Raw genomic sequence first — 72089 nt, forward strand, 5'->3', positions numbered from 1 at the left:
ACCAAAACAGCATGGTACTGGTACCAAAACAGAGATATAAACCAAAGGAACAGAATAGAGCCCTCAGAAATCATGCCACATATCTACAGTTATCTGATCTTTGACAAGCCTGACAAAAACAAGAAATGGGGAAAGGATTCCCTATTTAATAAATGGTGCTGGGAAAACTGGCTAGCCATATGTAGAAAGCTGAAACTGGATCCCTTCCTTACACCTTATACAAAAATTAATTCAAGATGGATTAAAGACTTACATGTTAGACCTAAAGCCATAAAAACCCTAGAAGAAAACCTAGGCAATACCATTCAGGACATAGGCATGGGCAAGGACTTCATGTCTAGAACACTAAAAGCAATGGCAACAAAAGCCAAAATTGACAAATGGGATCTAATTAAACTAAAGAGCTTCTGCATAGCAAAAGAAACTACCATCAGAGTGAACAGGCAACCTACAGAATGGGAGAAAATTTTTGCAACCTACTCATCTGACAAAGGGCTAATATCCAGAATCTACAATGAACTCAAACAAATTTACAAGAAAAAAACAAACAACCCCATCAACAAGTGGGCAAAGGATATGAACAGACACTTCTCAAAAGAAGACATTTATGTAGCCAAAAGACACATGAAAAAATGCTCATCATCACTGGCCATCAGAGAAATGCAGATCAAAACCACAATAAGATACCATCTCACACCAGTTAGAATGGCCATCATTAAAAAGTCAGGAAACAACAGGTGCTGGAGAGGATGTGGAGAAATAGGAACACTTTTACACTGTTGGTGGGACTGTAAACTAGTTCAACCATTGTGGAAGTCAGTGTGGCAATTCCTCAGGGATCTAGAACTAGAAATACCATTTGACCCAGCCATCCCATTACTGGGTATATACCCAAAGGACTATAAATCATGCTGCTATAAAGACACATGCACACATATGTTTATTGTGGCACTATTCACAATAGCAAGACTTGGAACCAACCCAAATGTCCATCAATGATAGACTGGATTAAGAAAATGTGGCACATATACACCATGGAATACTATGCAGCCATAAAAAATGATGAGTTCGTGTCCTTCATAGGGACATGGATAAAGCTGGAAACCATCATTCTCAGCAAACTATCACAAGGACAAAAAACCAAACACCGTATGTTCTCACTCATAGGTGGGAATTGAACAATGAGAACACATGGACACAGGAAGGGGAACATCACACACCGGGGCCTGTTGTGGGGTAGGGGGAAGGATAGCATTAGGAGATATACCTAATGTTAAATGACGAGTTAATGGGTGCAGCACACCAACATGGCACATGGATACATATGTAAATAACCTGCACGTTGTGCACATGTACCCTAAAACTTAAAAGTATAATTTTACAAAAATGTCCATGTTACCTGGAAAGGATCAAACTGTTTATAAGAGACTCTGAGTCCCAGAATAAAGCTCAAGAATATTTATAGGAGTAAAAAAAAAAGTACACAGCATCCAACAAACTAAAATCACCATGTCTGGCATCTAATCAAAAATTAGTAGGCATGCAAATAAGCAGAAAAGTAAAAGCCATAAAGAGGGGGAAAAGTCAGTCATTGAAACCAACTTAGAAATGACACAGATGACAGAATTAGGAGATAAGCACATTAAAACAGTTACTATTACCATATTCCATATATAAGAAAACGAGGAAAAATTGAATATGTTTTGCATAGACATAAAAGACATACCAACAACCCAAATCAAAGTTCTATATGGGAAAACTACATTTGTCTGAAATGAAAAATATGCTAGATAAGACTAAGTGTATATTAAATGCTGCACAAGAAAATATTAGTGAGCCTGAAGTCATAGCAAAGTATCCAAAGTAAAACACAAAGAGAAAAAAGACTGAAAACCAATTAAGTTATCAGTAAGCTGTACATCAACTTCAAGTTGCCTAATATATGTGTAATTAAAGTTCCTAAAACAAGAAGAGATGGGGGAGGATGAAAAAAATATTTGAAGAAATAAAAGCTAAAATTTTTCCAAATTTGATGAAAACTATAAACTCACAGATCTAAGAAGCTTAACAAATTCCAAGCGAAAAATAAAAATAAATAAAGACAATATACTCAAGTATATCATAATCAAATTGCTTAAGACCAATCCTAAAAAGAAAATCTTTGAGGCATCTAGAAGTGTAAGTTTCTTTTTAATAATAATAAAATATCTTTTCTCATGGTCATGTTTCCTAAAACCAATCTACAGTCCTACTGCTATAGCCCTTCCAATTAGGACCAATATTTTACCTTTAAATTAAAAATCAATTTGTACATGTCTTTCAGAAGTGGGACTGGGAGTATGGTGAAGCAAGAGAAACTTCTCTGGCATAACTTATTTTATTTTATTTTGTTTTATTATTTTATTTTATTTTATGACAGGGTCTCACTCTGTCACTTAGACTGGCGTGCAGTGGTATAATCATAGTTCACTGCAGCCTCAACCTCCTGGGCTCAAGCAACCTTACCACCTCAGTCTCTCTAGTAACTAGGACTACAAGTATGAACCAACAACTCATGGCTAATTTTTTTTTTTTGAGACAGGGTCTCGCTATGTTGCCCAGGCTGATCTTGACCTCCTCAATCCTCCTGCCTCAGCCTCCTAAGTAGCTCTATGGCACAAAATTTAAGGAGGGACTTGCCTTACCCTGAGAAAGAGTGTCTCCTTAAATTTCACTGTAGAAGCCTCTCTTGCCTCACCCTAGTCTTTGCTTTGTTCTGCAGCAATCATCAGAGTATCCCTTTTGATGAGTTTTGCTGACAAATATTAGAGTATCATAAAGAACTAATTATTCCTGGAAATTGTCTTGTATCCTAGAATCTGTTTTAAAAAAATTTTAATTCCTCTCATTTAAAAACAAACATAAATTCAGCACTTTTTAAACGTCAGACACCTTTGAGTTTCCAGAGGATACAACAAAATACAAGAGCTTTACCTCAAAATATTCATGTCTAGGAAATAAGATTACAAAGTGAACACTTATTTAAAACGATAAGTTTTGAAGGGAGATATGGACTAGATGCTGTGGGGGCATTAGGAAGAGAGGGCCAAACACTGGCCCTGAGAAGAGGGTTACAAGAAAAGGCTTTCCAGGGAGAACTTTCTCTCTGCGGTAGCAGATGCAAATTCATGACTGCTGAGCAAATACAAGAAAAAAGTAGTAGTGCATGTACAATGATAAATGGTAATTAACACTACATGTCAGTTACCAGGGAGAAGAGGGAGAGATGAGAGCTATTGCAAGCTGGAGTACGGCCCAAAGAACACCATCACTCAATTCAGCTAATTGTTGCTATGTGGGAAAGAAGGTTCACTATGGTCAGATATTCCAATTTCCCAGAGGTTGGAAATCTGAATTTTTGTGTGAAAACTATCAACTATTAAATACTTGCCATTAATTCATACTTTTAAAAAACACCATGCAGGCCAAACAAAATATAACTGTAGGCCAGATTCAGAACACCAGCTGGCTATTTAAAATATCTACTCTATAGTTCTCTCGGACCGGAGAAATTTAGGAATTCAGGATCCAAGCATTTAGATGAATACACTTCTAAAAACCACTGAGATAGCATTTCTTTGTTTGACAGTATTTCTTCTTACCCACTGGACTCCAGCCTAGGTGACAGAGTGAGACTCCGACTCAAAAAAAAAAAAAAAAAAAAAAAATACCAAACAGAGATTTTTTTATTCATTCAGGTCATCCTTCAAGATCTTTCTGAGTTTTTAGTTTGAATTAATAACAACAACAAAACAATAGAAATGACTGTTAGCAGAGAGCTAAATCTAGGATTCCCTATAACAAAGATCCTTCTAATGCACTGAAATACTATGCACCAGGCACCTGCATGACAAGCACATGAAACAGACAAAACTCCTAAAGGAGTTTATGGTTGGCATGGAGTACACAGACAATTAGCAATAAACATAATATATATGTCTTTTCCCATTTGTGCTGCTATGACAAAATACCTGAGACTGGGTGATTTATAAAGAACAGAAATTTATTTCTCAAACAGTTCTGGAAGCTGGGAAGTCCAAGATTAAGGCACTGATAGGGTTAGTGTCAGATGAAGTTCAGTTCCTCATAGAAGACTCCATCTAGGTGTTCTTATATAGTGGAAGGGATGGGAAGGCAAAAGGGCAAACTGTCTCTGAAGCCTCTTTTGTAAGGGTATTCTATTCACGTGGATGTAAGGGTATTCCACTCATGAACTTAATCACTTCTGCAAAGACCCCACCTCTTAATACCATCACAAGGAGGATTAACTTCCAACATGAAGCTTGGAGGGAACACATTCAAACCATAGCAATAAGGTATGCCCACAAATGATAAGTGCTATTAAAAGAGAGAAGACAGACTAAGGGAAGATAGGAAGTACATGGTGGTTGAGATTATAATTTCAAATTGAGTAGTCAAAGTAGGTCTCACTAGGAAAGGGATATTTGGGGGAAGATTTAAAGGAGGGAAAGAACATGACTATATTATTCTAAAAACATATGCATAATCAATCATTTTTAACGTTGTGAATTATTAATTTTCTAAATATTCTAACTAATTCTCTAATTATTAATCCTCATTTTTGGTTGCTAGGCTATTTATTGCTGCATCAATTTCAGAACTTGTTATTGGTCTATTCAGGGATTCAACTTCTTCCTGGTTCAGTCTTGGGAGGGTGTATGTGTCCAGGAATTTATCCATTTCTTCTAGATTTTCTAGTTTATTTGCATTGAGGTGTTTATAATATTATCTGGTGGTTGTCTGTATTTCTGTGGGGTCAGTGGTGATATCCCCTTTAATATTTTTTTTGTGTCTATTTGATTCTTCTTTCTTTTCTTCTTTATTGGTCTAGCTAGCAGTCTATCTATTTTATTAATTTTTTTCAAAAAAAATGGCTCCTGGATTCATTGACTTTTTGAAGGGCTTTTCATGTCTCTAGCTCCTTCATTTCTGCTCTGATCTCAGTTATTTCTTGTCTTCTGTTAGCTTTGGGGTTTGTTTGCTCTTGGCTCTCTGGTTCTTTTGGTCGTGATGTTAGGGTATCAATTTGAGATCTTTCTAGCTTTTTGATGTGGGCATTTAGTGCTATAAATTTCCCTCTTAGCACTGCTTTAGCCAAGTCCCAGAGATTCTGGTACATTGTCTCTTTGTTCTCATTGGTTTCAAATAACTTCTTGATTTCTTCCTTAACTTCATTATTTACCCAGGAGTCATTCAGGAGCAGGTTGTTCAATTTCCATGTAAGTTGTGTGGTTTTGAGTGAGTTTCTTAATCTTGAGTTCTAATATGATTTGCACTGTGGTCTGAGAGATTGTTATGAATTCAGCTCTTTTGCATTTGCTGAGGAGTGTTTTACTTTCAATTATGTGATCAATTTTAGAGTAAGTGCCATGTGGCGCTGAGAAGAATGTACATTCTCTCGTTTTCAGGTGGAGAGTTCTGTAGATATATATCAGGTCCACTTGATCCAGACCTGAGTTCAAGTCCTGAATATACTTGTTAATTTTCCATCTCAATGAGCTAATATTGACAGTGGGGTGTTAAAGTCTACCATTATTATTGTGTGGGAGACTAAGTCTCTTTGTAGGTCTCTAAGGAACTTGTTTTATAAATCTGATTGCTCCTGTATTGCATGAATATATATTTAGGATACTTAGCTCTTTATGTTGAATTGATCCCTTTACCATTTTGTAATGCCCTTCCTTGTCTTTTTTTGATCTTTGTTAGTTTAAAGTCTATTTTATCAGAAACTAGAATTGCAAGCCCTGCTTTTTTCTACTTTCCATTTTCTTGGTAAATTTTCCTCCATCCCTTTATTTTGAGCCTATGTGTGTCTCTGCACATGAGATGGGTCTCTTGAATACAGCACACCAATGGGTCTTGATTCTTTATCTAGCTTGCTACCAAAAAAAGCCCAGGACTAGACAGATTTACAGCTGAATTCTATCAGAGGTACAAAGAGGAGTTGGTACCATTTCTTCTGAAACTCTTCCAAGCAACTGAAAAGGAGGAACTTCTCTCTAACTCATTTTATGAGGCCAGCATCATCCTGATACCAAAACCTGGAAGAAATACAACAACAATAAAAAATACTTGAGGCCAATATCCCTGATGAACATCAATGGAAAAATCCTCAATAAAATACTGGCAAACCAAATCCAGCAGCACAGCAAAAAGCTCATACAGCACAATCAAGTCAAATTCCTCCTTAGGGTGCAAAGCTGGTTCAACAGATGTAAATCAATAAATGTAATTCATCACATAAACAGAACTAAAGAGAAAAACCATGATTATCTCAATAGATGCAGAAAAGGCCTTTGATAAAATTCTATATCCCTTCATGTTAAAAACTCTCAATAAGCTAGGTATTGATGGAATATGCCTCAAAATAATAAGAGGCATTTATAACAAACCCACAGCCAATATTATTCTCAATGTGCAAAAGCTGGAAGCATTCCCTTTGAAAACCAGCACAAGACAAGGATGCCCTCTCTTACCACTCCTATTTAACATAGTATTGGAAGTTCTGGCAGTGGCAATCAGGCAAGAGAAAGAAATATAGAGTATTCAAATAAGAAGAGAGGAAGTCAAATTGTCTTTGTTTCTAGATGACATAATCTATGTCTAGAAAACCCCACTGTCTCAGCCCAAAAGCTTCTTAAGCTAATAAGCAACTTCAGCTAAATCTCATGATGCAAAATCAATGTGCAACAATCACAACCATTCCTATACACCAACAGTAGACAAGCAGAAAGACAAATTGTGAATGAACTCCCATTCACAATTGCTACAAAGAGAATAAAATACCTAGGAATACAGCTAACAAGGCAAGTGAAGGACCTCCTCAAGAAGAACTACAAACCACTGCTTAAGGAAATAAGAAAGGATACAAACAAATGGAAAAACATTCCACGCTCATGGATAGGAAGAATCAATATTGTTAAATGCCCTTATTGCCCAAAGTAATTTATAGATTCGATGCTATTCCCATTAAACTACTATTGACATTCTTCACAGAATTAGAAAAAAACTACTTTAAAATTCATATGCAACCAAGAATCCTAAGCAAAAAGAACAAAGCTGGAGGCATCACACTACCTGACTTCAAACTATACTACAAGACTACAGTAACCAAAACAGCATGGTGCTGGTACAAAAACAGACACATAGACCAATGGAACTGAATAGAGACCTCAGAAATGAGACCACACATCTAGAACCATCTGATCTTTGATAAACCTGACAAAAACAAGGAATGGGGAAAGGATTCCCTATTTAACAAATGGTGCTGGGAAAACTGGCTATCCATATGCAGAAAAATGAAACTGGACACCTTCTTTACACCTTATAAAAAAATTAACTCAAGATGGAGCAAAGACTTAAATGTAAAGCCCAAAACTATACAAACCCAAGAAGAAAACCCAATAACATTCAGGACATAGGCATGTCAAAGCAATTGCAACAAAAGCAAAAATTGACAATTGGTATCTAATTAAACTAAAGAGCTTCTGCACAAAAAAAGAAACTATTATCAGAGTGAACAGACAACCTACAGAATAGGAGAAAAATTTTGAAATCTATCCATCTGACAAAGGTCTAATAACCAGAATCTATAAGGAACTTGAACAAATTTACAAGAAAAAAATAACCCCATTAAAAAGTGGGCAAAGGACATGAACAAACACTTCTCAAAAGAAGACATTTATGTGGCCAACAAACATTTAAAAATGCTCAACATCACTGATCATCAGAGAAGTGCAAATAAAAACCACAATGAGATACCATCTCACATCAGTCAGAATGGTGATTATTAAAAAGTTGAGAAACAGCAGATCCTGGTGAGGCTGTGGAGAAAAAGGAACACTTTTACACTGTTGGTGGGAAAGTAAATTAGGTCAACCATTGTGGAAGACAGTGAGGTGATTCCTCAAAGACCTAGAACTAGAAATACCATCTGACCCAGCGATCCCATTACTGGGTATATACCCAAAGAAATATAAATTATTCTATTATAAAGATACATGCACATGTATGTTCACTGCAGCACTATTCACAATGGCAAAGACATGGAATCAACCCAAATGCTTATGAATGATAGAATGGATAAAGAAAATGTGGGTACATACACACCATGGAATACTACACAGCCATAAAAAGGAAAGAGATCATGTCCTTTGCAGGGACATAGAGGGAGCTGGAAGTCATTATCCTCAGCAAACTAACACAGGAACAGAAAACCAAACACCACATATTCTCACTTATAAGTGGGAGCTGAACAATGAGAACACATGAACACAGGGAGGGGAACAACATACTCTGGGGCCTGTAGGAATGGGGGGAATGGGGGAGGGAGAACATCAGGATAAACAGTGTGATGGTTAACACTGTCAACTTGATTGGATTGAAGGATACAAAGTATGGATCCTGGGTGTGTCTGTGAGATTAACATTTGAGTCAGTGGGCTGGGGAAGGCAGACCCACCCTTAATCTGGTGGGCACAATCTAATCAGGTGCCAGTGAATATAAAACAGTCAGAAAAATGTGAAAAGGCGAGAATGGCCTAGCCTTCAGCCTACACCTTTCTCCCATACTGGATGCTTCTTGCTTTCAAACATCAGACTCCAAGTTCTTCAGTTTTGAGACTCAGACTGGCTCTCCTTGCTCCTCAAGCTTGCAGATAGCCTATTGTGGGACCTTGTGATCAGGTAAGTTAATACTACCTAAACTCCCATATATATGTGTATATATCTTATTAGTTCTATCCGTCTAGGGAACCCTAATACAAATACCTAATGCATGTGGGGCTTAATACCTAGGCAATGTGTTGATAGGTACAGCAAACCACCATGGCACACATTTACCTATGTAACAACCTTGCATGTCCTGCACCTGTATCCCAGAACTTAAAATAAAATAAAAAGAAATCCTAATTTTAATCACATTTTTTTCCTTACTCTTTCTTACTTGAAAATTTGTTTTTATGCATTTGATAAGAAATGATGATGGAAAAGAAAAGTAAAAAAGAATACTGTCATTTAGTGAGCACTCAACAAATATATTTTAAATAAATATAAGAGGCCAATTAAAGTAGCATGTTTGAATTTTAGAGATGAACCTTCACTAACTTAAGTATCTTTTTGAAATAATTCATTTAATAATGTTGTCTCTCTAAAATCACTTACAAATGTGACCAATTTTTTAGCATAACATACAAATATGACTATCATCCTAAGTAGACCAGAAGACTTGTAGTTCTCGTGGAACAAGATAATCATAGACTATGCATGTTTTTATAGAAAAGTGTGTGATAAAAAGATCTGATAAAGAAGATTCTTAGGAATAATTACATGGATTTTTCAGTAGTACTCAAATCTCTGTTTTGCGCTCCAGAAATAAGAAATTATACAACCAGACCATCTAAATAATAAAAAAGCAAGAAAAATAAAGAAACGATAAAAATCATACAAAGTTAGAAATGTTCAACAGAGAAAAATGAATCATAAAACAGAGCTATGAACTCTTTACCAGTTCTGAAAAATGTTCAAGCTGAATTGTAAAATAAATGTTCAAATATTTTAATATCCTCCCCAACAGATTTCAATATTTCCCTGAACCAATATTATGTACATGTAATTTATATTTCTGTGTCAAACACCTGCATGTTATAAATATATTAGCACAAAAACCTATTTTGAGGATCTTATTAAATCAGAAGTATGTACTAGTGCGCTTCCATTTAGTTGAAGAAGTTAACACAAGAGTTGTTGGCTAGTTATAGTACAAAACTGAGCCAGGAAAAACATTCATTTATGTATATACTGTAGCACCTGAAAATATTTCATTTACACTGTGCCCAGAACCACAAAATTTATCAAATAAATTTCCAGATTCTCCCATCCAAGTAAAGGCTACATTTCCAAAGACACTGTAAAATTAGGTTAATTTTTAAAATAAAAAAATTAGTAGTACATAATTGTATCTAAAAACAAAAGGAGAAGAAATTATACTTTGTAAACGATAAAAATAATAGTAATGTATAGAAGATTTTATAAAATAAAATACCTTACACTGAAATTGAGGAAATAATAATCAAAAGAAAATTTTATGCAAAAAAAAAAAATCAAGACTGTATTATGATAAAGCTAAAAAGCCAGAGGGCCCAAGCACAAAACAAGTTTACATTATTGTAACAAACATGTAAGAAGACCTGAAATTTTTTATTTTAAAATTACTATTTATTTATAATACTTAGAATCAGCCTGTCCATTTAATATGAAAAAAAATTATGTCGTCAGATCATGGAGGATGAGAGGCAGGACTAGACTGCAACTTTGACTCAACAGACAAAGCAGCATGTGGAAGCTTGCATCGTGATTTATTCTCCAGAATGACTTCAGGAATAAATCAGGAAACCTGAAAGGACCCACAGACCCTCTGAAGAAAGCAGGTTGCTCCTGCAGGACCTGGGAGACACCCCAAATACTGTGAGTGCCCAAATTTTTGGAAATGGGAAAGGGAGATCATCCACCCCTGAGCACACGCCCCCACTGGGGAAACTGAAGGTCTAGATTATGGGAGAAGATTCCAACCTTACCTGGAGCTGACTCTATTTAGAGCTGAGCAAAATATAGGGGTAGAGGAAACAGTGGGAAAAGCCCTGTGAGCTCACTGGGCCTCCTAGCAAACCATTTCTGCCTGGCCTCACAGGCGTCCTTTGGTAGGGCAGCTAGAGGCACTGGGAAAAGGCCACAGAGAGAAGGAAATCTCCAGCTGAACTTTTTAAAAATTTGAACTGATTGAGAAGTCTCCTGGCCAGAACTCAGGGGAGGGCGTGAGTCTGGTGTGCAGACTCCAGAGCCAGGGAAAGAAGGAAAGCCATACTTGCTTTTGTAGCTGGGAGGTGGATAGCCTGGGGCAAGTTCTCAGCCCTGTTCCTCCACTGCCCAGAAACAGACTTGGTGCTGTTGGGGGGAGGGGCACGGTGGGAGTGAGACCAGCCCTTCAGATTGTGTGAGAGCTGGTGAGGCCTGTGACTGCCAGCTTTCCTCGACTTCCCTGAAAACCTGCATGACACAGTAGAGGCAGCCATAATCCTCCTAGGAACATAACTCCATTGACCGGGGAATCTCCTCCCATACCCCACAGCAGCTGCAGCAAGACCTGCCCAAGGAGAGTCTGAGCTCAGACATGCCTAGCCCTGCCCCCACCCAATAGTCCTTCCCTACCCACCCTGGTAACTGAAATCAAAGGGCATATACTCGGGAGTTCTAGGGCCCTACTCACTGCCTTTGTCCCTCCCCATACTACCACAGCTGAGGCTCTCTGGAAAGTTCCACCTCCCAGCAGGGGGCCAACCAGCACAAAAATAAAGCTAAGAACCTTCGCAGAGTCCATTTCACCCCCTGCCACCTCCACCAAAACAGGTGCTGGTATCCATGGCTGAGAGACCCACAGACAGTTCACATCACAGGACTCTGTGCAAACAACTCCCAGTACCAGCCCGAAGCCTGGTAGATTTGCTGGGTGGCTAGGTCCAGAAAAGAGATAACAATTACTATACCTCAGCTCTCAGGAAAAGGGGGAGGGTGCTACATCAAGGGAACACCCCATTGGACAAAAGAATCTGAACAACATCCTTCAGCCCTAGACCTTCCCTTTAACAGAGCCTACTAAAATGAGAAAGAACCAGAAAACCAACTCTGGTAATATGACAAAACAACGCTGGTTAACACCCCCAAAAAATCACAATAGCTCACCAGCAATGGACCCAAACCAAGAAGAATCCCCGATTTATCTGAAAAATAACTCAGGAGGTTAGTTATTAAGCTAATCAGGGAGGCAGCAGAGAAAGGTGAAGCCCAACATAAGGAAATAAAAAAAAATGATACAAGAAGTGAAGGGAGAACTATTCAACGAAATAGATAGCATAAATAAAAAACAATCAAAACTTCCGGAAACAAAGGACACACAGAAATGCAAAGTGCTCTGAAAAGTCGCAGCAATCGCAGCAATAGAATCAAATAAGAAGAAATTCAGAGCTCGAAGACAAGGTCTTTGAATTAACCCAATCCAACAAAGACAAAGAAAAAAATAAGAAAATATGAACAAAGCCCAACTGAGAATCAAATCAAGAACTCAACCCCTTTTACAATAGCTGCAAAATAATAATAATAAAATACTTAGGAATATACCTAATCAAGGAGGTGAAAGACCTCTATAAGAAAAACTACACAATGCTGCTGAAAGAAATCATAGATAACACAAACAAATGGAAACACATCCCATGCTCATGAATGGGTAGAATCAATATTGTGAAAATGAACATACTGCCAAAAGCAATCTACAAATTCAGTGCAATTCGTATCAAAATACCATAATCATTCCTCACAGAATTAGAAAAAACAATTCTAAAATTCATATGGAACCAAAAAAGAGCCTGCATAGCCAAAGCAAGATTAAGTAAAAGTAACAAATCTGGAGGCATTACACTACCTAATTTCAAACTATACTAAAGGCCATATTCACCAAAACACCATGGTACTGGCATAAAAATAGGCACATAGACCAATGGAACAGAATAGAGAACCCAGAAATTAACCCAAATTCTTACAACCAGCTGACTCTTTGAAAAAGCAAACAAAAAGATAAAGTGGGGACAGGACACCCTTTTCAACAAATGGTGCTGGGATAGTTGCCTAGCCACATGTAGGAGAATGAAATTGGATCCTCATTTCTCACTTTATAGAAAAATCAACTCAAGATACATTAAGGACTTAAACCTAAGACCTGAAACCATAAAAATCCTAGAAGATAACATTGGAAAAACTCTTCTAGACATTGGCTTAGGCAAAGAGTTCATGACCAAGAACCCAAAAGCAAATGCAATAAAAACAAAGACAAATAGGTGGTACTTAATTAAACTAAAGAGCTTTTTCATGGGAAAAGGAGCAGTCAGCAGAGTAAACAGAAAACCCACAGAGTGGGAGAAAATCTTCACAGTCTATACATCTGACAAAGGACTAATATCCAGAATCTACAATGAACTCAAACAAATCAGCAACAAAAAAACAAACAATCCCATCAAAAAGTAGGGTAAGGACATGAATAGACAATTCTCAAAAGAAGATATACAAATGCCCAAAAAACATGAAAAATGCTCAACATCACCAATGAACAGGGAAATCTAAATCAAAATCACAATGCGATACCACACTACTCCTGCAAGAATGGCCATAATCAAAACAATCAAAAAATAGTAAATGTTGGCATGGATGCGGTGAACAGGGAACACTTCTACACTGCTGGTGGGAATGTAAACTAGTACAACCACTATGGAAAACAATGTGGAGATTTCTTAAAGAACTAAAAGTAGAACTACCATCTGATCCAGCAATCTCACTACTGGGTTTCTACCCAGAGAAAAAGAAGTCATTAAATGAAAAAGATACTTACACACACATGTTTATAGCAGCACAATTTGCAATTGCAAAAACATGAAACCAACCCAAATGCCCATCAATCAAAGAGTAGATAAAGAAACTGTATATATACAATGGAATACTACTCAACCATAAAAATGAATGAATTAATGGCATTCGCGGAGACCTGGATGAGATTCGAGACTATTATTCTAAGTGAAGTGACTCAGGAATGGAAAACCAAACATTGTATGTTCTCATTCATAAGCGGGAGCTAAGCTATGAGGATGCAAAGGCATAAAAATGACACAATGCACTTTGGGGACTCGGGGAAAGGGTGGGAAGAGGTGAGGGATAAAACACTACAAATAGGGTGCAATGTACATTGCTTGGGTGATGGGTGCACCAAAATCTCACAAATCACCACTAAAGAACTTACTTACGTAACCAAACACCACCTGTTCCCCAATAACCTATGGAAATAAAAAAATTTAAAAGCAAACAAATAAATAATAATAAATAAATAAATGTCATCTAAATGCCCACAAGTAACCAGCATCCACAAGGATAGAGCCTAGCTAAAGTTTCATATCTCTATACTTTAGTAGTTCACAACTGGGGAACTACTAAATGTCCCCAGCGGACATGAGGCAATGTTTGGAGACATTTTTGGTTACCACAACCGGGGGGCAGAGGTAGTGCTACTAGCATCTAGTGGGTAGCCAGGAATGCTGCTAAACATCCTACAATGCAATGTCAACAGCACCAAGAATTATCCAGTCCAAACTGGCAATAGCACCAATGCTAAGACATTGCCACACAGATAGAAGCCTTTGTTTAAAAACTCCTCCCTGGGTCAAGCAACTATGATCAGAATAGCAAGATCAAGGAAAATGAAGGGGTGATGTCTATACGGAATCACTCAGAAGGAGACAACGTATTAGAATAGAAAATGATTGGCCTGTCTAATATGTCAAGACAACACAGAGCACCCTTTTTATGGCTATCACATATTGCTTCTGATACCTGCATCCTTAGGACCTCTACTTGGCTAAAAGTTAGTATGTTCTAATCTCTATCTGTTTCTCTTTTTTATTTTTCTTATGAATATATTCATACACACACAGAATATAATAGAATAATGTAGACATAACCCAGCTTTAAAAAAATATCAACATTGGGTCATTTTTCATTCATCTAGGCTTCTGCCACTTTTTTATTAGTTTTCCTAGGGTCTCTAAAAGCAAATATCAGATAACATATTATTTCACTCATTAATATTTCAGTTTCTCCCCTATATATTTACTGCTGAAGAAAGATATTCAGGATGAACTGGGTATGATCAACCTAAGAAGTGGGCAACAATACAAAGAAATTAATCAGATAAAGCAAGAAGGTGAGAGAAAAGACCAAAGGAAGATCCCAGATCCAGACAGGAAGAAAAGTAAGCTCTTCATGTCTACAAGAAGTGAGCCAAGGGATGCACACCAAAATATGGTAAAGGCCAAAGCATTTATGGTAGCTGCAGTCAGATAAAGATCCAATAGCTAAGACCTATATAGAAACTAAGGCAGAGTGAGATGGTAACACATAGATGACAATGATAAGCCAAGGGTCTGGATCAGGAATGTTAGTAAGTCCCAATGCTACTGCCAACTCTAACAATTTGATAGCTACATGTAGTGCTACAGTAAGGATTCTGGCACCCCAAGGAGGGGGAAAAATCCAGGATTAGTGGGGAATAGGCAAATGGTAGCAACTATGCCACAGAGTTGTCCTATATTATCTGGGACTAAAGTAACAAAACCTGGAGAGGAAGCAAAGCTTCCATGTAAAAGGCAAGCAATACCTGAGAATCCAGGAGGCCACGTCGAAGTCTGGTCTGCTCCTTGGCATTCTGCCTATTCCCTATGTAGGTTTCCCTATATTCACAATTTGGTCAAAAAATACTTAGAACCTAGGAGCTACATACCTTTCAAGTGTGCTATTACTATGTCAAAATAAAAGTCGAAAGCTAAGACTCCGCATATGTACTTAACGGGAAGGATTTTACACCACCGGCTTAAATCGCCAAGTTGCTCAATTCATAAACATACAGACCAGAGGAAAGACATGTACACCTGCTCTTCTGGTATTCAATCTCCAAAAAGAAGCCTGAATATTCTTTTCAAAATTCAAATATGATCATGCCATTCCTTGCTTAAAACCCTTCAGTAATTCCCACTTTGCTCCCAAATGAAGTCCCAAATCCTAGCACCGCCTGACTTGGCCCTTACCCACTTTTCTTCCTCTAATGGCACAGCAATCTGCCTTACTCTCCATCCACATTGGCCTTCTCTTCCTTTTTCAAATAAGAATTATGCTCTTGTCATGCTCCAGGCACTGTGTTAAGCACTTTACATACATTCCACTTAATCCCCTCAAAATCTTATAGCACAAGTGTAATTATTGTCTCAACAAGAGAGGTAAGTGCCTTGCCATGAAAGAGCCAAGTACAGTGTCTAATAAAAGCTTCACTACACATACTTCAACTACAGCCTTCTGCAATATTTATCAAAAGTGTAAGAAATTTGATTTTAGGTCACAAGTAAGCACTAGTCTCAAATCATTGGGTCATTTTTTGTTAATTAAGTTAGCTATAAAAATACAGTAATGCCCCCCACTTAACCCAGGTAAGACTGCTGATCATCTGCAGCCTTGAACTAGAAGTTGGCTTAAAAAAAAACAGAAATAAAAAGGCTAAAAGGCCTACAGTGAAATCCATGAACTTTATATGATAGGACAAGCAGAGTTGCACGTAGGCTCCAACAATTAGGTGGACCGTACCATGGTAAATTACATGTGGACACAATAGCCAATGAGAGGTAAGAGGTGGTAGACAATTTAGAGAGTAGGCCAGATCTTGTCTTCTTTATATTTCTTCTGTACAATCTGAAAGCATTTGATTTTAATAAGTGATAATATAATATACTTAAGAATATGTCAATGCATGACAGCTTAATTCAATATTTGAGATTCATAAAGCTAACCCTGAGTCAAATAGGACTTAAGATGGGAAAGTATTGTGCAAATATTTTCATTCCAAAAAATTAAAATAAAAGTTTTTATACTTACAGATTGAAGCTTAAGTTATTTTTAAAATTCCACATTATCTCTATGATACTGGTTAAATGGAGTGTTATTCCACAATCTAATGGCTAGCCATCTACAAAAACGTAAAAGCACGATTTCTTTGAGAATTCATTGTCCTACGTACAGAACATGAGCCTTTTCTATTAATGGAGACATATATGAAGTCTGCATCTGTGTTGGAACATGTGTATAAGTTAAAACACAAAGCATGAAGAAGTTAGAACCATTTTATAAATCTCAGGAAGTGAACAAATCTTATAAATTTTAGATTCATTTATTGAGGAAAACAATATTTACTGACTTCTCTGTGCTATTTCCAATTTTAACAATCATATGTATGCAAGTTATGTTTTTAATATTTATTGCTTTTCTAATTGCAAAAGTACTGAAAATTCCTTGTACATACTTTTGAAAATGCAGAAAAGGGCAGAGAAAAATTTTAAAGACCACAACCCAAAGATAACTATTCTGCTAAAAACTCTGATATATATTCTTCCAGATATATATATATAGAGAGAGAAAGAATATATATATTCCCTTTTATAAAACTATGAAAATATTGTAAAAACTTTTGTATAATTTTTTAAAATATAACACTTACCTTTCAGTGTTCTTAAATATTTTTCTGGAACAAGGCTTTTAAATAGCTATGTGCGTATTTTTATTGTAACCTAACTCAAGAATTTTTTGAACATTGTGGAATATAAAATATAAATATTAAACCTCCTAGCATAATATTAGTTTAATCTGATTTTTATCATTATTAAAAGGCAAAACAACTTACCTTCTACTGCAAATTAGAATAATTTGAAACATGAGACTTGAATTTAAATACATATTCAAATTATTTAATGGATCAAGAACTCTATAACATTCAGATTTTTCAACCAAATAATATGATATTCTGGAATCATGGAACCAAAAGTATATTGTTACAGGTTTTAAAATATGATGATTAGATTGATGAGGATTGTAAAGACTTTCTTTTAAGTAAAAAAAAAAATAGCCCACAGAATTCAAAGCCAATCAGTATTACTTTTAAGCGGATTCCTTATGAGGGAGGAAAATCATAATTCTCCAAAAGAAGCAGAGGAGGAAATGACAGAGCATGTAAATTACAGTAATTTTTTAAGCTTTGTATTTTGAAATAATTTTAGATTTACAGAAGTGTTACAGAGAAGGTACCACTTCCTTTAATCTTCCAATCTTAATATTTTACATAATCGTGGTACATTTATCAAAACTAAGTTATTGAAATGGGTACAACACCATTAACCAAAGTTCCAATTTCGTCAGTTTTTCCAATAATGCCCTTTTTCTGTTCCAGGATCCAAAGCAGGTTACTATGTTACACTTAGACTTGATATCACCTTAGTTTCCTCCAGTCTCTGAGAGTCCCTCCGTCTTTCCTTGTTTTTTCATGACTTTACAACTTTTGAAGAGCACTGCTGTGGTATATATTTTGTAGACTGTTTCCCAATTTGGGCTTGTTTGATGTTTTCTCACGATGATACCAAGGTCAGGAATCCTTGACAAGAATACTATACAGATGAAGTGCCCCTCTTATTACCTCATACTTGGAAGTACATATCAGTATGACTCATTACTGGTGATGGTAAATAATACGGTTTGGATCTGTGTCCCATCCAAATCTCATGTTTAACTGTAATCCCGTGTTGGAGCTGGGGCCTGGTAGTAGGTGACTGGATCATGGAGGCGGTTTCTTATGAATGATTTAGCACCATCCCCTACGTCCTGTTCTTGTGAAAGTGAGTGAGTGAGTTATCATGAGATCTGGTTGTTTAAAAATGTGTAGCACCTCCCCCTTCTCTCCCTTCCTCCTGCTCCAGCCACGTGAAGATGCCTGCTCCAGCTTTGCCTTCCACCATGAGTAAAACTCCTTGAGACCTCCCCAGAAGAAGATGCTTCCATGCTTCCTGTACAGCCTGTGGAACCATTAGCCAACTAAACCTCTTTTCTTAAAAATTCCCAGTCTACAGGCTGAGACAGTAGAATTGCTTGAACCCAGGAGGCAGAGGTTGCAGTGAGCCGAGATTGCGCCACTGCACTCCAGACTGGGCCAAAAGAGTGAGACTCCGTCTCAAAAAAAAAAAATAATAATTACCCAGTCTCACGTATTTCTTTATAGCAATGTGAGAACAGACTAAACAGCAACCTTGATCACTTGATTAAGATAATGTCAGCCACGTTTCTGACTACAAAGTTACTAATTTTCCCTTTCCATATTATTTTAATTAGAAGTTACTAAACCCAGACCACACTAAAGGCAAAATTAAGCACTGCCTCCTGAAGGGGGGAGAATCTAACTCTTTATGAAATCCAATGTATGTATTTTTTCCTTTCATGCTTATGCTTTTAGTATCATATCTAAGAAATAGTTGCCTAATCCAAGATCATGAAGATTTATGCCTGTTTTTTTTTCTAAGAATTTTATAGCTTGAGCTCTTACATTTACATCTTTGATCCATTTTGAGTTAAGTTTTGCATATAGGTAGGGGTTCACTCAACCTTATTTAGTTGCATATAGATATCCAGTTGTCCCAGCACCACTTGTTTAAAAAGACTATTCTTTCCCAACTGAATTTTCTTGGAATCCCTGTTGAAAATCAATTAACTATAAATGTAAGGTTTATTTCTGGATTCTCAATTATATTCCATTGATCAATGTATCTATCCTTAAACCAGTACCACACTGCTTTGACTATTGTTGTTTTGTAGTAAGTTTTGAAATTGAGAAGTGTCTGTGCTGAACTTTGTTTTTCTTTTTCAAGATTATTTTGGCCATTATTAGTTCCCTGCATTTTCATATGAATTTTAAGATTACCTTGTCAATTCCAGCAAAAAAAGGGCATCTGGGATTTTGATAGGATTGCACTGAATCTATGGAACAATTTGAAGAGTACTGTCCTCTAAACACGTCTAAGTCTTCCAATCCATGTCTTTCTTATTTTGGTATTTTTTTATGTGATGTTTTTAAGTTTTCACTGTACAATTCTCACAATTTTTTGTCAAATTCATTCCTATTTTATTCTTTTTGATACTATTATAAATGAAATTATCTTCTTAAATCCATTTTTGGTTTATCTGTTGCTAAGAAATAGAAGTATATAATTGAATCTTGCATACTGATCATGTATCCTACAACATTGCTAAAATCATTTATTGGTTCTGATAATTTGTGTGTATATGTATTCCTTAGAATTTTCTATACACAAGATCATGTCATCTATAAATATAGTTTCACTTCTTCCTTTCTGATCTGGATGCCGTATACTTCTCTTTCTTAATTTCCCTGGCTTGATCCTTCAGTACAATGTTAAATAGCAGTGATTAGAGTGGACATCTTTGTCTTTTAACCTAGTGTTAAGGGTAAAGCTATCAGTCTTTCACCATTAAGTAAAATGTTAGTCTGTTTTCACAGTTGCCCTTTATCAGGTTAAGGAAGTTCGCTTGTATTCAAGTGTTTTTATCAGGAGAAGTTGAATTGTTTCAAATGCTTTTTCTGCATCTTTTGAGATGATCGTGTGATTTTCATCCTTTATTCTATTAATGTGATCTGTTATACTGACTGGTTTTTACATTTGTATTTTACATTATATTTGATTGGTATATTGAACTAATATTGCATTCCTAGGATAAACTCTGATCAGTCATAGTATATAATCTTTCTTATATGTTGCTGAATTCTATTTGCTAATATTTCATTGAAGCTTTTAAGCTCTATATTCATAGGAGTATTGGTTGGTAGTTTTCTTTTCTTGTAATATATTTGTTAATTTTAGTATCAAAATAACACTGGCTTTATAGAATGATTTGGAAAGTGTTCCCTCCTCTTCTAGCCCTTATAAAAGCAGAGCTATTTTAAAAATGTTATAAGATTTTACACAGCCATCTAGCACTCAGAATTTGAGTGGAGAAAAGGTAATTACAGAAAGGATTTGCAGGAGGCTTCTGGCCATATTATAATAACTAGTATTGGACTTACCCTCCAGTATAAACAATTATGAAAACAGATAAAATATATCATTGGCTGTTCTTTAAAAAAAAAAGTCAGTAGAACAAAAAAGAAACACGTCAAAAGTATTTGTGAAGAAGATTTCCATGAAGACAGCTGTCCTATAATTTCGAGCCATTGCAAGAGGAGTATGGGTGGTATCTGTGCTTCACCCCAAGCCTAGAGAGACTAAAGAAAGAAAAAAAAAAAAGCCTGTAAAATTTCTCATGTATTCCCTGCCATTGGGAGTCACAGTCTTTTGTTGCATAACTTGCTCCTGAGAAAACTAAAGCAAATAATGACAGCAGAATGGAGAGGGCTACATTTGGGAACTAACTGCATTCCCTTTCAATGGCTAATAAAAATGTGTGAATCCTGAAGACAAAATATGGAACCTATGGAGATACGTTGGCCTGAGACGATTCAAACCAAGATCCTAAACAAAAGGAATATCAAACACCCTGTTATATTCTGTCAATAGGAGCACTCAGAGGAGACTAGAGGGAAGGAAGAGGGAGAAAAGAACTTGCTACTTCCTGTATACTTCCTACTGCTCTCAGCATCACCCAGCAATGATACTTCACCCTGGCACAAACAGGTGGTACTACAGTAGCAATAGGTTGCAGTTTACACTCCCAAAACCACCCTCATTGTGTCCCTCAGAGACACCAACACCAGATGGCCAGGGCCCCTCCCCAGAGTTCCCAGCCCATTGCCTGAAGTACCAGCACTAATCAGGCAATGACTCCTCCTTAAGGGCCTGAGTCCCAGCTCAGGATCCTGACTCTGAGCCTCTGTGAGTTAAAAATACCAACTAACCTCTTACCTTTTTTATTCTCAGACTTAAAGAAGGTATCTATTCTCAATACCGGGCTAATAATTCTATTTAAAATTCTCTATTGAAATAATTGTTATAGTTCTTGACTCCTGAATAGACTCTGACTTATTTACCTTGTAAGTTTCATCATCCTCAATGGAATCTAATGTGTAACCCATAATGTGATATTATAGAATTCATCCTGAAGCCTCATGTTCAATGGGTGGTGACCACAAATAAATTCACCTGGCACGTTACTGATGTCCATAAAGGGTTTACACTCAGTTACTTGTTATAAGTGGGCTTAGTCCTTTCCTTTAACCACTTTGAGGTTTTGCCAACCAACTACGGAAGCTCAAAATGATCTCAATACAACCTTCTCCTTTTGTTTTCACCAGTACACTTCTACAGCCCACATTTTCACTTAAGACTCTTAGGAATAAGACAGTTGCCAGGCCCAATATTCCCTAAATTCTCAGAACCACATGTGAAATTCTCTAAATGGGTCTCTTCACAGCCCCATCACTTGCTTTAAAGTCAAGGCCAGCACCACCCTCCTCACCATGGGAAAGGCAAAGGAGGAATTATCATAAAACACTGACATCTTTCTCCCAAGAAATTCTCAATATAGGCCTCCATTTTTTAATCTCCAATGACTCTCCAGTACTTTATTTACATAGTATGGAGGTGGGTGATAGATTAATGAGAACAGAACTGAGTTTTGGCAGCCCTTTTGCTAACCTTACATATGTGGTCTAGTGCTTAAGTGTAAAATGTATATACCAGCATGTCTGAACCTCAGCCTCTAGAGCTTTCTTTGAAACTTCAAGTCATCAGAAAATGTTACACTTAAAATCTTATATTAGTTTGGGTGTAAACTAATCTTATGTAACAAGAGACCCCAAAATACAATAGCTCAAATAAGGTAGAAATGTATTGCTCTCTTGTGTAATATTCAGAGGCAGGTAGGTGGAGCAAAATGGTAAAGTAGCTGGCTCCATGGGATACCTGGGAACTAGGATCCTTCCATCTTGTTTTTCAGACATTCTCTGAGAGTATTTCCCTTATCTGCATGAGTGAAGCTGATTCACTACAATGGTCAAGGTCCAGCCTTGAAATGAAACAGAAGGATCCACATATCCATTGTTTTAAAGCAAGACCCAGAATCTACAATTCTAATTTCTACTCCCATCCTATACATAGATAAAAGTTTAGACATATAACTACATATATCTCTTAACAAGGCTGGAAAACATCGTCTCTGGCTCAGGGGTCATGAATTCAGATGGAAATCAGCAGCTTCTGTTGCTAAAAGGAAAAATGAAATGAAAGAATGCACGTTGAGAACAATTAGCAGATTCTGCTGACAATCACTTATATGTAAGTGCAAATTTAAAATGAATATTGAAAAAGAAATTACTAAAAACATTTAACACAAAATGTTACATTAAGAATATACTATAATCCCATAACTAGGTGTATATCCAAAGGAAAATAAATTGCTTTACCAAAAAGACACATGCAATTGTGGTTCACCACAGCACTATTCACGATAGCAAAGACATGGAATTAATTTAAGTGCCTACCAATGATGGACTGGATAAAAAAACTGTGGTACATATGCACCATGGAATACTATGAAGCCATCCAAAAGAATGAAATCATGTCCTTGCAGCAATATAGATGCACCTGGGGGCCATTATCCTAAGCAAATTAATCCAGGAACAGGAAACCAAATACTGCATGTTCTCACTTTTAAGTGGGAGCTAAACATTGTGTACACATGGACATAAAGATGGCAACAGTAGACAACGGAGACTACTAGAGGAGGGGAGATGGGGATGGGGGAAGGGGTTAAACTATCGGGTACTATGCTCGCTACTGGGTGGCAGGATCAACTGTACCCCAAACTTCAGCATTGTGCAATATACCCATGTAACAAACTTACACATATACCTCCTGAATCCAAAATAAAAGCTGAAATTATAAAAAGGGGGAAAAAAACGAATATACTTTTAAGTTGTGGTGGTCCATTGCAAAGCAAGGTGACTATAATTCGTGATAATATATATTTCAAAATTTCCAAAAGGTTGGATTTTATAAGTATGTGAGGTGATGGATATGTTAATTAGCCTGATTTGCTCATTCTACAATGTATACGTGTATCCAAGCATGACGTTTTACTCCATAAATATACAATTATTTGTCAATACAAATTAAATTTCTTAAAAATTGTAAATAAGAATACACTTTTAAAAATAAAAATTGGTTTCTTTACAAATTTAGTTCTAAAACCATTTTAAACATGCATAAGTAATATTCTATCTTGAAATTTAAGAAACTAATGTTGAGATAACTGTGATCTATTTTCAGTGATCTAGTAGCGAAAACAATGAAAAAATCGATTCTTTAAATGAGCAAAGACCCTTAATGAAATGCCTTCAAACTCTGAAGAAACACTTTATCAGTGCCAATAAAGTAAAAACAACAATAAAAATACCAAAATTTTCATTTCACCTCACCTTCTTTTATCCACCTACCTTGACTTACACAGGTAGGAAAATGCCCAAAGCATTCCGGCATCATGAGGGAAAAACCCAAGATAGCATTTCAGTTTATTCACAAATTGAATGATCAATTCCTCCAGTGACTTCAAAGAAGCAACATATTAAGTAATAGAACATACCACTAATATTTATAGAAATAGTGAAAGTTCTAAAAATGGCCAGCCAACAGGTTATTTTTGGCTACACTACACTGTGTGAGCTTTATTCCATACAGGCTTAACATATGTTAGATATGTTTTAGAAAAACAAATCAGTTCAATAGGAACTAATATTCAGGCAGTAACGTCAAATCAATTAGTGCCAACCTTTGACTTCCTTGACAAGAACTCCCTAGGTTAATAAATGAGTTTGGATTGTCAGAGTAATGGTCACTATGGTAACCCTGGTCACTGTTTTAAAAGCTAATTTCAGATGTCATCAGACTACAGATGGCAGTTTAACAAAGTTGCACATTCTAAGAGAACCAAACAATTTTATCCTTGGGAGACCTGTTTGAAATATTTGTTTGAACAAATATTGTTTTCACATTAAAGAGGAGTACATTAAGCCAAATAAAAAAAAAGTGGAGGAGTAGTAAGAATATTTAACCAAGTCTGGAAGTCAGGCAGTAGCTTAGACTAAAAAAGCTATTCTAATATAAGGCAGTTAAATACCCAATGGTCGAAATAATATTTTTAAAACCAAGATTTACTATCCAAAGAAAAAAATCATAAAATGATGTCATATTTAGTGTATGGAAACATTTAAAATTCTAGCATTGGAAGAGTAACTTGGAATAACACATTTAGTATTCTAATTTGTAACCTACACAATTATACATATTATTTTAGGTAACTTAAAAGCCCTATTTAATAAACATTTCTAATAGAGTAATGGGATTATTTTTAATTTTGAAAACAAAGATATAACAACAACAAAAAAGTAAAACAAGCACAGAACTAAAACAGGTAAATTCATTAATTGAAGTCAATGAAGTAGACGACCAAAGATCTGAAACAAATTACATACTCTCTAAATCAAGGAACTTAAATAGACAATATCTCAAAAAAGGCAAGCCATTAAGATGCCTACTTGATTACTGCCCTATGCAGCAGGTCTAACAGGCAAATTGGATCTCAAAAAGACCATACAGGCTGTGCCACTTATCAAGCTATTGTCTCTTAGCTCTACACCCAGACTTCTACACTCTAGCCTCTGATGCTAGGACTGAGACCTTGTAAATTCCATTTTGGCTTTGCCAGCTGGCTCCATGTTGCACTCTGCCAAAAAGGGATCCTAGAAGTGGGAAGAGTTAACTTGCTTCCTCTGTCTTCTTCCTGTTTGCTTTCTACAAGCTTCCTGTGTGTGGGCCATTTTTGTTAGCATCACCCTGACAACACTTCTTTACCCCAGCAGGGAGCTTCCATAGCATCAGCTGAATTTAGTTGCAATTTTTCCAACACTTGGCAAACAAGTTTTATCATGTCCTCCCGGCCCAGAAATATTAGCACCAACATGGCAGTGCCCCCTACTCAGATGTCAGGTTGTCAGGTCTGTGGGTCCTCTCTTCTAAGCATCTAAGTGTTAGTAATTTCAATCTCTTCTTTTTGTTCCTCCAACCCTAGTGGTAGTAGCTGTAGTGCCTTAATATTCTCATGTCCCTTTTTTAGTTATCTAGTAAACTTTATGCCTAATTTAACATTCTGAATATTAAAGGCTCTGTTTAAATAACTAAGACGGCTTCTGTCCACTGACTGGTTCCTGACTAATCACCTATCCAGTAATTCTCAAGGTGAGTGGAACTACCAAAATCACTAAGAGACTGGGAGGTACAGTTTGAAAATGAATATCTACCAGTGTGATATAGTTTTCTATTTGCAAAATGAAAATATTATTTTCATAAAACAAATCTTAACCAAATATTTTATTAATATTATTTTTCATTGACAAGCCATAATTATATACATTTATGAGGAACAATGTGATGTTTTGATACATGTATACAATGTAAAATGATCAAAACAGATCTATTGGGAAAAATGGCAGACAGGAGGCAGAACTAACTTGCAGCTCCCACTCGGATGGACAGAGCAGCATGCAGAAACTCACATTATGAACTTTTGCTCCAAGAACTACAACAGGAACATACCAGGAAAACCAAGAGAATCCATAAACACTTTGAATGAAGCAGCTTGCTGCAGCGGGCTCCATGAGACAGCCAGAAAACTGTGAGTGCCCAAAGTGTGAGAGGGAGAATGTCCACCCCTGAACACACATCCTCACTGGGGAATGTGAAGATTTAGATCATGGGAGAAGAATATGACCTTACCTGAAGTTGACACAAACTTAGAGCCAAGCAAAATACAGAAGTAGAGGAAGCAGCAGAAAGAGCCCTGTGGGCACTCTCGGTCCCCAGGGAAGCCATTCCTGACTTTCTCTTGCAGGGGTCCTTGAGGAGGGCTGCCAGTGGAATTACAGAAAGACCAAAGGGAGAAGGAAATTTCCAGACCAACTTTGTAACACTTTTGACTGAAGGTGAAGTTTCCTGGACCGAATCCGAGGGAGGGGGCAACCTAGGAGTACAGATACAAGCACAGAAACTGTGGCATGTGGGGAGGCAGGAAACCTGAAAGCCCTGCTTGCTTTCTCAGCAGGGAGGCTTGTAGCCTGGGGCAAGTTCTCAGCCCTGCTCACCAGCTGCCTGGAAATAAACTCAGTACTGTTGGTGGGGCATGGTGGGAGTAAGATTGGCCCCTCAGGCTGTGTGGTGAGGCCTGTCACTGCTGGCTTTTCCCCACTTCAGTGGTAACCTGTATGATGCAGCAGAGGCAGCCATAATCCCCCGGGGAACATAACTCCATTAGCAAGCCTAAGAACCATACCCAGCCCCCCACAGCAGCTGCAGCAAGCCACACATAAAGAAAATCTGAGCTCAGACACATATAACCCTGCCCCAACCTGATGGTCTTTCTCTACCCACCCTTACAGCCAAATACAAAGAACATAATTTCTTGGGAGCTCTATGGGCCCAACTACCACCTGAAAAACCTGAATATTTATCCAGGCAACCCTAAGGCAAGCTTGTATCCTCCCTATACTGCCACAGCTGATGCTCTCTTGAAAGCACCACCTCCTGGCTGGAGGCCAACCAACACAAAACCAGTGCACTAAACAAAACCGCAACCAAGGACCCTCATAGAGTCCAATTCACTCCCCTGCTACCTCCACCAGAGTAAATGCTGGTATCCCTAGCTGAGAGACCTGAAGATAAATAACATCACAGGACTCTTGGCAGACATGCCCCAGTACCAGCCTGGAGCCTGGTAGCTGGTAGCTCCACTGGTAGCTAGGTCCAGAAGAGAAATAACAATCACTGCAGTTCAGCTCTCAGGAAGCCCCATCCCTAGGGGAAGAGGAGAGCACTACTACACCAAGGGATCACCCCGTGGGACAAAAGAATCTGAACAATAGCCCCTGAGCCCCAGATCTTTCTCCTCACATAGTATACCCAAATGAGAAGGAACCAGAAAAACAATTCTGGTAATATGACAAAACAAGGTTCTTTAACACCCCAAAAAAATCACACTACCTCACAAGCAATGGATCCAAACCAAGAAGAAATTGCCAGAAAAAGAATTGAGAAGGTCAATTATTAAGCTATTTAAGGAGGCACCAGAGTAAAGTGAATACCACCTTAAAGAAATAAAAATTATACAAGACATGGATGGGAAAAATCTCCAGAGAAACAGGTAGCATAAATAAAAAACAATTATAACTTCTGGAAATGAAGGATACACCTAGAGAAATGCAAAATACACTAGAAAGTCTCAGCAATAGAATCAAACAAGTAGAGGGAAGAACTTCAGAGCTTGACAGCAAGGCTTTCAAATTAACCCAATCCAACAAAGACAAAGAAAAAATAATAAAAAATAAATAAACAAAGCCTCCAAGAAGTTTGGGATTATGTTAAACAACCAAACCCAAGAATAATTGGTGTTCCTGAGGAAGAAGAGAAATCTAAAAGTTTGGAAAATATATTTAAGGGAATAATCGAGGAAAGCTCCTGGCCTTGCTAGAGATCTAGACATCCAAATACAAGAAGCTCAAAGAATACCCAGGAAATTCATTGCAAAATATCATCGCTTAGGCACAAAATCATCAGGTTATCTAAAGTCAAGGCAAAGGAAAGAATCTTAAGAGCTGTGAGGCAAAAGCATCAGGTGACCTACAAAGGAAAACCTATCAGATTAGCAGCAGGTATTCAGGCAACAACTAGCACAACAAATAGAATAGTATCTCATTTTCAATACTAACTTAAATGTAAATGACCTAGATGCTCCACTTAAAAGATACACAATGGCAGAATGGATAAGAATTCACCAACCAACCAACTGCTGACTTCAAGAGACTCACCTAACACATAAGGACTCACATAAACTAAAGGTAAAGAGGGTGGAAAAAGACATTCCATGCAAATGGACACCAAAAGCAAGCAGGAGTAGCTATTCTTTTATTAGACAAAACAGACTTCAAAGCAACAACAACAAAAAAAAAGGCAAAGAGTGACATTATATAATGATAAAAGGACTAGTCCAACAGGAAAATATAACAATCCTAAATATATATGCACCTAACACTGGAGGTCCCAAATTTATGAAACAAGTACTACTAGACCTACCTAAGAAATGAGATAGACAGCAACACAGTAATAGTGGAGGATTTCAGTACTCCACTGACAGCACTAGACAGGCCATCAAGACAGAAAGTCAACAAAGAAATACGGACTTAAACTATATCCCAAAACAAATGGACTTAACAGATATTTATAGAATCTTCTACCCAACAACTGCAGAATATACATTCTATTCATCAGCACATGGAACATTCTCCAAGAAAGACCATATAATAGGCCACAAAACAAGTCTCAATAAATTTAGAAAACCAAAATTAGAAAAAGTATTCTCTCAGACTCCAGTGGAATAAAATTGGAAATCAACTCCAAAAGGAACCCTCACAACCATGCAAATACATGGAAATTAAATAACCTACTCCTGAATGATCACTGGGTCAACAATGAAATCAAGATGGAAATTTTAAAATGCTTTGAGCTGAATGATAGCAGTGACATAACCTAACAAAACACCTGGGATACAGCAAAAGCAGTGCTAAGAGGAAACTTCATAGCACTGAATGCCAACATCAAAAGGTCTGAAAGAGCACAAATAGACAATCTAAGGTCACACTTCAAGGAACTAGAGAAACAAGAACAAACCAAACCCAAACCCAGCAGAAGAAAGGAAACAGCTGAGAGCAGAGCTGAACTAAATGAAATTGAAACAAAAATAAAACAATACAAAAGATAAATGAGGCTGGGCGCGGTGGCTCACACCTGTAATCCCAGCATTTTGGGAGGCTGAGGTGGGTGGATCACGAGGTCAGGAGATTGAGACCATCCTGGCTAACACAGTGAAACCCCATCTCTACTAAAAATACAAAACATTAGCCAGGTGTGGTGGCGGGTGCCTGTAGTCCCAGCTATTTGGGAGGCTGAGGCAGGAGAATGGCATGAACCCAAGAGGCGGAGCTTGCAGTGAGCTGAGATCGCGCCACTGCACTCCAGCCTGGGTGACAGAGCGAGACTTTATCTCAAAAAAAAAAAAAAAAAGGTAAATGACAAAAAACTGGTTCTTTGAAAAGATAAATAAAATTGATAGACCATTAGCAAGATTAACCAAGAAAAGAGGAGGGAAAATACAAATAAGCTCAATAAGAAACAAAACAGGAGATATTACAACTGACACTACATAAATACAAAAGATCATTCAAGGCTACTATGAACACCTTTACATGCATAAACTAGAAAACCTAAAAGACATGGATAAATTCCTGGAAAGTTGAGAGGCATCACATTACCCAACTTCAAACTATACTATAAAGCTATAGTCACCAAATCAGCATGGCACTGGTATAAAAATAGGCATGTAGACCAATGGAACAGAAAAGAGAACCCAGACATAAAGCCAAATACAGCCAACCAATCTTTGACAAAACAAACAAAAACATAAAGTGGGGAAAGGACACTCTATTCAACAAATGGTGCTGGGATAATTGGCAAGCCACATATAGAAGAATGAAACTGGATCCTCATCTCCCTTTATACAAAATCAACACAAAATAGATAAAAGACTTAAATCTAAGACCTGAAATCATAAAAATCCTAGAAGATAGCATCAGAAAAACCCTTCTAGACATTGGCTCAGGCAAAGACTTAATGACAAAGAACCTAAAAGCAAACACAACAGAAACAAAGATAAACAGATGGAATTTAATAAAACTAAAAAGTTTCTGCACAGCAAAAGAAATAATCAGCAGAGTAAACAGACAGCCCACAAAGTGGGAGGAAATCTTTGCAAACTATGCATCTGACAAAGGACTAATATCCAGAATCTACAAGGAACTGACTTAAACAAACTAGCAAGAAAAAAATAAATAAACAATCCCATCAAAAAGTGGGCTAAGGACATGAATAGACAATTCTCAAAAGAAGATATACAAATGGCCAACAAACATATGAAAAAATGCTTAACATCACCAATGATCAGGGAAATGCAAATCAAAACCATGATATGATACCACCTTATTCCTGCAAGAATGGCCATAACCCAAAAATCAAAAAATAATAGATGTTGGCATGGTTGTGGTGAAAAGAGAATACTTTTACACTGCTGGTAGGAATGCAAACTAGTACAACCACTATGGAAAACAGTGTGAAGGTTTTTTTAAAGAACTAAAAGTAGATCAACCATTTGATCCAGCAATTCCAGAGGAAAAGAAGTGATTGTACGAAAGGATACTTGCACACACATGTTTACAGCAGCACAATTTGCAGTTGCAAAAATATAGAACCAACCCAAATGTCCATAAATCAACAAGTGGATAAAGAAAATGTGTTGGCCGGGTGCGGTGGCTCACGCCTGTAATCCCAGAACTTTGGGAGGCCAAGGCGGGCAGATCATGAGGTCAGGAGATCTAGACCATCCTGGCTAACATGGTGAAACCCCATCTCTACTAAAAATACAAAAAATTAGCCAGGTGTGGTGGCGGACGCCTGTAGGCCCAGCTACTTAGGAGGCTGAAGCAGGAGAATGGCGTGAACCCGGGAGGCGGAGCTTGCAGTGAGCCGAGATTGCGCCACTGCACTCCAGCCTGGGCAACAGAGCGAGACTCCATCTCAAAAAAAAAAAAAATGTGATACACACACACACACACACACACACACACACACACACACAGACCATGGGATACTACTCAGCCATAAAAAGGAACTAAATAATAGCATTTGCAGCAATCTGGATGGAATTGGAGATTCCATCTATGTAAAGTAACTCAGGAATAGAAAACCTAACATCATATGTTCTCACTTATTAAGTGGGAGCTATGCTATGATGATGAAAAGCCATAAGAATGATACAGTGAGCTTTGTGGATTCAGGTGGGAAGATGGGTGAGGGACAAGATTGATTGATCAAGATTGTTTTGGATATTCAGTTAACCAAATATTCTTGGTCCTTAAGGATACATAGAAAAGAGTGATTCTCAACCACAAAGAAATGAAGGTGACGGGGTCTGTGATGGGGACTTAAATGAACAAGAAGTTTAGAAACACTAATTCAAGTCTATCCCCTTCATAATACAAATAAAGAACCTATGAGCCATTAGACCTATAAACTTCTTGAGTAAAGGAACTGAGTTTTGTCTACCGAAATGCATTGTAAACATTCAAAATAAAAACTTGTTTGAATGAGTGAAGTTAAAAGCATACCCAAGATCAAAAAACTAGTTAGTGTCAGAGTTAAGCCAATGATAATATCTCTCAGTTGAAGGTCTTATTTTGCCTATCCCACCTTTATGGAAGGGTCCTATTATCACTATGCTGAAGGCCCAGAAAAACACTGGTGAAGGTGGACTTTCACATGAAGCCGACTCTGTACTGCAGAGTGGCATGTGGGACTATTAATGCAGAGTGCTCCTATGATCAACTCTTTAAGAAGAGCAGGAAAAGAAGTAAGATTAGGCAAAGGAAAAAGCTTAACTGTGGTGTAGTACCAAAGGAGGCCTTGAGGCTTTTGACTCAAAAGCAGGGGTCCCCAACCCCCAGGCCACGGACCAGTTCCTTTACTCATATTTCTTGTGCACACCCATATATCCTTTCTCATACCCCTCTACCTCAGACATCCTTGTTCCCAATCTACTAATTCTTCTTCCAAGTCCCTTTCCAACCAGCCACCAGTCATTCACCCTTCCCCATGAGTCCACGTATATTTTAACCTGGGGCTATTTCTCTTACTACAAAAAGTGAATGATGAAGTGCACCTTCCAAAGATCTGTCCATCAGGAGGATATTCCCTGATCACTTCTCTTTCAAGGACACACAAATGGAGCTGTAGTTCAACTACAAAATCAAACTGACCCATCCGTGAATCTAATGTGGGCTTTTTTTGCTTCAACAACTGATCAAAGGTATCACCCATGGAGATATAAGTTGAGGGAAAGGCACTTGGGCAATGGTAGTGGATGACATGAAAGAGTCCAGTCCACCTACTCATGCAGCTTGCACCCTCTTGTCCTGCTTGTGTTCACTCCTGCATGTACCACTTTCATCTTAGGATAGATCATTACTGAACAACTGTGACCCCGATGTCACCTGTGTGATATCTCAGCGCCAAGCAACACATCTCTCCCAGGGCTCTGTAGCATGCCAGGAGCTACTTTTCAAAAGGTATATAAATCTCTGCTGTGTATTCTGAACATGCTTCTGAATTCAACAAGTTTGCGTTTTGAGTCTCTCATTGAAACTTGCCATAAACTCCACACATCCATATCTTCCATTCTGTGTCTTTTCTCACCGCTGATATCCCTTACATGCAAATGCATGGCACTACCACCCATATGCAGTAAAATCTATCATAATTTTTTCTAAGTTTAGCTATATATAAGATATAATATCTTAAATATAAATATACAAAATTTCTTTTTCTTGAATCTAAGCTTTAAATTCGATCTCCACATTCAACTTTTTCTGTAATTAACCTAACTTATGGGCAAGCAGGAGAGGTTAAAAAGTGGCCAGAATCATTAAAGACAACAGGCTACAGAAGATTAGAGGGAGGAGCACTTACTTCCCTTTGGGAGTGTGAGAGGTTGAATGATGACCCATCCAAAAATATCCACATACTAATTTCTAGAACCTAAGAATTTATCCTATATGGAAAAAAATATTTTACAGATGTTATTAAGGATCTGAGTGGATCCTAAGTGCAATTACATGTATTTGTATAAGATAGAGACAGAAGGAAACACACACATTCAGGAGTAGAGAAGGCAATAACGTAAGCATGGAGACAGAGACTGGAGTGATGTGCCACAAGCCAAAAGAATGCCAGCCGTCACCAAATCCTAGTAGGAGCTGCAAAAGGCAAGGAACAGATTCTCCACTAGAGCTCCTCTTAGGGGAACATGGTCCTGTCAACACCTTGATTTTGACCCAGTAAAAATAATCTCTTATTTCCAGCCTCCAGAACTGTAAGAGAATAAAGTTCTATTGTTTTAAGTCATCAAAGTTTGCAGTAATATGTTAATAGCAGCAAGAGAAAACTAATATAGAGATAAATAGGAATAATAAAGAAAAACCTTATGTGGTGAACAGAATTTTAATGGTAGATAAGATTTACATATATTATGATTGAAAAAGAAGAAAAACAGTAGGGAAGGGGTAATATTACAGGTGGAGGGAAAAGTATTACAGGTGAAGGGAAAAGTTAGTGAAAAAGAAATTTAAGGGAGTTATACAGGGAAAACAAAAGTAGTTCAATTAGACAAGAGTACAAGCTGCTTGAAGATAGTGATACAGATTGTTGACAATCCTGAATGCCAGTCTAAACATGCACTTTAATCTGTAGACAGTTAAGGTTCTCTGCAACTTGTAAGGACAGGGTCAGGGCAGGGGAGGTAAGGGAGGAGGAAACACCAACATGATACACCTTTTGCACATCTGTGTCACACTACTCTCTATTTTTCTACTCTTCACCCTCCAACACAGGTATGAGGGCTGAGATTGATTCCCCAGGACCTAGTAAAAAAGTATGGCATATACGTTTGATGAATAGTGAATGCATTAACGAATAATACTGTACATGTTTTGTTTTACTCATCACTAAGCGTGGTATGAGGGAGTAGAACAGAATACCAAACTGTACTTCAATCACTTACCTTTACTCTTCAAAGATCTGATTATTAAGATGATTTTATTTTAAAAGCTATATTCCAAGTATAAGAGATTTAGACTTAATGTGATTAACCCTAAGGCATACTTCAGAACACCAATAGCAATTCTAGTCAATTCCACTCAGTTAATGGTGGCTGTCTGAGGCAACGTTGAGAAATATTGTAAGAATTACACCATAATAGATTAGGAACATTTGCTAAAGTGCTGGATTCGGAGTAGAAACATAAATGGCTTGTTTCCCATTCCACTCTTGCTCTAGAAGTTTGTTATTTGCATACAAATGGCCAACAGGTACATGAAAAATTGCTCAACATCACTAAGTATATGAGAAATGAAAATCAAAGCCATAATGAGATATTATCTTACCCTAGTCCAAATGGCTACCGTTAAAAAGACAAAAAATAATGGATGTTGGTGAGGACGCGGAGAAAAGAGAACTCTTATACACTGTTGATGAGAAATGTAAATTAGCACAGCCACTGTGGAAAAGTATATGGAGATTTCTCAAAAAATTAAAAATAAAATTATTCAATCCAGCAAACCCACTATTGGGTATCTACCCAGAGGAAAGAAATCAGTATATCAAAGGGATACCTACACTTGCATGTTTATCGCAGCACTATTCACAATAGCAAAGCTATGGAATCAACCTAAGTGTCCATCAACAGATAAATAGATAAAGAAAATGTGGTATATATACACAATGGAGTACTATTCAGACATAAAAAATGAAATCTTGCCATTTGCAGTAACATGGATGGAGGTGGAGGTCATTATCTTAAGGGAAACAAGCCAGGAACAAAAAGACAAATATCACATGCTCTCACTTATATGTGGAAGCTAAAAAATTTGATCACATGAAGGTAGAGAGTGGAAAGATAGATAACAGACTGGGAAAGATGAGGGGAGTGGGAGCAGGATGAAGAGAGTAGGTTAAAGGTTACAAACATGGAGTCAGATAGAAGGAATATATTCAGTGTTTGATAGTAGAGTAGGGTAACTATAGTTAGACAAAAATATATTGTATTTGGATGATAGACACCCTAAATACTTGTAACAAAATTTCTCATGTACCCCATAAATTTGGTATGTAAATTTTATTAACAAATAAAGTTAGTCACTTGGTTTTTTAAAAAACTTTTCGGCCAGGCGCGGTGGCTCATGCCTGTAATCCCAGCACTTTGGGAGACTGAGGGGGGCAGATCACCTGAGGCCAGGAGTTTGAAACCAGTCTGGCCAACAGGGCGAAACCCCGTCTCTACTAAAAATAAAAAAATTAGCAGGGCATGGTGGTGTGCGCCTATAATCCCAGCTACTTAGGAGGCTGAGGGAGAAGAATCCCTTGAACCTGGGGGGCAGAGGTTGCAGTGAGCCAAGATCGCGCCACTGTACTTCAGCCTGGGTGACAGAGCCGTGCTCTGTCTCAAAAATAAAAAAATAATTCATTTCTATGCCTTCTTATGTAAGCACAGAAAGAAAAATTCCGTTTAAATGGAGATGTCCATTGGTTGAATATGGTTAATCAAAGACATGCTGCATTCAAGTAAAAAGCAGACAAAGGCTTGAATATCGAGGGAATAGAAGGCTGTTTTTCCTTTTCCATTCTGCGAGCTGACAGCACTAACGTATCCTAGCTGGAAAGACAAGGCAGATCATAGTCATCCTCTTTGTCGGGGTACAACTAGCTTACAGTTGCACTCTGGAGTTGCAGAGCCAGTATGGGTAACTATTCTAAAATCCTTAAATCGCTCCTGGGCCCTCGAAGTCCTATCCGCGTAGATCAGCCCGAACTATCCAAATCCCCACTTCCTCTGGAAACGCGCCCTGAGAGGTAAGGACTTCCGCCGCGCTCTCCACGTGTCACCTTAAACCCCTACCCCAAACAGCGCAGGCGCACTCCGAAGCCTCCCGGACCAACTTAAGAGAAGTACTGAGCAAGCGCATGAGTTCCACTAACCACGCCCTCCGGAGCTGCCGGAGCAGGCGCAATTAGTAGAGGGCGTGCTTGTGTGATTACAGTCCACTTTACCTTTAACAGATTTGGTTGTCTGGACTCTAGCTCAGGTTCTTTTACCCCTGTCTTGTTGGAAGTCACTTTGCCTAGAGTAGAAGTTGTTTGCGGGAAAAAATTTGCTCCTCCCATTAAGTAACCACTTTGCTCTCTGAGGCGGAACGTGTCATTGAGGCAGCGAGTCCTGACAGATATGGAAAAAAAATGGCACATTGTAGAGAACATCTACACTCCGCCAACTCAGTCACAATGCAAAAATTACACAAAAATAAAACGTTCACTTGTTACATACTATGTGCTTTATAAAACATACAAGTAGTTTTATTTTCCTATACCAATGAGAACAGCACTTCTATCTATTAACAAGGACCTATAGTAAGACGCAGCGCGTGCGCGAGCCATCTGGCGCTGTGAAGCGCTTGGAGGCCGGAATAACGACCTGCCTTACGCTTTGCGGCTATTGTGGGAGAGGCATCTGGGCTCGGACTGGGGCCGCCATGGGGAAGGTGAATGTGGCCAAGTTGCGTTACATGAGCCGAGATGACTTCAGGGTCTTGACCGCGGTGAGAAACCCGCCGTTCCTATTCTCCCTTGCCCCTTACCACTGTGTGATCTCTTCCTGTTCCTACAAGTTTTCTGGGATCTGAGCAGGCACGCTGTGGGACCCGGGACGTGGCAGAAGCTGGGAATGGAGAAGAGAGCATCAGAAAGTCGGATTTTTAAAAAGGTTTTGTTTGGGAGCTTATCTTCCCCCAGATAGAGCAAAGGTCCCGTCTTCTAATAATTGTCTTCTTTTCTGCTGCTAATCGCTTTACGCTGAAGAGAAACGCATGCATCTCTGTGGCCTGGAAACTTCTCTGATCCTGAGTTTCCGACCAGCTGTGAAAGGTTTAAGCCCCCCCCCCCCCCCCGCCCCGAGATTTGATAATATTGACTTCCCTACTAACAGGCTCAGTCGCATAGCAGTCTTTCTGATTCATTCAGTCAACACATATTTGTCGGGTTTTTAGTAGCAACATTAGGAGGTTCACTTGTTCAAACAGACAAGTGGAGAGAGACAGATCATCAAGTAAACGAAAAATAGGATAATGGATAAATGCTATGAAAATGATAAAGGATAATGGCATAGAAAGTATATGTATCTGGTGGAGAGGAGGGGCACAAGTTATTGGCCTTTGGTAGACAATGAATAAATATTCACTAAATGGAAGAATGAATGGGGAAATAATAGGAGCTGTGTGAGAAGGAGACAGCCCAGTGAAGTCCTTGGAAAGAGTTGGAGGCAGAGGAAACAGCAGTAGTAAGTGCAAAGGCCTTGAGACAGAAAAGTCTTAGAAGAGAGGAAAGGCCAGTGTGGCTGGAGCAAAGTGAGACACACACTAATGGTTGGAGATGTAGCGGAAAAAGGTGAGAGGTTATGTACTACAGAGCCTCGGAGGCTTGGTAAAGAATGTGGGGGTAACCACTCAATGTTTTTAATCAGGGGAGTAACAAAATCTGATTTTATGGCCTCAGTCTTATGGCACAGAAATTAATATATAGATCAAGACATTTGTACAGTAAAGCAGTACATTTATTTAGGAGCCGTTATCTTTTGGTAAGGAGTGAACCCCATGATAAGGACTACCTATATTGTGTAATTATGTAATAGGATATGCGATGTGAGTCACACCGGTTCTTGTATTATGTTAAGGCTTCAAGTTTTGGATTTTTAAAATTAATCTTAAATAGCACTTAAGGATTAAACTATCAAATGCAAAATCAGTGTGAAATTCGGAAGACAATATTTACTTTGTCTCTCATGTAGATTCTTCTAATCAGCTGGACTTTCTCTATGAAAACCTACTGTCACTTCGGAAAGATACCTTCCTTTCCTGCTTTCTCAGCACACTTATTCCTTAATGCCTCTGACAGAAGTAGGGATCAAAAGTAAGAGTGCTAGTGGATGGGGGAGGCAGAGACAAAGCATGGAAAATAAGTTAAATTTAAAAGTTAAGGTTTTAGTGAGACATCAAAATGATGCCAGATTTATATTCCAAAAGATTGGCGCTTCAATATTTAAATTATTTGTAAAGCTCACCAAGAAATGACTTAGTCATTAAATATGACATTCCAGTCTCAGTTGAATCTCACCAGTGTTGGTACCCTTTCTTGGGCCTCTCTTCCCTTTTATTTCTTTGGCTCCTCCTATATCAATAATCATTGTTTGACTAGCTACTCTTAGCTTTCAATATGAACTTGCCCCAGAATTCTGTTCCCAAACATTCCTTTTCTTCCATTATCTCTTGCTCAGTGATAGCATCCACTTCACATCTTCAACTCTCACTTCTATAAAGTAATTGACAATTTTTCCTTCTAATTATAACTTCATTCCTAAATATAGGCCCCTTTCCAATTTTCTTTTTTCTTTTCTTTTTTTTTGAGACGGAGTCTCATTCTGTTGCCAGGCTGGAGTGCAGTGGCGCGATCTCAGCTCACTGCAACCTTCACCTTCTGGGTTCAAGCAATTCTCCTGCCTCAGCCTCCCAAGTATCCGGGACTACAGGCACACACCACCATGCCCAGCTAATTTTTGTATTTTTAGTAGAGATGGGGTTTCACCATGTTGGCCAGGATGGTCTCAATCTCTTGACCTCGTGATCCACCCACCTTGGCCTCCCAAAATGCTGGGATTACAGGTGAGAGCCACTGCACCTGGCCTCCAGTTTTCCTTTAAACATTTTTATTTGACTCTCGGTGCTCAAACCAAATTCAATTTTTTTCTATCCCCTTTCTCTTTTCCCAAGCTCTATAAAAAAATAATAATAAAATCTTAAAACTTGCTTTTCCTCTTCATTTCCAGTTGTGGCTTTCCATTCCCTTTACCCTTCCACATCTAATTGCCAAGCTCTCCCATAGTACTTCCTAAAGATTTTTCATTCCTTCCTTCCAGTACCACTACCACTTACCCTGTTCTGGTTGCTCTTTCCTCTGAGCTGGACTTCTGTCTTAGTTCTCCAGAGTACCCCCTCAGATTTTGCCATCTCTAAGCTAATTTGCATATTCCTGGTACATTAATGTCCTTAAAATAACCCTGTTCATGTGTCTCCCATGCCTAAACATCTTTAAGAGTTTCCTGTTTCATCAGGATAAAATATAAAATTATTTGGTCTACATTTTAATGCCTTCTCTATCCTAGAAGTATCTTCCAGCCACGTTTGCATGAACTCTATATGCTATCCCATCTGAGCTGCCACTCTACTCAGCTATTCTCTGTGGTCAGTACTTTCTTGCATATGTGCCATTTTCAAATCTTTTTCTTTCACTAATATCCCTTTGTCTGTTTTCTCTGTATGCCCACATCTTTTAAAAGTCAGTCTCTGGTTTTGCATCTTCCTTGGAACTGATCCCTCAGCTAGAAGTATTCTTATTCTGCCCTGAGCTACCTTTTTAAGCACTTACCACTTCTTAACTTCTAAAAAACTTAGATATATACCATTTTTTAAAATTTCCATCACGAGATAAAAATTCCTTAGAGGTAAAAAGGAACTTTTATATATATATACACACACACACACACACACATATATATATACACACACACATATATATACATATATACATATACACATGCAGAAGAGCATGTAGGATATATTTATGTGTGTATATACACACACACATATGTGTATATATATACACACACACATATGTGTATATATATACACACACATATGTGTATATATATACACACACATATATGTGTATATATATACACACGCATATATGTGTATATATACACACACACATATATGTGTATATATACACACACATGTGTATATATATACACACACACATATATGTGTATATATATGTGTATATACACACACATGTGTATATATATACACACACATATATGTGTATAGATATACACACACACGTGTGTATATATATACACACACACGTGTGTATATATATACACACACATATGTATATATATACACACATGTGTATATATATACACACACATATATATATATGTTTTTTACCTCTGAGGAATACATAAAATATACATATATATAAAAAATACTTTAAGTTCTGGGGTATATGTGCACAACGTGCAGGTTTCTTACATAGGTATACACATGCCATAGTGGTTTGCTGTACCCATCAACTCATCCCATCTACATTAGGTATTTCTCCTAATGCTATCCCTCCCCTAGCCCCCCACCCCCCGACAGGCCCCAGTGTGTGATGTTCCCCTTCCTGTGTCCATGTGTTCTTATTGTTCAACTCCCACTTATGAGTGAGAATATGCAGTGTTTGGTTTTCTGTCGTTGTGATAGTTTGCTGAGAGTGATGGTTTCCAGCTTCATCCATGTCCCTGCAAAGGATATGAACTCATCCTTTTTTTATGGCTGCATAGTATTCCATGGTGTATATGTGCCACATTTTCTTTATCCAGTCTATTATTCATATATATATATAGATCTATAGATATATCTATAGATCTATAGATCTATAGATATATCTATATCTATATCTGTATCTATATATATATATCTCCTCTACGATGCCTACATGTAGTACTTTCTCATTAAATACCTGCTTAATAAATATTTGGCACATCTGTAGTTTTTAAAGACAAACGTTTAGGTGTCATCAAGTATTTTAGCATTGACCAAATGTCATCAGTATGTCTAGCACGCACAGTTCCTACTCTTGAAATGGAAAGCCAATACAAATATCAGTGATTAGATTTCAAATTGCAGGTAAAAATATTTTCAGAGACGGAAGTGATTATGTCTCAGAATTAGTTGGAGAACTGCATAGTCGGGAAAGTTTCAAGGAGAAGTTAATTTCGCAGGGTTTTGATAGACAAGGCTTTGTGTTGATTATGATTATATAATGATTCCTTTAATTTCAGGTTGAAATGGGCATGAAGAACCATGAAATTGTTCCCGGAAGTTTGATTGCTTCTATAGCCAGCCTTAAACATGGTGGCTGTAATAAAGTTTTAAGAGAATTAGTGAAACATAAACTCATAGCTTGGGAGCGTACCAAAAGTAAGTATTTTGAGGCACCATTTGTGATTTTTCAGGTAATTGGTTTCCACCAGAGCAAGTGTTCCAAAAGTCAAGAAGTAGAAGTTGCCAGACTAGTAAAGCATTAGACGAAGAACTGACAAAACACACTTCGGCCATATCCTATTAGTCAAAATAATCACAGGGCACACCCAGATCAAAGGAGGTGAAAAAAGAGTAGTAGTAAGAACATGTAGGATACTGCAGAAGAGCATGTAGGTACTGCAGAAGAGCATGTAGGTACTGCAGAAGGGCATGTAGGTACTGCGGAAGAGCACGTAGAGTACTGCAGAAGAGCATGTAGAGTACTGCAGAAGAGCATGTGGGTACTGCAGAAGGGCATGTAGGTACTGCGGAAGAGCACGTAGAGTACTGCAGAAGAGCACGTAGAGTACTGCAGAAGAGCACATAGAGCACTGCAGAAGAGCATGTAGATACTGCAGAAAAGCATGTAGGTACTGCAGAAGAGCATGAAGAGCATGTAGGTACTGCAGAAAAGCATGAAAAGCAAGTAGGTACTGCAGAAGAGCATATAGGATAGAGATATTGTGGCTACCATCTTTGGAAAATACAATCAGCAGTCATACCCTAGATCATTACTTCTGAAACCATCTGTGGCGAGGGGTTAGTTTTTTCCAACCTATCACAGATCCTTACTTTCATAAAATACAAAAAAAAATTACTAGAAAAATGAAATGGATAATGGATATACAAAAACAGACATAAATTCTAGGTCAAATTGATATATAAATTGAACTGAAATTCCTCCTTTTATCTTGTCACAAACACTTATAGACCTGTCTGTAGGTCACATTTTGATTATCAGTACACTGGAGAAGAAATGCAGGTTATAGGAAGAAATTGGAAGCTTGTGAGGCTGGGCAGTTTATCTTTTTCCAATGAAGACTTTATTGTTAAATCTTTCTTATGACTTGAACTTATGTGATTTGGTTATACAATGTAACTGAAATATAGTCTTTATCCTTTGATTTTTGTCTAGCTGTCCAGGGCTATCGGTTGACAAATGCAGGATATGATTACCTAGCTTTGAAAACACTTTCTTCTAGACAAGTAGTTGAGTCTGTTGGAAACCAGATGGGTGTTGGCAAAGAATCAGGTAAGTGCTAATAGTACTGTACAAAGTATTTTCTTTGCTTTAGTTTATGTTTTCCTTTCAGAAACCTTTCCTCTTTTAATTTTCCCTTTTTTCTAACTAAACAGTAAGTTGGAAAGTTGATTGGAAGCAATACAAATCAGAAGGTGCCCTTAATTAGTAGGTTATTATTTCTCTGAAAGTCTATCACTGAAAATTCATTTATACCAGGAATTAATTTTCTTCTAATAACTCCCAAGATATCTCATTATTTATGTGCAAATATACCAGAATCCAAAATTCAAAACACTTCTGGTCCGCAGGTTTTGGATAAGGAGGGATACTCAATCTATTAGGAAAAATGACATTTTTGATACAAATAAAATTAGAGAAAGTTAGAATTGTTTTAACTGATTGGAATAAACATGTAATAATGGTTTTTGAAATTTTGTCTCTAGATATTTACATTGTTGCAAATGAAGAAGGGCAACAATTTGCATTAAAGCTTCACAGACTAGGAAGAACCTCCTTTCGAAATCTGAAAAGCAAACGCGATTATCATAAACATAGGCACAATGTGTCTTGGCTTTATTTATCTCGTCTCTCTGCCATGAAGGAATTTGCCTATATGAAGGTATTTATTTTATTTTATAGTCATGCATTTTTTAGCCAAATAATACATGTGTCTCAAAGGCCTTAATGACAAGTGTGATTCTGTTGTCCTCACATCTCTCTCACCTTAGACTCAATTCCTACAGACAGACTCAATCCTAAATAACTCTGTTGATTATTTTGGCTCTTTTAAGTGATTTCCTTCTATGTTAAGGTATTTTAAATTGTTACTAATGCATAAGGGCCACACATTCTATAATGCTGACAAGATGAAAGAGCCAAAAATAATTAATGATGCTGTTACCTCACAAATGTGTATGTGTAGATGTATATATATCTATTCAATGTATGTAACTATACATATGTCTGTTTCTAATTGAAAACACTAGGTAATTATCATAGAAACCTTAGTGTCTCAGATAAGTTGGCTAGTTTTTTGTTTCACATAAAGGAACAAACATTTATAGATTTATGTGTATATTAAAAATGGTAAAAATTGGCTGGGCGCAGTGGTTCATGCCTATAATACCAGCACTTTGGGAAGCCGAGGTGGGCGGATTACTTGAGGTAAGGAGCCCAGCCTGGCCAACAAGGTGAAACCCCATCCCTACTAAAAATACAAGAATTAGCCAGGCATGGTGGTGGCCACCTGTAATCCCAGCTACTTGGGAGACTGAGGCAGGAAAATCACTTGAACCCAGGAAGCAGAGGTTGCAGTGAGTGAAGATTGTGCCACTGCACTCAAGCCTGGGCAACAGAGCAAGACTCTGTCTCAAAAAACAAAAAAGGTAAAAATCTTTAGTTTTTAAGAGGTAAGGATGAAGAGAAGTGGGTTAAAGGGTACAAACATACAATTAGAAGGAATACATTCAATGTTTGATAGCAGAGTAGGATGACTATAGTAAACAAAATGTATTGTACTCAGGAGATGAACACACTAAATACCCTGACTTGATCACTACTCATATATACTTAACAAAATGTTACATGTACCTCATACATTTATACAAATAGAAAAAAAATGCTTAACCTGGCAGATGAAATGTCAAAATCTCAAAGATGGTTTTCTCAGGGTTAGGCCTATTCATTGCACTTCAGGTGTGCTGACCCCCTGCAGTTTCCCCAAATATTGGAACTTGACTGCATATTTTGTGACACTGGTGGACTACATTTGTACTGTCCCCTGACATTAAAAAAAAAAAAAATCCTTTATTTTTAACTTTTTGCTTTCAAAATTAAGTTCAGCATAGATTTGTTAAATATAATATCCAAATTAAATATATCCAACAATAACTAAGTTAAATAAAAGATAATAATTGTGTTTTTATAATTCTGCCAGTAGGATTTGTCATAGTTTATCTTCATTTTTCAAAACAATTTGAATTGAAGATTGCTACAGTGTGTGAACACCTGTTTCTTGAGGATTCAGCTTGTTCTTTGAGTGGGTTATATACTTAAATTTTCACTAATCATGGGAGATTTCTTAAGGCAGTATAAATAGTAATACTGATACCATACATGTCAATGTACTTCTTGTCTTATACTAATAGTTTGTATCTTGTAATATTCAGTCAGTAAATTAACAGCTTGGTAGGGATCATTTACACATTTTCCCAAAAGTGTAGTAGGTGTTTTTCAGGATATTTATATTGAAGGTATAGGAATGGAATCTGGTTGCACATAAATGCACTCCTTAAATATATTTATTTTTCATAAGAGAGGAACAAGAAGATAAAGATTGGGCTATAGCATGAGGTCTAGGCGATAGCACAAGTTCTTTTCTTTAAGTTTATCACGTGCTATTGATCTGTCTAGGTATGCTCAAAATGGTCTACATTGAAAAAAAGTATTTAAAAACAAAGCAAAGAAAAATATCTGGGAAGTGGGAAGTAGTTTGGTTCTTGTTCACAGAAGGTAAGCAATAGACAACCTTTTGAAATTAATTGCTGGGGTAGTGTAGGGTGAAGGAGTGGATGCCAAAGAAATAACCAGTACAATCTGTGTCTTAAAGTTGAGAAGATAACACAAACACACATGAAACAGAACCATTTATTTATTTATTTATTTATTTATTTATTTATTTACTTTTGGGACAAGGTCTCACTCTGTCCCCCAGGCTGGAGTGCAATGGCACAATCACGGCTCACTGCAGCCCCAACCTCCTGGGCTCAAGTCATCCTCCCACCTCAGCCTCCCAAGTATCTAGGATCACAGGCCTGTGCTACCATGCCTGCTTTGTAGAGACAGGATCTTGCTGTGTTGACCAGGCTGCTCTCAAAACTCCTGGCCTCAAGAGATTCATCCACCTCGGCCTCCCAAAGTACCGGAATTAGAAGCGCGAGCCACCACTGCAAGCCTAAGAACAATTTTTTTTTTTAATTATATACTGAATTTAGAGAAACTTCAGTAAGTGATAGAATAGTTGATGGAGGAGGTTTCAGGTAATGAGTGGAGCTGAGTGGAGCCATGAAGCTTGGATATTATTTGACCCTAAGACAGTGCATTTTGGCAGAGAAGTGGTATGGGCAATGACATGAATCTATGTGAGCCCTATGTGTTTAGGTGACACTGAGGTGACTGTCCTGACTGCGTTTCTCGGTGTGTATTGGAGAGAATATTGGGAGAACTAGGACCGTACAGGTGGATTAAAGAGTTTTGAAAACCAGGAAAAGTTGTTCAAACTGAAAAGAATATTTACAGCCAATGTAAAAACAATTTTTTTTTTTTGAGATGTAGTCTTGCTCTGTCGCCCAGACTAGAGTGCAGTGGCACGATATCAACTCACTGCAACCTCTGCCTCGCGGGTTCAAGCGACTCTTCTGCCTCAGCCTCCCAGGTAGCTGGGACTACAGGCATGTGCCACCACACCTGGCTAATTTTTTTGTATTTTTAGTAGAGATGGGGTTTCACCATGCTGGCAGGCTGGTGTCGAACTCCTGACCTCAACTGATCCACCCGCCTTGGCCTCCCAAATTGCTGGGATTATAGACGTGAGACACCGTGCCCATCCCAATGTATATATTTTTAAATGGAGTATTAACATCAGCAGGTTACTCTGGTATTGGTACATAGAATAGGTTAGATATAATGGCAAGAGCTAGAACACTTGTGGAGTAATGAGGTATATGCCTCCTTACAGGTATAAGTTGGTGCAAAAGTAATTGCAGTTTTTGCCATTCCTAATACTAGCATTCTAAATGTCAAAGGGCATAAATCTAAGGTATTTTAAAGAAAGTAATAACAGGGCTTTGTAAACAGTAAGATTGAAGACAATAAGCATAGGGGAAAAGATGTATGGAGAGTCTTAACATTTGAATCAGACTACAACAGTGTATGTTTTTCACATAATAGATTTATATTGCATATTGTGGCCTGGAGAAAAAGGTCGGTGCCCTATAAACCAAAATGTCTGATCTTTTAGAATGCCTCATTTCCTAATATGTCAGAAGACGAGTATTTCCTAAATTACAATTTGTTTCCAATTTAAATATTTCGAGCACATTTCAACAAATGTCAGAGACTTACAAAATAGGAAAGGATATACCCTAAGAGACTGTAAGCCTCTTGGGGGCTTTTTAACACTAATTTTAGAGTGTTTAGAAACTTTTTAACACTCATTTTTGTAACCCCAGCACAGTGCATAACATTTTGTAAATGTTCATTTTTGGTGGAAAAGTGAATTCAAACTTTTGTTTAAAATTTGCTTTTTATGTATGGCTAATTCTGTGCAGTGAATAAATAAGCTATGCATAAATAACCATGTGTTAACATAATTTTATAAAGGTTTATGTGTTTCTTTTCTGGTTGTAGAAAGGTATATTTACTTTTATTGTTCTTTAAAGAATAATGACCTGTTCATTAGCTTACACCTGTTTTGCAACATTTTAGGCATTGTATGAGAGAAAATTTCCAGTTCCAAAGCCAATTGATTATAATCGTCATGCAGTGGTCATGGAACTCATAAATGGTTATCCACTGTAAGTATTCATTATTCTTAAAGCCATGAATCCTGATAAATGAATTTAAGTTTCAGGATTTTTAATAAAATTTTTTTTAGTTAATGAAATGTTGCCTCTGGGAGGTTAAAATTGATTTAAAGGAATAGACTCAAAGACAAAAACTCAGTTTCACTGTGACAATATGAACTTTGTAATCTCTGTGATTCATTCATTCATTCAATATTAAGAGACTGTTAGGTGCCAGGCACTTTTAATCTCAGCAGTGAACAAAACAAAGTCCCTGCCCTCATGGAATTTACATTCTGATGGAAGGAGATGTGCAATAAATAACTAAAGGAAATGTATATCAATTGTTAGTAAGTACTATGGATAAAAAAAAAGCAGAGTAAGGGAGATAGGAAGTACTAACGGGACAGGAGACTACTGTTTTATATAGGGTGGTCAAGAAAAGTCTCACTAATAAGGTGAAACCTCATCAAATTTTGATTCAGATTAGCAGCTATTGGAGTGGGAGTATTTTGAGCAGGGAAGAGATGTGATCTCATCAATCAATGATGTCAGTGTTTTCAGAGGTTCACTCTGCTTGCTAAATTAATAGACTGGGGAGACAAAGAATTAGAAAGACAAGTTAAGAGGCTATTACAATAATCTAGGCAAGAAATGGTTGTCATTCTGATTACAGTGATGGTTGTGAAGGTGATGAAAAGTGGTCAGATTCTGAATGTGTTCTGCAGGTTGAACCAACATGATTTGGGATTGGATATGGATGTGAAGGAAGGGATGAGTCAATGGTGACACCAAGGTTTTTCACCTGAGTAGCAAATTAACTGGAGGGAGAAAGCTACCACGTACAGAAACAGGAAAGCTACAGGAACAGCATTTTGGAGTTGGAGAGTGGGACAGAATCAGAGATTCCATTTTGGACATGCTGAGTTTGAGATGCCTGGGAGTTAGAGAAGTCTACATTAAAATCAGTATATATGTGGTATTTAAACCATTAACCTAGATGAGATCACCAAGAGTGAGTCTAAATAAGAGAAAATAAAAGGTCATAGGATTGACCTTTGAGGAACTCCAGAATTTAGAGGTCAAGGAAAAAGATGAAGTACAAATAGAAAAGACTAAGAAGGGATGATCTATGAGGAAGGAAGAACACCTGGAGAGAATGGTGTCCCAAGAGTTAAGTGAAGAAAATGTTCAAAGAGGTCAACTGACAGACCACATATGATGAGGACTAAGAATTGACCTTTGGATTTAGCAACATCGAAGTCATTGTAGTCTCAACAAGGGCTACTGAAATGAGGTGGATGAAAGCCTGTTTGAAATGGTATCAGAGAGTAGGAGGAAACAAATTGGAAAAGCACATGTAGACAAGTTTGGCTATAAAGATCAAAGAAAGGTAGTAGTAGAAAAGAGATACAGAATTGAAGCAGTGTGGCTATTTTTTTTTAATAGATGGAAATATATCTGTGTGCTGATGGGAATGAGAAGAAAGCTGCTGGGGAGACAGGGCATGGAAATAATATATATGTTCACATGCATACATACTTTCGTTAAAACCATAAACGAATACAAATAACCTATTTTCATGCTTAAAATACTTTCAGATGTCAGATACACCATGTTGAAGATCCTGCATCAGTATATGATGAAGCTATGGAACTAATTGTCAAACTTGCAAATCATGGGCTGATTCATGGAGATTTTAATGAATTTAATCTCATTTTGGATGAAAATGACCATATCACCATGATTGATTTTCCACAGATGGTTTCAACTTCTCATCCCAATGCTGAGTGGTACGCACATGCTATTTTTTTATTTTTATTTTATTTTATTTTTTTTGGAGACGGAGTTTCGCTTGTTGCCCAAGCTGGAGTGCAATGGCGCGATCTCGGCTCACTGCAACTTCCGCCTCCCGGCTTCAAGCGATTCTCCTGCCTTAGCTTCCCGAGGAGCTGGGATTACAGACATGCGCCACCAAGCCTGGCTAATTTTTTGTATTTTTTTTTTTAGTAGAGATGGGATTTCTCCGTGTTGGTCAGGCTGGTCTTGAACTCCTGACCTCAGGTGATCCACCCGCCTCGGCCTCCCAAAGTGCTGGGATTACAGGGGTGAGCCATCGTGCCCGGCCCGTACATGCTATTATTGATTCTGAATGTGGGTGTGTTTGTTTAGAATATAATCATTTTTTCATAATTTTTCAATTTTGTGATACTATTATTTAGGTCAGTCACTGGTTTGAAGTGGCTAGTGTTAACGTTATAAAAATTTGTTTTTTTATTAAAGTATAACTACTAGAGTTTTCCCCATAAGAATTTGAATTTCTCTGTTGTAAATTGACAGACGTTCAAAAGTCCAATTTTCTTAGCCATGGAACCCTTTGTTCAAACAGACTTTTAGATGGAAGACCAATTGTCAAAACAGATAACAGTAGGGAGTGTAGTGGCGAACCCTAGAACCACTTTTGTCTTTCCCTTTTTCTTGCTGTTCCATGATTGCCTCCAAGAGAGATTCACCAAGTATAACTCAGTAATCTCGATGATCTGAATAAAAGTTGTGGTTTTGGACTGGACTCAGTTGTCAAACCAGTGATAATTACCTCTTGTCACTTTTAGCTTTATTTATTAGAAAAAAATTCACATAAAACTTTATCTCTGACACAGTGAAGAATCATGATACACTGCGATAATCATATTCTTCACATTACTTATTTAAACCAAACCAGCCAAGTCATGAAATAGGACCTTATCCTTTATTTGCTTGTGGTTCATGATTCAATTGAGTGTAACTAAGGATCTTTTTCTTTCTGTTCCAAGCTTTATGAGAAACTTCTTTTTCCTAAACTAACAACTAGTATCACTTATATAGTAGAGTATATTAATTCTTCCAGAGATTGAGTTTGAAGTAGTTTTGTTAAGTGAAGCGTCTCTTCATCCCGGTTTCCAGTAGAAAATGTCTATACTTATGCTACAGAAATAAATGTCATTTGAAAATAAATTTTTTAACTGTTTTCAACAAAATAATACTAAAAGATTAATGCCTGGCACTTGGGTGGTCAGTACTCTTTGGATGATGACTAATCACCATTTTTATTAATAAGGAGTAACATAGTCACACAATAAAGGAACATCTAGGAGCCTCCAGAGTGTGACAGATTATGACATTCTAGGTTTAGGTTGCATCGTTCTATGGAGAGACATTGTGATTTAATTTCAATTTTTATGAACCAGTACTGGGGCCAAGGAGCTGTGCTAATTGCTGGAGATGGAGATATAAATAAGCCCCATATATGCTTTAGAAGATGTTACTGTCTCGTAGGGAGATGTAAACATATATAAAATAGTCTTTTTAAAATATGTTAGTATTTTTCCCAGAGTACCCTGTGAGCAAAGAGGAGAGGCATTGTCTTCCTATTTCCAAACTTCATCTTTCTCAAAGAGATAGTCAATTCCGCATTATCCTGTCCTTAATTCTCCCTTGTGTGGAAATCTTCTAGAGAATTGAATCCATTTTTGCCGCTTTATGGTGGCCCAAAAAGGCAGCTTGGTATTCAGAAATTATTCTACTTTTGATCCAGATTAACATGTCGTCAGATTATTTTTATAGGCTGTAGCATTATTTATCCCTTTGGGTGTTATTGCAAATCCGCTAATGGATAACAAAGATACATAAACATAATTCAGTAGTCTCCAAACTTAACTATTTAAAATTAATATCTTTTTATCTTCAGATCTTTCAGTTGGCTAGGGGTTCTAGTGAGTGTTGCTGATGGGAAGCATAGCCAGACTCAGGAAGAACAGAATTAAGTGGAAACCTATCCCCAAACCATAGGCCCATTATCTTATTTCCTGGGGTTCACATTCATCTTTCCGTAGTGTATCTAACTATATACCAGTAACTATGAGAAAACCTTGACTTTCCTAACCGTAGGAACTGCATGGCATTGACAGCTTATATCCTTGAGATTTCTTTGGATTTTAGTTTTTCAAACACACTGGTAACTCATTTGTATCTTTTTTTCTTTTGTGTAACATCTTTTATCTCCTTGTGTAAGGAGCAGCAGTACCATTAACCAATAAGTATATTGTCATTGGCTAATAAGGAAAAAGGAGCAATAAAGACTATATCATAAATGATTCTTGCTTTTGCAGGTATTTTGATAGAGATGTTAAATGCATTAGAGATTTCTTCATGAAACGTTTCAGCTACGAAAGTGAGCTTTTTCCAACCTTTAAGGATATCAGGTTTGTACTCCCCATTGCTTTACATAATAGAACAGTTTAAATATCTGGTCTGTGTATTTCTAAAAATTAACATTTTCATCTAAAAAACTTTCCAAATTTTGACACGTAATCACTGTTAGATATCATTGCTGTGTAGTACATAACTGAAACTTAAAAACTTGAAAATACCTGCATTTGGCCCATTAAGGCACTGCTATTGAATTTTAGGAAGGGGACATATCTAGATTCTTATAAATTCAAGAACTTTTATTCTATTTTGGATGCTATTTGAGTAACTCATTCATGAGGAATAACACCAAACATTCATTGAAATTTGTGTTTTTCCTTTATCAGGACCAGGAGGTATCTTTAATTGATTCTCAAGACACAACTATTGTGTGCATTCTCAAAGCTGAGTTTTCTCATATTTATTTTATACACTTAAGATATTTTCTGATCTGGGATGAGTCATAATCTGAAGGAAATCCTTAGCCCCCTTTGAAAGTTAATTTACAAAGTTAATAAACATAAGCTGAGGTTTTTATAACCTTTTTATTTATATTGTTGCTTTTCAGTTATTTTATTCTTAAAATGACAGCCAGCATATACCTTTCATATTTGTATACCTGTGTCATTTAAATACTACATTTTAGGGAAGGAAAATTTATTTTTAACATATAACCTATTAAACTCACTTGAATCATAATTTATCAGAGTAGTAGATATTTGCTCCTCTTAGATAAACATTTTTTCTCTCTTTCTATGCTTGACACCTTTTTTTTCTAGGAGGGAAGACACTCTGGATGTGGAGGTTTCTGCCAGTGGCTACACAAAGGAAATGCAGGCAGATGATGAACTGCTTCATCCATTAGGTCCAGATGATAAAAATATTGAAACAAAAGAGGGATCTGAATTCTCATTTTCAGATGGAGAAGTGGCAGAAAAAGCAGAGGTTTATACGTCAGAAAATGAAAGTGAACGGAACTATCTAGAAGAATCAGAGGGCTGCTATTGCAGATCATCTGGAGACCCTGAACAAATAAAGGAAGACAGTTTATCAGAAGACAGTGCTGATGCACAGAGTTTTGAAATGACTGAATTCAATCAAGCTTTAGAAGAAATAAAAGGGCAGGTTGTTGAAAACAACTCTGTAACTGAATTTTCTGAGGAGAAAAACAGAACTGAAAATTACAACAGGCAAGATGCTCAGAGAGTGCAAGGAGGAGTCCCTGCTGGCTCTGACGAGTATGAAGATGAATGCCCTCATCTAATTGCCTTGTCGTCATTAAATAGAGAATTCAGGCCTTTCAGGTATAGACTTCTGTCGATTGCTTTTTAACTTTAGTCTTAAGAATGATACTTTGTTAGATTCTAGTAAAGGAATGTTTTTTTCAAATGATGTGGCAGAATTGTATTCTGCCACCTTGATGTATAAAATGAAAGCCAAATAATTTTTTATTGTTAAAAACTCAAAATAGCTTCCTTTTCAATTGACCTGATTCTAGGCAGCCTGTTGACTAAATTTCAAGTAATTCTGCCGTAAAATACAAACTGATGGCTGGGCACAGTGGCTCATACCTGTAATCTCAGCATTTCGGGAGGCCAAGGCAGGCAGATCACCTGAGGTCAGGAGTTTGAGACCAGCCTGGCCAACATGGCAAAACCCTGTCTCTACTAAAAACATAAAAATTAGCCGGGCATGGTGGCCTGTGCCTGTAATCCCAGCTACTTGGGAGATTGAGGCAGGAGAATCACTTGAACCTGGGAGGCAGAGGTTGCAGTAAGCCAAAGATCGTGCCACTGCACTCCAGCCTGGGTGATGAGCAAAAAACTCCGTCTCAAAAATATAGATATATATATACAAACTGATGATTTTAAAATTATTGCAGGTGTCTGGATACATTGATCAGGTTTTAGATGGATGAGTTATTCCTCATATATTTTCCTAATTACACATCTGATGTGTTTGAGTTATGTAAAGGCATGTAAATATTAAAACATGAAATGTACTTTCTATATGAAACATCTGCAGTGAATTTTCTCTAGTACCTTGAGCCTTCTATCCTTTCTTCATGTGTAGTTAAAATTATCTAATGATAGTATGTTTTCTTTTAAGAATTTTTTTTTTTTTTGTAAATATTAATCAGGCTCAGCTTAGATTAGGAAAAGTTCTAAAACTTAATTGTTGGATTTGGGATTGCTTATTCAGAATCAAACTGTAGTTAAATGAAATATTGGTTTTATTTATTTCAAAGTAGTAATATGACAATTAAAAGTAGTTCAGCAATACATTTATTAAACATTTTTCAGCACATGTTTGGGCTTATATCTTAAGCCTACCTTTATCTTTACAGTTTTATTCCTGAAGCAAAACATGAGAATTTTGTTACTTTTTCATATAGCTGTGTATCTGTGTCACAGGGCTACTGCCATTTAAATAATAAACTTGGAAAATTAAATCAGAAGCTTAAAAGGAAAAGAGTCAGGGGTGACAGAGGCTCAGGATTTTGAGTAAGTGATTGTATTAGACTGGATTCTTCAAAGAAACAGAATAAATAGCTTTATTATAAGGAATTAGCCCATGGGGTCATGGAGGCGGAGAAGTCCCAAGGTCTATAGTCAACAAGCTAGAGACCAAGGAGAGCCCATGGTACAGTTCCAGTCCAAATCCAAAGAGCTAAGAACCAGAAGAGACAATAGCATAAGTTCCAGTCCACATCCAAAGAAAGGAGAGGACCCATGTCCCAATTCAAAGACAGTTCTCTCTTACTTTGCCTTTTTGTTCTGATCAGGCCTTCAATGGATTGGATGAGGTCCACCCACACTAGGGAGGGCAATCTGCTATACTCAGTTTATTGATTCAGAAACGCCCTCAAAGACACACCCAAGTTAATGTTTAACCAAATATATGGCACCCTGAGGCCCAGTCAAGTTAACATATAAAATTAACCATCCCAGTGATAGAAGAAAACCTATATAGGATTAAATGGTCTTTTAAACTCAGAATGGGAATAATTTTGTTCTCACTCTGGATACATGCTGGGCAAAACTTCTATTCAAAGTAAAAGCAGAACAGCAGATGTTGCTGAAAAATATTAACTGTTAGGAGTTAACATTGTCCGAGTTTTTATACATTGCGTATATTGAAACTTTGAGCCGTGTGAAAAACATTAGTCTCTAGGTTGCAGATTTTCCTACCCTAGTGGAGCTGACTATAATAAGTACTGTCTGTTTCCATTATACCTTCTGTTTGTGAAGGTGGAAAGAGTCTCAAAAATTTAGATAGGGAGAAACAGATTTATATAGTTCAGTGAAAGAAGAGGAGAGGATTATTAGAAAAGGGAAGATGAATTGTGGGGAGGTGATAAATTTCAATGGCTAAAGCATTCTACTGTTTTTAAATTTTGATAGTGACTAACAAAATGCTGGAAAATGAAAATTGTTAATATATAGAACTTAACAATAGGTAGTTTTATCTTTACAGGAATTTTAAAATATAATGATCTTTCTGAAGTATTTTATGTCTTCAGTTTTGCTGCATGCAAAAAATAATATAAATTAATCAAATGGGATTCATTACATTATACAAATTAACTAGATAAATTGTGGGTTTTTTAATTTTAGAGATGAAGAAAATATGGGAGCTATGAATCAGTATAGAACAAGAACTGTGAGTATCACTTCTTCAGGCAGTGTTGTAAGCTGTTCAACAATTCCTCCAGTAAGTAGTCATTCAACATGTACTGAATGTTTATTAGATCACTCCTGTGATCTGATTGCCATGTCTCATTAAACAATAACATATGCCTTTCAGGTACAGACTTCTGTTGATTGCTTTTTGACTTGTCTTGAAACTGGTACTTTCTTTGATTTTAATAAATGAATGTTTCTCAAAGGATGTGGCAGTTGTGTCCTGCCACCATTATGTGTAAAATGAAGGCCAAATGACTTTTTGTTGGTAAAACTCAAAATACGTTCTTTTTCAATTGTCCTGATTTTAGGCAGCCTGTTGACTAAATTTCAAGTAATTTTTTCTTAGAATACAAACTGATGACTTTCAAAAAATTAATGTAGGTCACTTGATAAATTGATCAGGTTTGAGATGGATGAGTCATTCATATGAGCTGAAGATTAATGAGCTTGGTCACTGTGAGGATTATAAGGCGTGTAAGACAGCCTCAGACACTTGGACGTACATGTTAATGGTATAAAATTTTATTGTTGTTGTTTTTTGTTTCTGTTTTTGTTTTTTGAGATGGAGTTTTGCCCTTGTCATCCAGGCCGGAGTGCAGTGGCGTGATCTCAGCCCACTGCAACCTCCGCCTCCCGGGTGCAAGCAATTCTCCTGCCTCAGCCTCCTGAGTAGCTTGGATTACAGGCGCCCACCACCACAGCTGGCTAATTTTTGTATTTTTAGTAGAGACAGGGTTTAACCATTTTGGCCAGGCTAGTCTCGAACTCCTAACCTCAGGTGATCTGCCCACCTCAGCCTCCCAAAGTGCTGGGATTTCAGGCATGAGCCACTGCGCCCAGCCATTTGTACTTGGATATAAGTACAAATTTGGCCAGGCATAGGGGCTCAGACCTGTCATCCCAGCACTTTGGCAGGCCAAGGTGGAAGGATCGCTTGAACCCAAGAGTTTCAGGCCAGCCTGGGCAACCTAGCAAGACCCCTGTCTACAAAAAATTTAAAAATTAGCCAGGTGTAGTGGTGTACACCTGTGTTCCCAGCTACTCAGGAGGCTGAGACAGAAAGATCACTCAAGCCCAGGAGGTTGCAGCCACCATGAACTGTGTTCCTGCCACTGCACTCCAACCTGGGCAACACAGCAAGACCCTGTCTCAAAAAAAAAAGAAGACCCTTGTTCCTGGCTTTGCAGAGTTTTGCAGCTATCTTCTTTTTTAGGAGACAAGTGGAATGATACAAGGTTATATACAGTTATTAAATAACAGACTGTAGTGCTTCAGAGAAAGAAAAGGTCATTGCGAACTGAGTATTTCACATTTCTTATTCATCTTGTAAGTCATATGACATGCACAGTGTATCTTAACTAATAAGTAACTTGAATTTATGATCAAAAGACATATGAAGACTTTTCCATGGGTGATTGCTACCATCAGGTCATTTCTACAGCTGAAACTGTGAAGGCATTCTTGGATATATTCAGCAATACCGAATGCTTTCAAAAATAATTTTCTATTACAAAACCTACTTACAAAAGCCTGCTTTTAACCTAAAAAGCAGAGGAACAAGCAGTTTTCATCTTGTTTTTCCATCAGTTTTTATGATGGACACTAGGTGGCACTATGGTAATTTTTTAAAAATTCTGCCTGTACACTATATTTTTTGCTATATAATCTGTATTTCTGTTTGGAATTTAATTTCTCCTATATAACAGTTTCTATATAGTACTGTCAGTGTTTGGAATCTTAAAAATTCATGGTGTCAATATATAAATAGAAAAGATATTAGCAGTGTACTTTTTGAAATGGTTCATTATCAGTAATACTAATTTACAAAATCTTTCCAGGAACTGGTGAAACAGAAGGTGAAACGTCAGTTGACAAAACAGCAAAAATCAGCTGTCAGACGTCGATTGCAGAAAGGAGAAGCAAATATATTTACCAAGCAACGTAGGGAAAACATGCAAAATATCAAATCAAGTTTGGAAGCAGCTAGCTTTTGGGGAGAATAATATATTTAGGATCTTGGATATGTTTAATATATTTTTTAAAGTTACTGTAATTCCTTTTTGAGCCCTCATTTGCCTTTTCTGAGCCAAGGCTATCATATATTAATAAATAAATAAACCCTCTTTCATCTATAAATTTGGGTCATTCAGTATGTGTCTTGCAAAGAATAATTACCTGCCAAAGCAGTCCATTTTTTTCAAAGTAATTTGGGTAACTAAAGTTAAATAAATAACTTTATTAGACATATTTGCATATTTTTAAAAATCTAACATTGTTTTCTGTTTGTTGAGGATTATATGATACAAGGCACATAAAGCAATTAGAATATTTAGCACATTATAAGCATTCAATAAAACATGGCTATTAGAATCATTATAATGATTCTGAAATTCTGCTGACAACTTGGTTGCGTTTTATTTGGCAGCTGGAGGAATTCACTGCCTCATTTTTCTTTAGAAGTAAAGATGATAAGCCTTTGGAAGTAAAGATAAGCCAGTAATGCATAATTTGCTTAATTAGTTGATTAATAATCTGTTCTGTGCCACTTACATTGGCAATATGGTCATGAGAATGGAAACTTACTTGAGATAGTCTACCACAATTTTTACAGTTGGCAGCTTGTAAGCAGGCCTGAGTAACAGAAGAGTTAGGGCTGCGGGAAGGTGGAGTAGAATGAGGAATGAAATGTCCTTTCTCATACACTTATTATGTAAGTGGGTCCGGAACATGTTCTCACCTCATTGTTAACAAATACCTAATGCAGGAAAGAAAATACACAGCCATGGTCCCTTCCTCAAGGACTTTATAACTCAGTGAGATGTAAAGATGAATGCTTAAGTGTATGCACCTGATTATTGTCTCTTCATTGCCGCTTAAGTCAGAAAAGGGGATCACGTGCAGCGAAAAATGGCCATTAGATGGCAATATCACCCCATAGTCACCAAACAGGATTACTTGCATCCCTAATTATGTTCTACCAGAGGGAATATAGTACAGACTTTTCCAAGATTGATAAAGACAGCAGATTCCCTTTCACCTTTGCCAAATTAACTCTACTATTTGCAAGATCTGTCATTATCTAATAAATTGTTTTAAATATACAGAAGCTAGAAAATGCCAATTCCTGTTCCCTCGAAAGTTAGCCATTGAAATATTTAAATACTCTTGCTTTGCATTTTAGATATATCTTTGAATTCAAGTATTCATTTTGTATAATCTCTCGACTTTTAAGCATTTTTATAATGTAAAGTTGAAAACAGCTTAATAGAACCACAGAATGTTTATTTTAGAATCCTTTTCTTATATTCAGAGTGATGAAAGCAAATTGGGAATAAAACCTTATCCTGCTCAGCTCTACCTAGTTGACTCAGTTGACTCTTGAGTACCTACTACATAAAAAGCCCATTATTATTAAGCAACTCAAGACAGACATGATTTTTACCTTTAATAGCCTAAGATTTCTTGTGAGCCAAAGAATAAATTATTCCAATCAGAAATGGAGGCCTTACCTCATTTGGGCAAAGATTAGTGCCAGCTATTGAAGATTAACTAACAAATTATCTGTTAAGGAATTTAGTTTTTTCTGGATATGTTGTTTTGGTTGTTGAAAACTAAGGTATAATTATAATAGTTATTTTTTGAAGATATGTTTGGCTAGCCATCAATTAGAAGTTAGAGAGTTTGTCCTAACAGATAAGCTATAACCCTCACATTTTAAAACATGCATAGTGAACAATGAACAAAAACAAATTTTAAATTTTACTAATATAGTAAAGCTGTATATTGTGATTGTTAAAATACTTTTTTTGCCTAGGAGTTCCAGGTGTAAATCCTGGTTCTACATTTCCCAAACCTCAGGTACCTTCTGTAGCCTCTCTAACCTCAATTATTTCACTTGTAAAATGGGGACATTTAATAGTACCTACCTCAGTGTCGTGAAGACTAAATGAAGTACCACTTGTAAAGAGTTTATTACAGTGCCTGACATATACTGTATGGTTAGTACTGCTAAAACGACTTCTTAAGGTTACCAAAAGGGAAATTCCACAAGCTGACCACCTTTCCTATTGTGACGGTCACTGGTATTTCAGCTATGATCCTTTGTTGTGTATTTATCCAGACTGAAAGATGTTTTTCTAGTAACCATCTTGCATAGTCTTAGTCTCCCCATTAAATAAGCTTTTCCTGCAAACTATGCGGTTTATATTTGTGCTAACTTTGTGGTATTGGTAGCCATTGGTCTGTTCTTTGGCACATAGCTGGCTATCTTTGAGGTTTCTCCAAAACCATAGATGTTTAATGGATACTAATCAGAGTTAGTGCAGCTCGAGATAATCATTCTTTTAGCCAACTGCTTAGTAAATTTTCTGACAAAATACATAGCTGCCTAATTAAAAAAGCTCTGCCTAATGCTGCTGCCTTCCAGGTTGCTACTTACAAAGGATAGAGGGATGAGTTATGTTAGGTTCTCAGAGCACTTTCTGAAGTGTAGGTTTATTTCACTGTCACAGATTCAGCACTCTGGGTGGGCTACAGTTCGCCATGCCCAGTCTTCTTTATCCCTCCTTAGAACATATCCCTAGAGAGCATCAGGCCATATCTTAATTTGCTCTTGGTTTAGTTTATGAAGTACTGGAGCCATCTTATACACCTGTGTAAGGAGGCTGGAGATTAAAGTTCAGAATAGCCATGGGTTACACAGTTGTGTAATAACCAGGAGTATGGGGATAACACCAAAGCTACAATACTTTTATAGGAAACTTTGTCATTCTCAAAACCTATGTTGTTACATTTTAAAGACTGCAAGTTTTTCTTTTACCTTAATATTGTAAATAATGACATTAAAAATATTAACATTTTGCAGTAGAGGCCAAACAAGATGACCAAATAGAAACCTCCGCCAATCATTCTCCCCACAGGAACACCAAATTGAACAACAATTCATATAAAAAAGCACTTTCATAAGAAACAAAAATCAGATGAGAGATCATAGTACCTAGTTTTAACTTATCACTGAAAGAGGCACTGAAGAGGGGTAGGAAAAACTGTCTTGAATTGCTGATGCCACCACTCCCCCATCCCTTGGCAGCGGCCACATGGTGTGGCAAGAGAATGTGCACTTAGGGGATGAAGAGTGCAGTGATTGTGGGACTCTGCATTAACTCAGTGCTGCCCTATCACAGCAGAAAGCAACACCAGACAGAACTCAGTGCCCATGGAGGGAGCATTTAGACCAGCCCCAGCCAGAGGGGAATTGCCTGTCTCAGTGGTCAGAACCTGAATTTTGGCAAGACTTGCCACCACAGGCTGAAGTGCTCTGGGGTCCTAAATAAGCTTGAAACGCAGTCTAGGCCACAAGGACTGCAATTTCTGGACAACAAGCTGGGCTGGGCGTGGAGTCAGTGGACTTGGAAGACACACGACTTAGTGAGAAACCAACCAGGCTGACCAAAGGAGTACTTCTGCCACCTCTCACCCAGTCCCGCACAGCACAACTTGCAGCTCCAGGAGAGACTACTTCCTTTTGAGGAGAGGAGAGGAAAGTAGAGAGGACTTTGTCTTGCAGCTTGGATACCAGCTCAACCATAGTGCATAGGGCAACAGGCAGAGTCCTGAGGCCCCCATTTCAGGTCCTACCTCCTGGACAACATTTCTAGGCACACTCTGGGCCAGAAGGGAACCCACTGCCTTAAAAGGAAGGACCCAGTCCAGGCAGGATTCATCACCTGCTGACTAAAGAGCTTTTGGGCCCTGAGTAGTGAGCAGTGATAACCAGGCAGTACTCACCATAGGCCTTGGATGCAACTCAGAGATGTGCTGGCTTCAGGTGTGACCCTGCATATTCCCAGCTGTGGTGCCTACAGACCGAGACTCCTGCTTGAAAAAAAAAAGAGAGAGGGAAGAATAAAGGGGACTGTCTTGCACTGTAGGTACCAGCTCAGCCACAGTGGAGTAAAGGACCAAGCGGGCTTTTGAGGTCCCTGATTCCAGGCCTTGGCTCTTGGATAGCATTTATGGACCTTCTCTGAGCCAGAGGGGAACCCACTGCCCTGAAGGAAGAGTCCCAGGACTGCCAGCACTCAACACAAGCTGACTGAAGAACACTTGGGCCTTGAGTGAACACTGGTAGTAGCCAGGTGGTACTCACTATGGGCCTGGGGTGGTGGTGACCACGGAGAGAGACTCCTCTGCTTGTGGAAAAGGGAGGGAAGAGTGGGAAGAGCTTTGTCTGTGGCTTGGGTGCCAGCTCAGCCACAGTAGAATAGAGCACCAGGCAGATTACTAAGGTTTCCGACTCCAGGCACTGGTTCCCAGATGCTATCTGTGGGCCTGCCTGGGGCCAAAAGGAATTCTGCCACCCTGAATGGAAGGCAACTGATTGTAGGGTCCTAGGGCCTTGAGTGAACATAGGCAATAGCCAGGCAGTGGTTACTGCAGGCCTTGGGCAAGACCCAGTGCTGTGTTAGTTTCAGATCTGATATAGCACTGTCCCAGTGGTGGTGGTGGCCGCAGAAGTGCTTGTGTCACCCTTCCCCCAGTTCCAGGCAGCTCAGCACAAAGAAAGAGACTCCATTTATTTGGGAAAAAATAAGGGAAGAGAGTAAGTCTTGCCTGGTAATCTAGAGAATTCTTCTGGATCTTATACAAGACCACCAAGGTGGTACTTTTATGAATCTGCAAGAGCCATAGCATTACTGGGCTTGGGGTACCCCCTAATGCAGATAAGACTACAGTGACCAAAAAGTTAAATTATGACAGCTAAGTCCCTTAAAATACCTGGAAAGCCTTCCCAAGAAGCACAGGTACAAACAAGCCCAGACAGTGAAGATTATAGTAAATACCTAAATCTCATACCTAGACATCAATGAACATCCACAAGCTTCAAAACCATTCAGGAAAACAAGACTCCACCAAACAAACAGAATAAGGCACCAAGGACCAGTCCTGGAGGGATAGAGATATGTGACCTTTCAGACAGAGAAGTCGAAACAGCTGTTTTGAGGAAAATCAGCAAAATTCAAGAAAACAGGAGGAATTCAGAATCCTATCAGATGAATTTAACACACAGACTGAAATATTTAAAAATAATCAAGCAGAAATGCTGGAGCTGAAAAATGTAATTGACATACTAAAGAAATGCATCAGCGTTCTTTAACAGCAGAAATGATCAGACAGAAGAAAGAATTAGTGAGCTTGAAAACAGGCTATTTGAAAATACACGGTCAGAGAAGACAAAATAAAAAGGAATAAAAAAGAATGAAACAAGCCTACAAGATCTAGACAATAGCTTCAAAGGGGCAAATCTAAGAGTTATTGGCCTTAATGAGGAAATAGAGAGGGAGATAGAGGTAGAAAGTTTATTCAAAGTGATAATAACAGAGAACTTCCCAAACCTAAAGAAAGATGTCAATATTCAAGTACAAGAAAGTTATAGAACGCCAAGCAGATTTAACCCAAATAGGATTACCTCAAGACATTTAATAATCAAACTCTCAAAGATCAAGGATAAAAAATGAATCCTAAAAGCAGCAAGAGAAAAAAATAATTTCAAATGCAGCTCTAATACATCTGGCAGCAGACTTCTCTGTGGATACCTTACAGGCCAGGAGACAGAAGCATAACATATTTAAAGCGCTGAAGGAAAAAAACAAAACAAAACCTTTTATTCTAGAATACTATCCAGCAAAAATATCATTCAAATATGAAGGAGAAATAAAGACTTTCCCACACAAACAAAAGCTGAGGGATTTCATAAACATCAGACCTGTTCTACAAGAAATGCTAACGAGAGTTCTTCTATTTGAAAGAAAAGAGCATTAATGAGCAATAAGAAATCTGAAGGTACAAAACTTACTGGTAATAGTAAGTATACCGGCAAACAAAATATTATAACACAGTAATCGTGCTGCTCATATCTTGCAGAGAAAGACTTAAGAGCTGAACCAATAAAAAATAATAAGTATAACCAGTTTTCAAGACATACACAGTACAATAAGATATAAATAGAAAGAATAAACAGTTTAAAAGTAGGGGGACAAAGTTAATGTGTAGAGTTTTTATCAGTTTTGTCTTTTTTGTTTGTTGGTTGGTTTACGCAGTTAGTGTTAAGTTGTCATTAGTTTAAAATAATGGGTTATAAGATATTATTTCCAAGCCTCATAGTAACATCACATAAAAAAATGTACAACAGATACACAAAAAATAAAAAGCCAGAAATTGATACATACTGCCAGAGAAAATCACCTTCACTAAAAGGAAGACGAAAAGGAAGGAAAGAGGAGAAGACCACAAAGCAACCAGAAAACAAATAACAAAATGGCAGGTTAAGTCCTTACTTATCAATAATAACATTGACTGTAAATGGATTTCACTCTCCAATCAAAAGACACAGAATGGTTGAGTGGATTTAAAAAAAAAAAAAAAAAAAAGACCGAATGATCTGTTGCCTACCAGAAACACACTCCATCTACAAAGATACAGGTAGACTGAAAATATAGGGATGGAAAAAGATATCCCATGCAAATGGAAACCCAAAAAGAGCAAGAGTAGCTATACTTAACTTCAGACAAAATAGATTTTAATATAAAAACTATAAAAGGCTGTCACGAGGTCACAATATGATAAAAGAGTCGACTCAGCAAGAGGATGTAACTATTTTAACTGTATATACACCCAACACTGGAGTACCCAGATACAAATGTTAATAGAGCTAAAAAGAGATAGAACCCAATACAATACTATCTGGAGACTTCAACACTCCACTTTCATCATTGGACAGATTTTCCAGATAGAAAATTAACAGAGAAATATCAGACTTAATCTGCACTATAGACCAAATGGATCTGATACAGAACATTTCATCCAACAGCTGCAGAATACACATTATTTTCCTCAGCATGTGAGTCATTCTCAAGGGTAAATCGTGTGTTAAGCCACCAAACAAGTCTTTAAAACATTCAAAAAATGAAATTATATCATGTATCTTCTCTGATCACAACAGAATAAAATTAGAAATCAGTAACAAGAGGAATTTTGGAAACTATACAAACACATAGAAATTAAACAATATGTTCCTGAATAACCAGTGGGTCAATGAAGAAATTAAGGAAATATTAAAATGTCTTAAAACAAATGATAATGGTAACACAACATACCAAAACCTATGCAATACAGCAAAAGAAGTACTAAGAGAAAATTTTATAGCTATAGGCACCTATATGAAAAAGTAGAAAAAACTTTAAACAACCTAAAAATGCATCTTAAAGAACTAGAAAAGCAAAAGCAATGCAAACCCAAATTAGTAGAAGAAAATAAATAATAAAGATCAGGGCAGAAATAAATGAAATTGAAATGAAGAAAACAATACAAAAGATCAATGAAATAAAAAGTTGATTTTTTGAAAAGATAAACAAAAGTGACACAGCTTTAGTCTGAATTTTAAGAAAAGAGAGAGAAGACCAAAGTAAGTAAAATCAGAAATGAAAAGAGAGACATTACAATTGACACCACAGAAAGTCAAAGGATCATTAGAGACCACTATGAACAACAGTATGCCAACAAATTGGAAAATATAGAAAAAATGGACACATTTCTAGACACATACAACCTCCCAGGATTGAACTATGAAGAAATCCAAATCCTGAATTAACCAATAACAAGTAACAAGATTGAAGCCATAATAAAAAGTCTCCCAGCAAAGAAAAGCTCAGGAACCCACGGCTTCACTGCTGAATTTTACCAAACGTTTAAAGAAGTACTAACACAAATTCTACACAAATTATTCTGAAAAATGTAGAGGAAAATACTTCCAAACTCATTCTGCAAGGCCAGCATTACCCTGATACCAAAACCAGACAAAAGCACATCAAAAAAAGAAAACTACAGGCTAACAGCTCTGACGAACACTGATACAAAACTCCTCAAGGAAATACTAACAAATCAAATTCAACAACATATTAAAAAGATAATTTATCATGACCAAGTGAGATTTACCCTACAGATGCAATGATGTTTAAACATACACAAACCAATCAATGTGATACATCATATCAACAGAATGAAGGACAAAAACCACATGATCATTTCAATTGATGCTGAAAAAATAAAGTGGATGAAATTCAATATCCCTTCATGATTAAAAATAACTCTCAAAAAACTGGATACAGAAGGAACATACCTCAACATAATAAAAGCCATATATTGACAGACACACAACTAGCATCATCCTGAATGAGAAAAAACTGAAAGACTTTCCTCTAAGATTTGGAAGACAACAAAGATGTCCACTTTTACTACTGTTACTCAACATGGTTCTGGAAGTCCTAGCTCGAGCAATCAGAAAAAAGAAGGAAATAAATGGCATCCAAATTCAAAAGGAAGAAGTCAAATTATCCTTGTTTGCAGACAATAAGATCTTATATTTGGAAAAACTTAAAGACTCCACCAAAAAACAAACTCTTAGAACTGATTTTAAAAATTCAGTAGTCGCAGGATACAAAGTCAACATACAAAATTTAGTAGCATTTCTATATGCCAACATCAAACAATCTGAAAAATAAATCAAGGAAGTAATCTCATTTACAATAGCTATAATAAATTAAAATACCTAGGAATTAACTTAGCCAAAGAAGTGAAAGAACTCTATAATGAAAACTATAAAACATTGGTGAAAGAAATTGAAAAGGACACCAAACAAATGGAAAGAGAGCCCATATTCATGGATTGGAAAAATCAATATTGTTAAAATGTCGATACTACCCAAAGCAAGCTAGGGATTCAATGTAATCCTTATCAAAACACCAATGACATTGTTCACAGAAATAGAAAAAACAATTCTAAAATTTATATGGAAACACAAAATGTCCAGAATAGCCAAAGCTATCCTGAGCAAAAAGAACAAAACTACAGTAATCACGTTATCTGACTTCATATTGCTGAAAAAATAAAGTGGATGAAATTCAATATCCCTTCATGATTAAAAAGAACCTCTCAAAAAACTGGATACAGAAGGAACATACCTCAACATAATAAAAACCATATATCACAGACCCACAACTAGTAGAGCTATAGTAACCAAAACAGCATGGTACTGGCATAAAAACAGACATATGCACCAATGGAACAGACTAGAGAACCCAGAAACAAATCTATACATCTACAGTGAACTCATTTTCAACACAGGTGCAAAGAGTATACATTGGGGAAAGAACAGTGTCTTCAATAATGCTGGGAAAACTGGATCTCCATATGCAGAAGAAAGAAACTAGACCCCTACCTCTCACCATGTGCAAAAATCAAATCAAAATGGATTAAAGACTTAAATCTAAGACCTCAAACTATGAAATTACTACAAGAAAACATTGGGAAAACTCTTTAGGTCATTGAGCTAGGCAAAGATTTCTTGAGTAATACCCCAGAAACACAGGCAACCAAAGTAAAAGTAGACAGATGAGATCACATCATATTTAAAAGCCTCTGCACAGCAAAGGAAACAATCAACAAAACGACGAGACAACCCACAGAATTGTAGAAAATATTTGAAAACTATCCATCTGACAAGGGATTAATAACCAGAATAAATAAGGTGCTCCAATAACTCAATAGGAAAAAAATTTAGTAATCTGATTTAAAAATGGGCAAAAGATCTGAATAGACATTTCTCAAAAGAACACATACAAATGGCAAACAGTTGTATGAAAAGGTGCTCAACATCATGGATTATCAGAGAAATGTAAATCAAAACTACAATGAGATATCTTCTCACTCCAGTTAAAATGGCCTTTATCCAAAAGACAGGCAAGAACAAATGCTGGGCTGGGCACAGTGGCTCATGCCTATAATCTCAGCACTTTGAGAAGCCAAGGCAGAAAGATTTCTCAAGCCCAGGTATTCAAGACCAGCCTAGGCAACATGGCAAAACCCTGTCTACAAAAAAAAAAAAAAAAAAAAAAAAAAGTTAGCTAGGCATGGTGGTGCATGCCTGTGGTCCTAGCTACTGGTGAGACTGAGGTGGGAGGATCACCTGAACCTGGGAGTTTGAGGCTGCAGTGAGCTGTGATCATGTCACTGCACTCCAGCCTCTCCAACCTGGGTGATAGAGTGATAGAGTGAGACCCTGTCTCAAATTAAAAAAAAAAAAAAATTGCTGGCAAGGATATGGAGAAAAGGGAACCCTCATACAATGTTGGTGGGAATGTAAACTAATTCAACCACTACTGGATAACAGTTTGGAGGTTCCTCAAAATCTAAAAATAGAGTTACCATATTATCCAGCAATCCCACTGCTAAGAAATAAATTAGTATATTGAAAAGATATTTGCACTCCCATGTTTGTTGCAGCACTGTTCATAATAGCTAAGATTTAGAAGCAACCTAAGTGTCCATCAAGAGATGAAGGGATAAAGAAAATGTGGTACATATACACAGTGGAGTGCTATTCAGCCATAAAAAAGAATGAAATCCTGTCATTTGCAAAAACATGGATGGAAGTGGGGGTCATTATGTTGAGTGAAATAAGCCAGCTACAGAAAGACAAACTTCACATGTTCTCACCCATTTGTAGGAGCTAAAAATTAAAACAATTGAACTCAAGGAGATAGAGAAGAACAATGGTTACTAGAGGCTGAGAGGTAGGGTTGGGAGAAAAATGGGGATGGTTAATGGTTACCAAAGAATAGTTAGAATGATATTTAGACCTAGTGTTTGATAGCACACCAGGTTGACAACAGTCAATAATAATTTATTATACATTTAAAAATCACTAAACAACTATAATTGGATCATTTGTAGCACAAAGAAAGGATAAATGCTTGAGCTGATGAATTCCCCATTTACCCTGATGTGATTCTTACGCATCATATGCCTGTATCAAAATATCTCATGTATCCCATAAATATATACACTTACTATGTACTCACAAAAATTAAAAAAAGAAATTTCTTAAACTAACATTTTATATAACATTTACACTTAATTCCCTAAGCAGAAGTATGCCTCATATATAAAATATTACTTGGGACATTTATTACAAGACTATTTCCTTCTAGTTTTTAAAAAAGAAAAGACAACTATTTGAAATAAATGAATCACCAGGCATGGCATGTGCTTGTAATTCCAGCTACTTGGGAGGCTGTGGTAGGAGGATGGCTTGAACCCAGGAATCTGAGACCATCCTGGGCAACACAGTGAGACCCCCAAATCATTTTTTTTAAATTAAAAAAAAATTTTTAAAAATGAATTAAAAAGCCCTCTTACTATAATGCTACTGTTGGCTTAAGAGGTTTGGCCTAGATTAGGAAGAAAATGTACATGTTCACACACCAGTAATTCAAGTGTGTGGAGGTATGTAAAGTGATACTGGGGAAGAGAGTACACAGATTTTTTTTTTTTTTAAGATAAACTTTTGCTGGCTTGGAGGCCGCCCGTTTTTTTTTTTGAGAGACAAGAATAAACACATGGAACAACTACATGACAATATAGAGAAGGCTGTACCTAAGAGCCTGGTACCACTGATAATTGCTGGGGAAATTCCAAGCACATTCTGAATGAAAGGGCAGCATAATTTGGTGAATTGTTTGGGGGAATGAGGATTTGGTTGAATAGGTGAACTAAAAAAGAAAACTTTCAAAGAGGAAATCATGCAGAAAATTCAGAAGACAGAAATGAATGTCCCGTGCTTGCTGTGCTGTAATTGGGAAAAAGATGTTTTGGTGTTGTGACAGCAAAGGGCCAAATTCAAGCTTATTTTGAAATATTTGTTAAAGTTGATTATTAGGAAAAAGTGACTGTAGATTTTGAGTAGCACAATATTTTTTTAATTTTTTTCTTTTCTTTTTTTTTTTTTTTTTTAGAAACAGGTCTTGCCCTATCACACAGGCTGGTATATGAGTACATATACACAATGCAGTGCTATTCAGCCATTAAAAAAAAAATGAGATCCAGTCATTTGCAACAATATGGCTCACTGCAACAATGATAGCTCACTGCAACCGCAAACTTCTAGGCTCAAGCAATCCTCCTGCCCCAGCTTCCACAGTATCAGGGACTACAGATGCATACCACCACACCCCAGTTAATTTTTTTTTTTTTTTTTAGAGATGGGGTCTCACTATGTCCCCAAGCTGGTTTCGAACTCCTTACCCCAAGTGATCTTCCTGCCTTGGCCTCTTGAAGTACTGGGGTTACAGGCAGGAGCCATAGTGCCCAGCCCAATGATTTTATTTTAAAGAGGAAGGAATGGGGCTAAGGGAATTTGTCTGTTGATGTTAGAAAGGGTTTGAGGGAATTTGGAATAGAATCTAAAAGGTTGCCCAGTTAGTAGCCTAAATATTAAGGTTGAGACAATCTGGAATAGAACCCTAACCTATTGGACTTAACAGTTACAGTGATTCTCTACTACCTTGTTCTTATTTTAGAGATGAGAAAATATCTTTAGATGTAAAAGTACTTGCTCAAAATCACATAGAGTAAATAAGGTGTGGAAGGAGTAGGAGAAAAAATGTAACTGGTAAGTACCAAAATGGTGAATGGTAGGAAAACCAGCATATTCCAGTGGCCTAAGGCTTGTATTCAGCCTGGGAGTCTCTTCTGCAGAGTCTCAGAGGCCCATAAAATTTGACTTGTCCTCCTGGCGCCATGGAAGTATAAGAGGAGACAGTATTCACAACCAGGTTTTGATTCCATCCTCCACCAAGTTTTCTCACTTTTTAGAAAACAAAGCTTTTTCCTACTACAGGTCTTTCTATCTTCTCAGTGCACACCCAAGAAAACCCATCTCAACAGACAGAAGCCCTCAGTGCAACATTCCTGGGTTTTTGTTTTGTTTTGAGGGCAATGCTGGGGGAGTGCTTTCTTTTTGAGCTCAAGGCTACTGAGATACCTTGAGAAGCTCAGAAGAAAATATACTCTAATTTGGTCTTTCTCCAATTTTCAATTTGTGGGAAAATTGGTCCCTCTTTCTATGCAGTTTCTTATTTCCCCTTTAAACAGATTTTGAAGAGAAATAATGCTTCTTGTTTTTTAAAAATTTTTTTACCGCACAACACTCCTTTATGTTTCTTCTTTGTCAGCAGAATGCATGCTAAGTGCAGAACTCTAGTGGCGACTGCATAGGAAGTGAAGTAGAAATTATAGTTTACAGTGTGAAATGGATGGCACAAGGCTTTTATCTTAATGTAAGCATATCCATAAGTGTAGCCTGGATTGATTTAAGAGTATACTGATGATGCAATCTTTACAGGAAGCTTCAACTGAAATATATGGAGCTGTGAAATTACTAGGTTGCTTGAACCCAAAATCTCCATCAACTAATCTTAGGCTTAAGTCATTTGTTTAAACCAATAAATATTCTCCTAGTATTTTAAACTACTAATTTTTGCACAGTCTAGATTTTCCTTTTACTTTGCTCATTATTTTTGCAAAAATTTAAACATTCTATATGACTTACACCCCCCAGAAATGTGACTTTCTAGATAACCCATAAAAGGGGTGTTGTCTCATCCCTTGGCTTGCCCCTTATAGAAGACCTCTTCTCTCTTTATTTGAGGAGTAGCTCAGAAACTCAGCTGGAATTCAAATGCCTTTTTTAGAATCAATCTGATCACTTTACAGCCACATTTTGTATAAAGTTTTTTCCTATGCACCCAATGATACAAATTTCTGTCCTGGAAAGGGTGTCCTGGAAAGGGTATGTGAGAAAATGGAGAGGAACCAATTATTAGATAAACTTTTATGAAAGAGAAAATATCATTAGAAAGGCCACTAGCAAAATCCACTCCAAAAACAAACCAAAATTGTTTTAACTATCTTTTTAAAGATACATATTAGGCTGGAAGTCAGCCAACCATCGTTAATGAGCTCAGTTATCACAAATGACATCCAGTGACCCAAGGGCTTGGCATCATTATCTCCAATCTTGTTAGGTTTGAACTTCTAAATTCTCCCATTTAAATAACTCTGAGTTTATCCTTAAAGTGTTAACCTGTGAACTAGCAAAGCCTCCCCCAGTATCTTTGACCTCTGAAGTATTTCTTGAAATAATCAGTTTTACTCCTCACAAAGACCAAATACCAAGACAGCTCTGGGTAATTGGTTATATGAGACCATCAAGATAACATGGACCTATTCAGGGTCCCCATATATATACCAATCAAAAAGCTGACATAAATGAGAGGTTGAATTTCACTGTGCTTTATGGTTATGAGAGTTCACTTTGCATTGGCAAGGAAAAAGAGCAGTTTACTAGTGGTTTTTTCATAATGTTCTATAAAAATGAAGAAATGTACATTCCTGTAATCTGGAGATGGGATATTAATCAATTTTCTAGTTATTTTTCATGTAGTTCAACAGATGAGTTCCTATTAATGATTTCTTAAAGGCAGTGAAATATCAATAAACAAGTATCTAGGATAAAGTTCTTTTATTTTACTTGTATTTGTAAACTTTTGCCTAGAAACCATCTGAAGTTGCCTTTCCAACTCACCCTCTCAATAAATACATTGATTCAAACATCTCATTGGTCGCTTCCCAGTTGACAGTATATAAATTAGCACGGCAGCGGTTCATTCTTTTAACTTGTTCTTTCCCAGCTGAGAGTAAACAAAGTTGATGCTATACAGCCATTCATTCCTCCTACTGCTCTCTTCCAAGTTGAGGCTAAACAAAGCTGACACTAAACAGTCATTAGCTATTACCTCTGCGAAGTCAACTTCTTCCCAGCCTTTCTTCTTCATCCTCCCACACACCGTCAGAAACACTCCTGACAACAGCTTTGATCCTCTTTTGCCAATTCTGCATTTAGACCCTTCCAGTTCCTTCCACTCATTTCTCATTAGAATCTGAAAGGAGCTGTTGTCAGTCATTTCCCGTTGTTTTCATAAACTATTTGTTCTCCATATTAAGGCATTTAACTGTTTGATTCCAATTCTTTTTCATTTGATCTGTTTTATCTTAAATTGTACATTTTTAAGAATTAGAAAGTAAGTGAAGAAATTATTTCAGGATAGATAATCTCCCTAAATCTCAATCAAGATCCACTCCCTCTCTCAGTCACCTGATTCACTAGAGATGAGTAGTATAAGTCATCTCAGGCTTAGTTACTGCAGGCCTATTCTTTAAAGCCTGCATGTCTTGAACTGAAATCTCTGAGGACCTGGAGTTTCACTAACCTCACCTGCAGCCTCACCA

General features: G+C 37.3%; 1 protein-coding gene and 1 non-coding gene across 3 annotated transcripts; both read left to right on the forward strand.

Moving 5' to 3' along the window:
* The first annotated feature begins 36682 nt into the window (after nucleotides 1-36682).
* On the forward strand, nucleotides 36683-59100 carry RIOK2 (RIO kinase 2). Of its 2 annotated transcripts, none has more exons than XM_032156760.2 (10): nucleotides 36683-36825; nucleotides 41166-41304; nucleotides 42323-42439; nucleotides 42874-43049; nucleotides 46916-47004; nucleotides 48594-48785; nucleotides 51141-51233; nucleotides 51999-52523; nucleotides 54837-54933; nucleotides 56744-59100. In XM_032156760.2, the coding sequence occupies exons 1-10, from the start codon at nucleotides 36760-36762 to the stop codon at nucleotides 56906-56908; spliced, it is 1659 nt and encodes a 552-aa protein (XP_032012651.1). In that variant the 5' UTR covers nucleotides 36683-36759; the 3' UTR covers nucleotides 56909-59100. The 2 variants fall into 2 exon arrangements, with proteins under 2 accessions (XP_032012651.1, XP_032012652.1); XM_032156761.2 differs by lacking the exon at nucleotides 36683-36825 and adding an exon at nucleotides 36846-36989.
* Nucleotides 44049-44213, forward strand: LOC116472128 (U1 spliceosomal RNA). The gene has a single exon (XR_004249030.1). It is a non-coding gene; the product is annotated as a U1 spliceosomal RNA (small nuclear RNA).
* Nucleotides 59101-72089: the final 12989 nt, after the last annotated feature.

The sequence above is a fragment of the Hylobates moloch genome, unplaced genomic scaffold, assembly GCF_009828535.3.
Source record: "Hylobates moloch isolate HMO894 unplaced genomic scaffold, HMol_V3 SCAFFOLD_6, whole genome shotgun sequence".
Taxonomy (NCBI): domain Eukaryota; kingdom Metazoa; phylum Chordata; class Mammalia; order Primates; family Hylobatidae; genus Hylobates; species Hylobates moloch.

Bases quoted from the DNA above. Each gene is read 5' to 3' on its own strand.
- RIOK2 (XM_032156760.2), top strand. From the start codon at position 36,760: ATGGGGAAGGTGAATGTGGCCAAGTTGCGTTACATGAGCCGAGATGAC. The intron at 36,826-41,165 runs GTGAGAAACCCG...CTTTAATTTCAG, and splicing joins ACTTCAGGGTCTTGACCGCG to GTTGAAATGGGCATGAAGAA. The intron at 48,786-51,140 runs GTACGCACATGC...TTGCTTTTGCAG, and splicing joins TCTCATCCCAATGCTGAGTG to GTATTTTGATAGAGATGTTA.